Source organism: Mauremys mutica, unplaced genomic scaffold (genome assembly GCF_020497125.1).
Source record: "Mauremys mutica isolate MM-2020 ecotype Southern unplaced genomic scaffold, ASM2049712v1 000866F_np12_obj, whole genome shotgun sequence".
Classification (NCBI taxonomy): domain Eukaryota; kingdom Metazoa; phylum Chordata; order Testudines; family Geoemydidae; genus Mauremys; species Mauremys mutica.
In genome coordinates, this window is record NW_025423065.1 from 27277 (window position 1) to 98707 (window position 71431).

The 71431-nt window shown below is 51.8% G+C and overlaps 2 non-coding genes across 2 annotated transcripts; both read left to right on the forward strand.

Annotated features, from left to right (window-relative positions):
• Positions 1 to 29876: 29876 nt before the first annotated feature.
• TRNAF-AAA lies at positions 29877 to 29958 on the forward strand. Its single transcript has one exon. It is a non-coding gene; the product is annotated as a tRNA-Phe (tRNA).
• A 3792-nt stretch (positions 29959 to 33750) lies between these two features.
• TRNAV-AAC lies at positions 33751 to 33823 on the forward strand. The gene has a single exon. It is a non-coding gene; the product is annotated as a tRNA-Val (tRNA).
• The last annotated feature ends 37608 nt before the right edge of the window (positions 33824 to 71431 follow it).

Here is a 71431-nt window from a genome sequence, read left to right on the forward strand (position 1 = left end):
GACAGAGCCTCTTACAACACAGAGAAAGTAAATCCATGTCCCAGAAATCGAAGACTCCAGACAGAGGGCAAGTGTCCCTGGCTCTGCTTCTTGCTGACAGAGAGGTTCAGAGACAGTGAGAAAGTCCTGGGGAAGCTGGGAACAGGAAGCATGGGCTGGTGGGGTTCAGTGGAGAAAGGGAACAGGAAGGGCAGGGTTATCACTGAATGCAGGATCTCAGCAGTGCTAGATGACAGAATAGCACATAGTGCAGCCCATTGGAAAACATAACCCATGTGGGGGATCAGAAGCACAGTTGGTGACTGGTCGGTGAGTTTAACTTCAGTGTTAACCACCAGTTCTGGGAGCATCTGCTCTCCCTTTTTCAGCCTGCCCTGATCTTGGCATTTTCAGTGAGAACTGCCCCTGGAGCACCAGGTCACACTAAGCACTGAAGTTAAATGAATAGAATTTTTTTTATGACCAAGTCTTATGAAATCAACTGAAGTCCTTTGTTTTCTTTCATCTGAGCAGGGTTTCTAGTTTTCCAACATAATGTGATCTCCCAGCTGGAACAAGGGGAAGAGCCATGGGTCCCAGACCTCCAGGGTTCAGAGGAAAGAGAGATCCTGAGAACTCCCTGCACAGGTGAGGAAACATTTAAACCAACTCAGAATCTGTAAGTGCCTGAAGGAAACATCTGGAATGCCCAACAAAGCCCTTGGGGAGGTCTCTCAGTTCATTATTGTCCCTAGCAGGGGTCATATCCTCTGGGTAAATATTGTTCATGGCTTCCTATAGATCCTAGCAGACACCAGGCAGTAGCTTCCTCCCTTCCCCCTGCGTATTTGGATGGGATGTGAAGGCTGAATTCATCCCCCTCCTCTCTCCTACTTGGGGGAAGAGTTTGGGGGAGTTCAGCTCCTGATTTTTATTTGACCTGTCTTCAGCACTTGTTTGTGTTTGGTCTTCCCCTTTCCATCCCTGTTTGAGGTTTCTGTCTCTATCACAGCAGGTGATGCAATGGCATGTGAGAAAGAGGAGCAGAATTCTCAGCCTGAAAATGTTGAGCCAGTGGGTAAAAACAGAGCATTATCTCAAAGATGGAAAAGGAATGTGTCCAGGGCCTGGTCTACACTAAGAAGGGGGGTCGAACTAGGGTACGCAAATTCAGCTACGTGAATAGCATAGCTGAATTCGAAGTACCCTAGTTCGAACTACTCACCCGTCCAGACGCCGCGGAATCGAATCCGCGACTCCAAGAATCATAGAATCATAGAATTCAAGATTAGAAGGGACCATTATGATCATCTAGTCTGACCTCCTGCAAGATGCAGGCCACCTAAGCCAATCCACCCACTTCTGAACTAATTCTCTCCCTTGACTCTGCTGTTGAATGCTCCAAATCGTGATTTAGAGACTTCAAGTAGCAGATAATCCACCAGCAAGCGACCCCTGCCCCATGCTTCGGAGGAAGGCGAAAAACCTCCAGGGCCACTGCCAATCTACCCTGGAGGAAAATTCCTTCCCGACCCCAAATATGGCGATCAGCTGAACCCCGAGCATGCAGGCAAGACTCTCCAGCCAGACCCTCTGGAAAAGGCTAACCATATCCAAACATTGACCCTTTGTACTAATTACCAGTGTGGCACGTTATTGACCTATTGACTAAACCCGTTATCCTATCATACCATCCCCTCCATAAACTTATCCAGCTTAATCTTAAAGTCATGGAGGTCCTTCGCCCCCACTGTTTCCCTCGGTAGGCTGTTCCAGAATTGCACTCCTCTGATGGTTAGAAACCTTCGTCTAATTTCAAGCCTAAATTTCCTAACTGACAATTTATATCCGTTTGTCCTCGTGTCCACATTAGCACTGAGCTGAAATAATTCCTCTCCTTCCCTGGTATTTATCCCTCTGATATATTTAAAGACTCTGCCGTTTGCAGTGGTGGAGTTCCGGTGTCGACCGGAGCGCGCGGGAAGTTCGAACTATCGCGTTTAGATTAGACGCGATAGTTCGAACTCCGAGAAGTCGAACTCTCCGCGTCGACCCGCGCGGTAAGTGTAGACCTACCCCAGGAGTCCTGAGCAGGGAAATCCACACAGGGGAGAGGCCCTATGAATGCAGTGAGTGTGGGAAAACCTTCTCTTGGCACTCAACCCATGTTAGCCATCAGAGAATCTGCAAGAGAGATCAACATTGTAAAAATCTCTAGGGCTATCAATACTTTCTTTTCTTTAATACTTGTCCTGATTCCCACATAGTAACTTTTAAAGCTCTTTGAACTGTGTGCAGCACCGTTATCCCTCAGCTTGTCCAGATGAGTGGCCCATTTTTGCCTTTTGCAGTTTGTTCTCTTTTGAGATGGACCTATTTGTTCTTTCTATTGTCCCACAAGTAATTTGAGTGTGCCCTTCCTATGAGGAACCAGGGAGCGTCACATTTATACCATTCCTCCTATTGCAAAGTTATTGTTAGAGTCACCAGTGATACAGATTGTATCCTTGCCAGTTGTTCTCACGTCGCTCTGGGTTGTGCTGAAGAGCAGATATATTGGGAATTTTTCAAATTATATGTAAATGAAGAGGAGCAGGGGCAGGAAAAAAGTATAATTTCAACTTCTGTGACACTGGAAGGAGATGGGGTGACTCAAAGATTCCCTCCTTCCCCTTCAATGCAGAACTGTTACCTTTTGCCTGAGCCAGGCAGAGTTTATCTTCGTCACATTCTATCCGTCCACTTCTCAAAGTGTCATGTGATGAAGCATTCTCCGTTGTCTGTGCTTGCAGATGATGTTTTGACTTCTTTAATCCTATATCAGAGTCGCTATGACTGGAGATGAAAGTGTCAAAGTCCTGGGGGGTGGGATTCAAATGGATCCCAAATACAGTGTGATCATTTAGAGTTTAAATTCCAGGTTCCATCTATTGTAAAGCCACTTCTGGCAAGAGGGCTGTTTTTCCCTCATTATGGGGATGCTAGGATAGAAAAAAAATTGTAAATAACATAACTGACTATGGAGACAGGGATGAGTGAAGCAGGTTTGAATGGATCAGAGGAGAATGTGATGGGAGATTCTCTTGTCCCAATTCTGAATAATCAGATGTAACCTGCTCTGGAATTTCACTTGACACTTTCTTTGTAATGTATTCTCTCTCTGTGATCTGGGTTTCTCTCTTTCCTGAAGGCTGTTTGGTCACCCAATTGGATATTAGTTCAGTTTGGTAGGATGCAGCTCAGATTTATTGAAGAATTTAAGACAATGACCCTTTGCTAAAGTCCTCATTTATGATTTCAGCTTTGCTTTTTCCCCATCCCTCCATGATGACATGGAGAAAGCTGAAGTGCAGTTCTATCAACAGGAGAGAACGCTCTAATTTACTGGACAGGCTAACAAAGAAACAGCAGTGATTTAAAATCTCCACTCAGAAATGGTGAACAACAGCAGAACCCCAACTAACTGAAGGAAGTGCATCTGATCACAGTGTATTTCAGTTGTTTAAGGCAATATTGTCTCCAATGATCTGGGAAGAGAATTCCATGGTAAGTGGTTTTGAACTAGGTAAAATGCCCGTGTGTTTGGTTCCTAAAGCATTTGTAACCCAGGCCCTACAGAAGATCTCTCCTAGCTAATTCTATGCTATGGGAAATGCAGCCCCTCATGACACAGATGTTGAGGAAATAGAAGTGGAGTTTTTGTCGAATTTATCCTTTGTAGGTGCTAAAGATGTGTATAAAATGAAACCAGTGTTGAAAATGTAATAGCTTCCGAAAAATAGCCATTTTTGAATAGAATCTCCAGCTCTGGTAACTAACAAAGATTCTGATCCACACCTGTATCCAGTCCCTTCCCTGGATCTGTGCCACCGAATTAAAGAAAAGCTGGGCATGTTTCAGGAAGCCATTCCTCATTAACACTACTGAGATTTTAAGTGGTTTTGTAAAGTATTCTATTTCAGAGAACTGTAACTTTCCAAATCCTTGGTCTTGGATAGGGTAAAGAGCTGAGGTTGAAAGAGTCCACACCCAGTTCTTGGTTTCCACCCCAGTAAAGGAAGCTATGGTGACCCAAGGAAAATTGTTTGTACAATTCCACTTCCTAGTTCAGTGTCACTGATTACACTTTCAAAGTATGCCGGGGTTAGATTGAGAACAGTCATCCTTCACTGTTTGGATGCAAAGAGAGAGTGCTTCAGAGGACAGTCCTTCCCTGTGGATCCCAAACTGGCTTCCTGATTGGATAACAAGGACTTTCAGGCTGTAGAAATGATGGTAACCAATGAGGCAACAAATGTGTCAGCCTCCAATTTCAGACTTCCAGATACACGCATGTTGAGTCCTGAGACTATGGTTTTGTGTCTGATGCTGTGGCTACACAATTAAGCTGATGTTGGCACAGCTGCACCAATGTAGCTGCACTGCTGTAGCACTGCTATAACAGATGCTCTAAGCCCGTGGGAGAGATCTCTCCTGTCTGACTTTATTATTCCAGCTCCCGCAAGCGGCGGTGGCTGTGTTGGCAGGAGAAACTCTCCTGCTGATGTAGCACTATCTACACAGAGGGTTAGGGCTGTGTAACTACGTTGCTCAGCTGTGTGGATTTTTCACACCCCTAAGTAATATAGTTATCCCGATAAATGTCTTTAGTGTAGACCAGAGAGGTTTCTCTTGTGTTTTATGCATCTACATTACTTCTCTACCTTCTCCTACTTCAAAAGATTAAAAAGTGTGAAAAGAGAGGTATTTTTCTCCATGATGCAAACATTCCGACATAGAAGACCCCTTCTACCAACACATATGGCTGAAGATCCTGAGATGTATGAACTCACAGAAGTGGTTGGGACCTACATTGGAAGAAACCACAACTTGAGCCAAGGTTCAGTTGTTGGCAATGGGGATTAAAAGAAAACTAACATATACGACAAGAATTTGTGATCTTTGAATATGTTGTTGTTACCAATTAAAATGAAATGATAGGTGAAGTTATTGGTTAAAGAGTAAGAGACTGTGTGATAATCTGAATTGTTTTGGAAAACTGAAAGTTGTCTTGGTTTTGTGTTTTGTTAGTCATACAGGAAATGATGGCTAATCTTGAAAAGTTAATTTGATTTAATTTACCCTGGTTCCTCAACTGTTGCTACAGCTCTAGTACCCATCAATCCAAAGACTGAGAGAAATGGAGAGTTCCAACCATTGTCCTTTTAGTATCTTATTGTTCCTCTCTCTGTTTTTTGTGCTGGCCTTTCTCTTCTATCACTTTCTGCCTTTGTTTAGTTGGTAACAGTTGGTTTCCATCACTCACGTTTCTTTGTTTAAATCTCTATCCGTTGTTAAATAAATTTTTTGCTTGTTTGATAACTGTACTCAGGTGCTGTGTGAGATACAGTAGCAATGGTCCACAGTAAAACTAGTAACCTGGGATACTTGGGGAAGAGAGGATCTGGGATTTCACCAGGTATCTGGTGAGCCGGGCTGGATCCCAGAGGGGGACACATTGAAGGAACTCAGGGGTTAAGGTGGCTGCTGTAGCTCAGAGGAGGGTCCTTGAGTTCCAGCAGGCTGGTGAGTTTGGTCACTAACATCCAGCTGCCAAATGCAAAACTCCCTCTTCCTTGTGGCAGGTGGCAACAAGGAGACTCACAACCCTCAGCACCCTGAGAAGGGTCACAAAATGTGTCTCTGTGTTGATCGACCTGTCAAATTCACACAGGGAAAGCTCCCGATAGCACAAAACTCTGCCCTATGAAATCATGGAACATAGACTTTAAGGTCAGAAGGGACCATTATGATCATCTAGTCTGACCTCCTGCACAATGCAGGCCACAGAATCTCACCCATCCACTTCTATAACAAACCCCTAGCCTATGTCTGAGTTATTGAAGTACCCAAATTGCGGTTTGAAGACCTCAAGCTGCAGAGAATCCTCCAGCAAGTGACCCGTGCCCCATGCTGCAGAGGAAGGCGAAAAACCTCCAGGGCCTCTGCCAATCTGCCCTGGAGGAAAATTCTTTCCCGACCCCAAATATGGCGGTCAGTTAAACCCTGAGCATGTGGGCAAGACTCACCCGCCAGCACCCAGGAAAGAATTCTCTGTAGTAACTCAGATCCCAACCCATCTAACATCCCATCACAGACCACTGGGCATACTTATCTGCTGATAATCAAAGATCAATTGCTAAAATGAATTGCCAAAATTAGGCTACCCCATCATACCATCCCCTCCATAAACTTATCAAGCTTAGTCTTAAAGCCAGATATGTCTTTTGCCCCCACTGCTCCCCTTGGAAGGCTGTTCCAGAACTTCACTCCTCTAATGGTTAGAAACCTTCGTCTAATTTCAAGTCTAAACTTCCTAGTGTCCAGTTTATATCCATTTGTTCTTGTGTCCACATTGTTACTAAGCTTGAATAATTCCTGTCCCTCAGGTTTAGACTCATTTATTTATAATATTAAATCTTCAATTCTAGTGTCATAGAATCATTTAATCTCAGGGTTGGAAGGAACCTCAGGAGGTCATCTAGTCCAACCCCCTGCTCAAAGCAGGACCAAACCCAACTAAATCATCCCAGCCAGGGCTTTGTCAAGCCTGACCTTAAAAACCTCTAAGGAAGGAGATTCCACCACCTCCCTAGGTAACCCATTCCAGTGCTTCACCACCCTACTAGTGAAAAAGTTTTTCCTGATATCCAACCTAAACCTCCCCCTCTGCAACTTGAGACCATTATTCCTTGTTCTGTCATCTTCTACCACTGAGAACAGTCTAGATCCATCCTCTTTCAGGTAGTTGAAAGCAGCTATCACATCCCCCCTCATTCTTCTCTTCTGCAGACTAAACAATCCCAGTTCCCTCAGCCTCTCCTCATAAGTCATGTGCTCCAGCCCCCTAATCATTTTTGTTGCCATCCGCTGGACTCTCTCCAATTTATCCACATCCTTCTTGTAGTGTGGGGCCCAAAACTGGACACAGTACTCCAAATGAGGCCTCACCAGTGCTGAGTAGAGGGGAATGATCACATCCCTTGATCTGCTGGAAATCCCCCTACTTATACAACCCAAAATGCCATTAGCCTTCTTGGCAACAAGGGCACACTGTTGACTCATATTCAGCTTTTCGTCCACCGTAACCCCTAGGTCCTTTTCTGCAGAACTGCTGCCCAGCCATTCAGTCCCTAGTCTGTAGCAGTGCATGGGATTCTTCCGTCCTAAGTGCAGCACTCTGCACTTGTCCTTGTTGAACCGCATCATATTTCTTTTGGCCCAATCCTCTAATATGTCTAGGTCCCTCTGTATCCTAGCCCTACCCTCCAGCGTATCAACCACTCCTCCCAGTTTAGTATCATCAGCAAACTTGCTGAGGGTGCAGTCCACACCATCCTCCAGATCGTTAATGAAGATATTGAACAAAACCGGCCCCAGCACCGACCCTTGGGGCACTCCACTTGATACCAGCTGCCAACTAGACATGGAACCATTGATCACTACCCGTTGAGCCCGACCATCTAGCCAGTTTTCTATCCACCTTACCGTCCATTCATCCAGCCCATACTTCTTTAACTTGCTGGCAAGAATACTGTGGGAGACTGTATCAAAAGCTTTGCTAAAGTCCAGAAATAGCACATCCACTGCTTTCCCCTCATCCACAGAGCCAGTTATCTCATCATAGAAGGCAATTAGGTTAGTCAGGCATGACTTGCCCTTGGTGAATCCATGCTGACTGTTCCTGATCACTTTCCCCTCCTTTAAGTGGTTCAGGATTGATTCCTTGAGGACCTGTTCCATGATTTTTCCAGGGACTGAGGTGAGACTGACTGGCCTGTAGTTCCCAGTGTCACAGTCAATACAATTGCTTCAGCCTGATAGTTGTCCAAAGGGAAACTTAACGTCTCTCCAAGGGGAGTGGAGAGAAAACACTTTTCAGAGTCCAAGAACGACAAGGCGGGTGAGGGTAAGAGCTTGCAGAGGACCAACCTCTGTTGGTGAAAGAGACAAGCTGTGGAGCTAACCCAGCACCCTTCTTCAGTTCTGTGTAGCCTGGAAGGTCGTCTCTTCCATAACCAGCAGTTAGAACATAAGAACAGCCACACTGAGTCAGACCAGTTCATCTAGCCCACTATCCCGAAAGTGGCCAATGCCCGGCGCCCCAGAGGACCCCTGGGACCAACATGGATACAACACCACCACAAACAAGGTTAAAAGTCAATGCATGTGGGAGAAGCATCTTGTGTTTCATTCCTTATGTCCAAGTCCCATCATGTGGCCATTTCCTTTTCTTCCTTTCTGTTAAAAGCTTTGGTGTTTTGCACAGAAACATTATTTCCCCAGGAGAGACCCAGGAGTGGGGGCTGCATTCCAGTACCAAACAGTCACTGGAAGGGGGCAGACAAAGGCCTTTAGGACGAGGCGTCCGTCACTGTCAAAAAATCATCTCCCTCCTGCAGGTCACTGGCAGCCTGAATTTGTTCCTTATCCTCCCAGAGTCTGGGGGCTGGAATCAGCACTACCCAGCCCCTCCGTATGTAGCAGGAACAAACACAAACCTGGTCTTTAAAACAAGCTGTCCCCTTCCTTCTCAGGGAAGATTTTTCTGTGATTGAAGTTGAGCTTCAGTTCCCCTCTCCTAGGGGTGGGGTGGGTGTGCGGCCAGCTCCCAGTGAGATCTGTTTTCACCTTTGTTCCCTTTCAGTCACTCTGGGATCCTAACTCTGCTCTCAGCTGTCAGGCAGCTTCCAGCCCATCCACCCTACTCGCTAACTCTGTGGGCATGTCTCACTCCCTCTGCCAGCACAGAGAGCCTGCAGGAAAGCTACTCTTGCCAGCTGCATTGGTGGTATAGTGGTGTGTGTAGGTGCTTTGCAAGCAGTTGATCTGGGTTTGATTCCCAGCCAATGCAATAATGGCTTTTCTCTTTTGTTGTTTCCTCATCTGGAAGTGGTTTAATTTCAGTCACATTGTGTTACAATCACATTATCTATAGAATGAGACAATAAATGTGTCGAAATCCAGCAGGTCATACAGGATGGAGGCACACAAGGGGCTGGAATGTGTCATCTGAGAAAGACAGAACCCTTGGAAACCTGCATCTCCCATCCCCTGGCCTTGCGTGTTACGATTCCAGCTGCGTGAGCTGTTTGTAGGATGTTCTGGCATGATGGGGAAATGAAGTATTGAGTCAGTTTTTGCTCCTGCAGATTCCTTTGCTGTTACAATTATAATGACATGAACAAAAAGGAGGCAAAATAAACATAACCCCCAAGTTGCAATACAGGTGGGGAAGGGGAAGATCATGGTTAAGCCAAACACGTCAAAATAAAAATTAATACAAAAAAGGGGAGGGGGGAAGAGATCAGGTATGTGGAGATCCCCTTGATATTTCAACGCACATTGTTAGAATCAAAGTTCAGACTTGACACTGGAAAACCTGCAACTACCTGTCTCTCTGAACACCTGTGATGAGCAAGATTGAGCTGGGACACCTGTTCTGCTTCATTTATTGTCTCTCTGTTCTCTCCATCTTCTCCCCCCAATTCCTCATCTCCAATGTCTCTGCCTTTCTCCTCTTGCTCCCTCTCCCCTGCCCTTTCCAGGAACTCACAGTCTACAGCATTTAGGACAAGCCAGAGCTCCCATGTTCTGCACATGAGCCTGTGTCAGAGGACGTGGGACCCAGGTCAGAACCAGTCACCAGAACAATATGACCCTTTATGGGGGACTTCTCTGCCTACTCTGCAATTTACACCCCCCCCCACTGAAGGGGGTGGGGTACAGCTCTGACTGAGAGGCCCCACAGGAGAAATTTCCGCCCAAAGACAAATTTGCGTGAAATGTTGAGAAGTGAAGAGCCCCCTTCCCCTCCCCCCAAATCCCCAGAACTCTAGTGTCACCCCCATGGCACCAGCACAGGGAACCCAGTGAGATGGGGTTACAGAATACAAGGGGGAGGCAGCAGGGACAGAGGTGACAGGGAATCTCTCTCTTTCCTTCTCTCTTCACTTTCTGTTCTTCTCTTTCCTTCCAGGAACTGCAGTCACAGCAGGGAGGGGTTTGTCTCTTTATCAGGGATCCCTCTGTGTCACGGAGGCTGCACAAGTCATAGATTCTGTGACTTCTGCAGTGGCCACTGCGGCTGACTCCGTGGCTGCCCCAGCAGCTGGCCTGGGGGCAGCTTGAGCAGTGGTTCCAAGGGTGGCAGGAGCAGCCACAGCTCAGTGGCTCCTGGCACCTGTCCCAAGGTGGCCGGAGCAGGGTTGGCCTCTGGGGATCCCCTCACCTGGCAGCATCTGGAGTGGCCAGGGGCGGCTCTAGGAATTTGGCTCCCCCAAGCATGTGCCTGCGGAGGGTCCGCTGGTCCCGCGGCTCCGGTGGACCTCCCACAGGCATGACTGTGGAAGGTCCACCGGAGTTGCCTGCCGCTCTCCCGGCAAAATGCCGCCCCACGCGCGCACGCTTGGTGCGCTGGGGTATGGAGCCGGCCCTGGGAGTGGCAGTGGGTCCCCAGGGCTTCTCCCCCAGCACATGGTGCCACGGGTCCCCAGGACTCCCTGCGCCCACAGCTGGTGCCACGGACCCCCTGGGCCTCCCTCCCCAAGATTCAATGAGGGGTATTTATGGTATAAGTCATGGCCGGGTCATGGGCAATGAGTGTTTGGTTTTTGCCTGTGATCTGTCCATGACATTTACTAAAAATACCTGGGATTAAATCTTCGCCTTCCTCATTCTCGATCAAATAAATCGAAACGCCTCCACCTGCAAGTGGATTTAGCCCAGGACCCTCAGAGTCAGCAGCTGTTACGCCCCCACTGAGCTCTCTGGTCAGGTGTCCTAGCGCTGGAAGCCTCCTGTTTAGATCCTAAAATAGCGTTTTTGCACCAGGGGGGCTGAAATTTTGGACTGGACATTATAGCTCCACTGTTATTTTACTGAATTGCTTCAAAACAGCAAGTCAAGAAAGTCTCCTAAGTGCCAGGCTCTCTGCCCTGGAAACAGCTGCCCCTGCTCTGCAGGAGTCTGTGCGCTCCACACAGCAACGTACACACCTGCTCCGCACTGAAGGAGGGGTCAGACAGTGACAGGGTTGGTAACACAAATACTTCAGACTAGTAACTCCAGGTCCCTTCCTTTCTTTAACCCAGGATGTGCCAGTCACCTGGTAACCATGGTGTTATCTTCACCTTAAAATACCGCTCAGGACATTTTCAGTGAGCCCTCCACCCCCTGCCCTGCCTGCAGCCAGCCCCTGCCTCCAGCCAGCCCCGCACCCTCTGCCCTGCCAGCCAGCCCGTCTGCAGCCAGCCCTGCACCCCATGCCCTGCCCGTAGCCAGCCCCTGTCTGCAGCCAGCCCTGCACCCTCTGCCCTGCCCCCACCAGCTGCATCCTCCCTGCCCTGCCTGCAGCCAGCCCCACACCCCCTGCCCTGCCCGCAGCCAGCCCCACACCCCCTGCCCTGCCCGCAGCCAGCCCCGCACCCCCTGCCCTGCCTGCAGCCAGCCCCACACCCCCTGCCCACAGCCAGCCCCTGCCACACCCCCTGCCCTGTCTCCAGCTAACTCCTGCCGCACCCCCTGTGGCCCCACCCAAAGCCAGCCAGCCCCCACACACCCCCAGCCGTGCACACCCTGCCCTGTCTCCAGCTAACTCCTGCCGCACCCCCCCTGCCTGCAGCCAGCCAGCCTGCCCCACACACCCCTGTCTCCAGCCAGCCCCGCACCCCTTGCCCTGCCTGCAGCCAGACCCTACCTCCAATCAGCCTCTGCCCTGCCTCCAGCCAGCCCCATGGCCACTGGTGCCCTGCAGTTCCCAGGGCAGTAACCCTGCACACCTGCTTCAATGAGGGGGGCAGGGAGCAGCTGGGACCCACACATGTGCACACCCGAGAGTGACCAGACAGCAAGTGTGAAAAATCAGGACAGGGAGTGGGGGGTAATAGGATCCTAGATAAGAAAAAGACCCCAAAATTGGGACTGTCCCTATACAATTGGGACATCTGGTCACCCTAGCACACCCCCAGGACTCCTGGGTTCCATTGCTGCATTTCCTATCGGTTCCACTGCTGGTTGTTTTCCTTTTCCTGGGGGACTCTGGGCAAGTTGCTCCCCCCTCTAGGGCTCCATCCCCAGCAGGCAAATGGGGATTTCGTACCTTCCCGCTATTGGAAAGTGCTGGGAGAATCCCCCAGCCAAAGCTGCTCTGACAGCGCTAAGCAGCATCTGACCATTCAAGGTCGGAGCGCGCTGCCCAGGAGGAGGAGTGTCTGGCTCTGGGGTTTCACTTCAGCCCAGTCTAGAGAGAGGGGCCCAGCCATGGGGTTTGGCTCAAGAAGACCAAGTCTCCAATTTGTTAAGGGCATTTTGAATTCCAGTCCTGTGCTCCAAAGTGCTTGGTGTCAGTTGCACGTTTTAGAATGATACTCTCCACTCCAAAAAAAACAGGAGTACTTGTGGCACCTTAAAGACTAACAAATTTATTGTAGCATGGGGTGCAGGGCTCACGAAAGCTCATGCTACAATAAATTTGTTAGTCTTTAAGGTGCCACAAGTACTCCTGTTTTTTTTGCGGATACAGACTAACACGGCTGCTACTCTGAAAACTCTCCACTCCATTTTCCAAATCATCATTCATATTGTTTACCCACATCCACTAGGCCTGGAACCCTGCCAAAGAAGGAAAGAGGCTGGGTTTGGGATGATTTGTTCTTGACAAATCCATGATCCCTCGTGCTAAGAACCAAATTATCCTGTAGGTGCTGCTGACAAACTGAGTGTTTAAGAATATATTCCAGTATCTCTCCAGCTATGGAAGTGAGGCTGGCTAGTCTGTAAGTCCCAGGGGTCTCTTTGTTCCCCTTTGAAAGATAGGTCCTGTCTTGTTCATGGATGGGAAGATGTTCTTTTTCAGGGATCTCAGACAAGAACTGGGGCACAACACATGGTTTGTTAAGGCCACAAAAATGGAGGCAGGAACCTCTTCTCTCCTGCTGGCAAAGAACCCCAGGTACCTAAAAGACAGGGACTCACATCCCTGAATGGGCTTTAAAAAAAAAGCAGTGGTTAAAAAGTTTGGCCCCAACCATTTCTTGTTTCCATAGACTAGACATTTTAGCAAACTTTAGAATTCCTTGGTGCAAACACCAAGAAACTCCCCTTTCTCCTTCACAGAGGGTTTAACGCCCCTTCTTTCACTCAGGCTCACGACTGCCCAGAGCTTGAGAATTGTCCCTGTTCCCATTGGACAGATGGGGAGGAGCCTGAGGCACAGAGAAGGGAAGTGACCTACCCAAGGGCCAGCAAGGCAGTGGCAGAGCCAGAAAGAGAAGCCACCAGTCCTTACTCCTGTTCTAACAAACAGCAAACCCCCAGAGGCAGGGATGGAGCCCAGGAATCGAGATGGTGGGGAAATTTCATTGAAACCGTTTGTCAGAAAATACCATTCAGACTAAACCAGTTTGTTTCTCGAAATCATAACAAGTGGGATGAAAGTTCTTTGCAAAAATATTTTGTTGCAAAACAAAAGCATCTCCTGTTTGTCACAGTGCGTTAAATTGTCTCATCACACACAAAGAGGAGACACTTCGATCTCAAACATTAGATAAGATGCTTCAGTCTGAGCTAAGTCGTTGCTGCTCTTAACAATTTCAAAATTAAAAAAACCAAATCAAATAGAGTATTTCAGCTATTCTATTATGTCATAATCTGCTCTGAGTAAATGTGATAGGACACCTCATATTATGCACTACTCCTAGTGACACTCTCCAATGGATCCCCATCCTCCACCCACCGTGAGGTAGGTAGGAGCGGATCATTATTATCCCTCCTTGAAAGAGGGAGAAGCTACATGTGAGAAAGAAGAATTGACTTGTCTGAGGTCACACAGCCAGTCAGTGGCAGAGTTGGGAATAGGACCCAAGAGCTCTGATTTTCAAACTAACCATCGGATCTTGAATTTCAGACATTGAATGACCTGAATAAAGTGCTCTCAGATGAGCTCCAGACCAACAACAGTGCACAGGAATTATTCAGCAAGTATTTGAGGAGAACTGCAATGTTAGAGAGAATCATGAACTGCTCAGAGACCATTAATATAGAGAAGCAGCAAAATTCATCAAACATAGAACTGGTTCTGACTTATTTCCTTGGTCTTAAAAGAGACCAACAAGGACCTGAGTCTCCTCCCTGTCAATAACCCCCTGCTCAGCCAATCAGGGTAGAGACTGAGGAAGGGAGGCTGAGGGTTCTCACCAGAGAGCCCAAAGGATGGCCCAGGTCACTGGTGGGGATCAAATAAAATTCGGCCTCCTTAAGCTCGTGTTTTCCATGCCTAGAATTCAACTGTCACCAGATGGATCAGACTGAACAGGTTTCAAACCTCCAGGAGGCTCTTACCTTTTAAACAGGGACAGCTGTTTTCTAGTAAAATCCCTAAAAGGGAAGGAGAAAACTCGAAAGAGGTTCCTCGTGGCGCTCACGTCCGTGAACCCGAATACTCTCTCAGTCCTCAAAGAGAGACCTGGAGAAGGAGACTTGCTGAAGCAAAGCCACAGGGGTCTCTGAGGTTTCCCTGGCCCCTCGCCCCTGTTCTGCCTGGCTGATGTCAGCATCTCTCTGTGAGGTCACCACCTCCCCACCACCTTGGACCAATAGTCTGAGGTCCTGCAAAAGACCTTTGTGATGTCACTGCCACACCCCTCCCTTGCTGTGCCAATGTCCTGCCCCTGGCCAGGCACTTTGGAGGTTTGAGCTACTCCAGGTGGATCACCCCACTCAAGGAGCGTTCGTTCTAGGCAGAACTGACACCAACTTGTCTGGCTGGGGTGTTCCCTGGAAGCAGAGCACAAGTTTGAAATATGGGCAGCATAGAGCCAATATTCATAACGTCAACTACAAAAATGATACACATCTAGAGATAGCATCATTATAATCAGCCAATCAGAACCTCTCCATAGACCCCTTACAGGACAACCTTTCGACAATATTGGCTGCAAATATAGAACCGTGGTCGCAGCAGTGATCTATACAGTTACAGATTATGTCAATAACATTACAAGAAGTGACACGGCATCAGTGAGACTGATACTGGAATACTGCCTCCAGTTTTGGTGTCCTCATGTGAAAAAGATGTTGTGAAATTGGAGCTGGGGCAGCAAAAAGCCACCAAATGTTCTGAAGGCTGAAGAAAAATGCCTTCCAGGGAGCTATTGAAAGAGCTCAACCTGTTTAGATTATCAAAAGAAGATTGAAAGGTGTCTTCACTGAAGTGTTGAAGTGCCTTAATGGAGAGAAAAGATTGGGTATTAAAGGGCTCTTGAATCGAGCAGAGAAAGGCATAACAAGACCCAATGGCTGGAAGATGAAAAGAGACAAATTCATATTACAACAAAGGCACAAATATTCACCAGCGAGGATGATTCACCACAGGAGCAAGCTACCAAGGAAAGTGGTGGATTCTCCATCTCTTGATGTCATTTAATGAAGACTAGATGCCTTTCTGGAATGTGTTTACCCCAAAAGTAGCTCTTGTGTCATACAGGAGGCCTGTGATATGCAGGGGGTCAGATTAGATGGTCTAATGGTCTCTTCTGGCCATGAAGTCAACTAATTTCTGAAAAACTGAGTGTAGCATTGGGAGCAGCGTCTGATGTTTCCCTGTCTAGCCGGCTTGGTGCCTAGAACGAACGCTCCTTGAGTGGGGTGATCCCCAAGGAGTAGCTCAAACCTGCAAAGTGCCTGGCCAGGGGCAGGACATTAGCCCAGCAAGGGAGGGGTGTGGCAGTGACATCACAAAGGCCTTTGGCAGGACCTCAGCCTATTGGTCCAAGGTGGTGGGGAGGTGGTGACCTCACAGAGAGATGCTGACATCAGCCAGGCAGAACAGGGGCGAGGGGCCAGGGAAACCTCAGCGACCCCTGTGGCTTTGCTTCAGCAAGTCTCCTTCTCCAGGTCTCTCTCTGAGGACTGAGAGAGTATTCGGGTTCACGGACGTGAGCGCCAGGAGGAACCTCTTTTGAGTTTTCTCCTTCCCTTCTAGTGATTTTACTGGAAAACAGCCGTCCCTGTTTAGAAGGTAAGAGCCTCCTGGAGGTTTGAAACCTGTTCAGTCTGATCCAACTGGTGAGAGTTGAATTCTAGGCATGGAAAACACGAGCTTAAGGAGGCAAAATTTTATTCTGCACCTGGGATTCTGTCCCTTAGAATCACTGGGGTCATTGGGGTTTGTCCTTTTTGTTTCCCCTTTTCCTCCCTCCCTCCCTCCCTCCCTCCCTCCCTCCTTTCTCTTCGTCTCTTGCTTCTTTTGTCCTTTTTCCTGTTCCCCTCCCAACACCAGAAGGAGTGTGTGTGTGTGTGTGTGTGTTTTGCGGGGGAGTGCTCTGCAGCTCCCACTGTGGGAGGTCCACACAAAAATGTGGGGCTGAAATAGAGCTCGGGCAGTGATCCCCACCAGTGACCTGGGCCATCCTTTGGGCTCTCTGGTGAGAACCCTCAGCCTCCCGTCCTCAGTCTCTACCCTGATTGGCTGAGCAGGGGGTTATTGACAGGGAGGAGACTCAGATCCTTGTTGTTCTCTTTTAAGACCAAGGAAATAAGTCAGAACCAGTTCTATGTTTGATGGATTTTGCTGCTTCTCTGCATTAATTGTCTCTGAGCAGCTCATGATTCTCTCTAACATTGCAGTTCTCCTCAAATACTTGCTGAATAATTCCTGTGCACTGTTGGTCTGGAGCTCATCTGAGAGCACTTTACTCAGGTCATTCAATGTCTGAAATTCAAGATCCGATGGATAGTTTGAAAATCAGGGCTCTTGGGTCCTATTCCCAACTCTGCCACTGACTGGCTGTGTGACCTCAGACAAGTCAATTCTTCTTTCTCACATGTAGCTTCTCCCTCTTTCAAGTAGGGATAATAATGATCCGCTCATACCTAGCTCACGGTGGGTGGTGGCAGGGCTGGCTCTAGGTTTTTTGCCACCCAAAGGAAAAAAAATTTAGCTGCTCCCACCCACACCCTCCTGCTGCCCAACCCCTGGGCTCCCCCCGCATTTGAACCCTCTGCTGTCCCCGCTCTGGGCCTCCCCCCACCCACAGCCCCCTGCTGCCCCAGTCCTGGGCTCTCCCCCCCCCCCACACACCCCTGCCACCCTAGCCCTGGGCTCTGCCCCCCTGACCTGCACCCTCCTGCCGTAGGCTCTCCCCCACACACACCCCACGTTGCACCAGCTCTGTGCTTCCCCCTCCCCACCAGTGCTCCCCCACCCACACACCCTCTGCTGCCCCAGCCCTGGGCTCCCCCTCCCCCACCTGTACCCTATGGGGGGCGCAATTTTATATTTTTGCCTTGGGTGCAAAAATAGTGAGTTACGGCTCTGGGACCCCATATTGCGCTAGGTGCTGTACAATCCCTGGCCAACACTGGGACACCCAGGGGGTTCCCCTCAATTTTCCTGAGCCTCTGCTGCCCAACTTCTTCTGAGTCCATCTGGATCACCACCCCCCCGCCGCAAAAACCCACCTTTCCAAACAGTCCTCCTTTCCCTGCCCCCTAATTCCGCTTTCACACCCTGGGCCCATCTCCTCTGTTTGTTCTCCCCGGGTGATCAGAGATGGAGGCAACTTCAGCCACTGGAGCCAGCCCCAGCGAGCGCTGCAGCCCGCCCAGGGGGTGTTTGCAGACACAGGAAGGGAGCAGCTGGGAGCGGCGGGTTCTGGGAAGAAGGAGACAGGAGAACAAATCGCAGAGACCTAACGTGGGGCAGCTCCAGGGGGCGGGGCTCTGGCACAGCCCAGGGGCGGGGCAGCTCTTGGGAGCGGGGCAGCTCTTGGGGGCGGGGCTCTGGCACAGGCCGGGGGCGGGGTAGCTCCAGAGGGTGGGGCTCTGGCACAGCCCAGGGGCGGGCAGCTCATGGGGCGGGGCTCTGGCACAGCCCGGGGGCGGGCAGCTCATGGGGCAGGGCTCTGGCACAGCCCGGGGGTGGGGGAGCTCCTGGGGGCGGGGCTCTGGCACAGGCCGGGGGCGGGGCAGCTCCTGGGGGCGGGGCTCTGGCACATTGTGACGCGGAGCCCGGGCTCAGCAGCTGCTCCCTGTTGGCCACGTGCTGCCAGCAGCGCTGGAGCCGCCCGGGCCGGAGCGGAGCCGCTGTTCTCAGCTGCCGCAGGAGCTGCCCCCGGCCCCGCTGGGCTCCAGGTGGGGACAGAGCCTGGGGCCCGGGGCTCCCCTGGGTGCGGCTGGCGGGGCGGGAGGGGAGGGGAGAGGCCGGAGCTGCAGGCGGGGAAGGGCGGGGGGGGGCAGGCGGGGGGTTGATCGGTCTCTGGGCACCAGGGGAGCCCCGGGGCAGAGTGTGTGTGTGAGTGTCCCGGGCCCAGGCGTGCGCATGGGGGGAGCCCCGGCACCCCAATGCCCTGAGCCCCGGCTGGGGAGGCTGCTCCCCCCCTCCCGTGGGGGCTCTGGGGGGGGGAGGAGGCTGCGGCGGCTGCAGGCGGGTGCTCGGCCCCCCCCCGGGACTGACCCGGTGCCGGCAGCTTGTGGTGCCTCCTCCGTGGAGCTTTTCCCCGGGGGCGGCCTGGGCGCAGCTGCGATCAGCTGTTTGCTGGGTGGGCTCCGCTCCGCTGCTTCCCCCCCCCGCTCCTGTGGGGCTGAGTGAGCCCCCCCAACAGCCCCAGGGGTCAGTGGGGGGGCGGGGCCAGCAGCAGCAGAGCCCCCCCCCGCTCCCCTGGGGCTGCCCCGCCCCGCTCGGGCTGGGGGCTCTGCCAGGGCCCCCGCGTGAATCGCTGCTCCCTGCCCGCCGGGCTCGGCTCCGGCCACAGCAGCGGCGGGTGCCCCGGGGAGCCCAGCTGGGCTGGGGCTGGGGGAGGTTGGGGGGAGGAGAAGCTCCAGATACCGGCGGGGGAGGGGGAGAGGAGCCCAGACCCCAGCAGGAGCTGCACTGGGTGGGGGTGGGATGGAGCGGGAGAGGAGCCACCCTGGGGCAGGGAGGAGAACCCCGGACCCTGGCAGAAGATGTGGGGCTGAAGTCCCCGGCTCGGGAGCCCCAGCCACCTTAGTGGCAGAAGTTGCAGGGCCGAAGCCCTGACCCCCCCTCTGTGTGGAGCTGGCCTGAGCCCCTCTCGCTCCCATCCCCCCTGTGGAGCTGGCTCTCACTCTCTGGCTGTGGAGAAATTCAGCCCAAATCTCCCCATGTTGGTATCTCCATTTCCCCCCATCACCCAGCCATGAATGGATTTAGCCCAGGAGGCAGGGTCAGTGTTTGCCCCATTGAGCAGGCGGGATCTAGGGCACAACGAGGTGAAGTGACTTTCCCAAGGCTGAGCAGGGAGTCTGTGGCAGAGCAGAGACTCAACCCCAGAACACCTGAGCCTGAGACCTGTGCCTTAACCACTAGGCCACCTTCCCCCCGAAGGAGAGGGAACCTCCTCCGCCACTTTGAGTGTGTGGGTGGGAGCAGCCACTAGACAGAGCTGCCAGGAGGTGGGGAGGGAGGTTGGATAGTTGGGGGGGTGATTAGGGGGTGGGAGGGTCCCAGGAGGGGGCGGTCAGGGGACAAGGAGCAGGGGGGGTTGGAGGTTCTGAGGGGGGCAGCCAGGGGGCAGGAAGGGGGAGGCAGTGGATGGGGTGGGGCTAGGGCGGGGCTCCCTGGGTGCGCACCCTAATGAAATGTGCTGCACACGCCTATGGTCACAGGGGTGAGCTACTCGCATCCTTTTCCTGTTTGTGCCATTTCTTTCCATCTCAAAACCTGAGAACAATTCTCTCTGATTCTTCCCCTTCTCTCTCCCCTCCCCACATGTGGCTAGAAAACCCAAGGAGATTCCCTCGTTTTCTCTAAAATTATTGACTCTCTAGTATCTTATTTTCCCTATTTTGTCCATAATTCTTCAATTCTCCTCAGCTTTGGGATGTGAACCCAGCCCGTTTATCTGCAGCAATTTGCCCTTGGGTAGGTGGGAATTTGCTGTCCCGTGTCATTCCCTGTGATGTTATTGATATAAACTGGGACCTATAGAACATGATTGCAACCAAGGTCTTATGTAAAGGGGGTCATATAAGGTGTCCAACACCAGGTTATGGGTTGCTGGTTATAATTATGGGGTCTATATGTATGTATCATTTTGTAGTTGAAGTTATGAGTATTGGCTCTATACTGTCTGTATTTCGAACTTATGCTGTGCTTCTGGGAGACATCCCAGACAAGTTGGTGTTAGCTCTGCCTAGCATGTTTGATGACCCATTAAGGACCATCAGCTATTCAACTGACCCATTGAGAGAAGGCAGATACGCCTTGTAACTCAGCAAAGTATGCAGGGACTTGCCCATGTGACTCCAGACTCCATTTTGCTGTAATTTTCCACAGTAAGAACAAAGAGGTTCTTACACCTCGAAAAGCCTATAAAAGGCTGATGCCTCATCTCCATCTTGTTTTCAATCCTGCTTCTTACCTCTGGAGGAACTTTGCTACAAACTGAAGCTCTGAACAAAGGACTGACTGACCCATCCCAGCGGGGGATGTACTCCAGAGACTTGTTTTGACCCTGCAGTTTACTCCATCACTGCTACAAGCCTGAATGAAGAACTTTGCCATTACTGCATGTAATTGATTCCATTTAACCAATTCTAGCTCTCAGCTCTCTCTTTTTCCTTTTATGAATAAACCTTTAGATTTTAGATTCTAAAGGATTGGCAACAGCATGATTTGTGGGTAAGATCTGATTTGTATATTGACCTGGGTCTGGGGCTTGATTCCTTGGGATCGAGAGAACCGTTTTCTTTTATTGGGGTGTTGGTTTTCATAACCATTCATCCCCAGGACGAGTGGCCCTGGTGGTGATACTGGCAGACTGGAGTGTCTAAGTTTCAGAGTAGGTGTATTCTATTTGCTACCCAAGATCCATAAACCTGGAAATCCTGGACACCCCATCATCTCAAACATTGGCACCTTAACAGCAGGATTGTCTGGCTATGTGGACTCTCTCCTCAGGCCCTATGCTATCAGCACTCCCAGCTATCTTCGAGACACCACTGACTTCCTGAAGAAACTATAATCCCTTGGTGATCTTCCAGAAAGCACCATTCTGGCCACTATGGATGTGGAAGCCCTCTACACCAACATTCCACACAAAGATGGACTACAGGCCATCAGGAACAGTATCTCCGATAATATCACGGTAAACCTGGTGGCTGAACTTTGTGACTTTGTCCTCACCCATAACTATTTCACATTTGGGGACAATGTTTACCTTCAAGTCAGTGGCACTGCTATGGGTACCCGCATGGCCCCACAGTATGCCAACATCTTTATGGCTGACTTAGAACAGCGCTTCCTTAGCTCTCCCTAACGCCCCTACTCTACTTGCGCTACACTGCTGACATCTTCATCATCTGGACTCATGGAAAAGAAGCCCTCGAGGAATTCCACCGTGATTTTAACAATTTCCATCCCACCATCAACTTCAGCCTAGACCAATCCACACAAGCAGTCCATTTCCTAGACACTACTGTGCTAATAAGCGATGGTCACATAAACACCACCCTATACCGGAAACCCGCTGACCGCTATACTTACCTACATGTCTCCAGCTTCCATCCCGGACACACCACACGATCCATTGTCTACAGCCAAGCTCTAAGATACAACCGTATTTGCTCCAATCCCTCAGACAGAGATAAACACCTACAAGATCTCTATCAAGCATTCTTAAAACTACAATACCCACCTGCTGAAGTGAAGAAGCAGATTGACAGAGCCAGAAGAGTACCCAGAAGCCACCTACTACAGGACAGGCCTAACAAAGAAAATAACAGAACGCCACTAGCCATCACCTACAGCCCCCAACTAAAACCTCTCCAGCGCATCATCAAAGATCTACAACCTATCCTTAAAGATGATCCCTCACTCTCACAGATCTTGGGAGACAGGCCAGTCCTTGCTTACAGACAGCCTCCCAACCTGAAGCAAATACTCACCAGCAACCGCACACCATACAACATAAACACTAACCCAGGAACCTGTCCTTGCAACAAAGCCCGATGCCAGCTCTGTCCACATCTATTCAAGTGACACCATCATAGGACCTAATCACATCAGACACGCCATCAGGGGCTCGTTCACCTGCACATCTACCAACGTGATATATGCCATCATGTGCCAGCAATGCCCCTCTGCCATGTACATTGGCCAAACCAGACAGTCTCTACGCAAAAGAATAAATGGACACAAATCTGGCATCAGGAATCATAACATTCAAAAACCATTGGGAGAACACTTCAACCTCTCTAACCACTCAGTGACAGACTTGAAGGTGGCAATTTTGCAACAAAAAAACTTCAAAAACAGACTCCAAAGAGAAACTGCTGAACTGGAATTAATATGCAAATTAGATACAATTAACTCTGGCCTAAACAGAGACTGGGAATGGTTGGGTCATTACACTAATTGAATCTATTTCCCTATGTTAAGTTCTCCTCACACCTCCTATGGATCATCTTAATTACCACTTCAAAAAAATTTTCCTCCTGCTGATGATAGCTCATCTCAATTGATTAGACTTTTCCTGTTGGTATGCATACTTCCACCTTTTCATGTTCTCTGTATGTATAAATATCTCCTGTCTGTGTGTTCCATTCTATGCATCCGAAGAAATGAGCTGTAGCTCACGCTAAAATAAATTTGTTAGTCTCTAAGGTGCCACAAGTACTCCTGTTCTTTTTGTGGAGTGTCTAAGGAAATTGCTTGTGTGACTTGTGGTTAGCCAGTGGTGTGAAACCAAACTCCTCTTTGGCTGGCTGGTTTGGTTTGCCTTACAGGTGGAAAAACCCCAGCCTAAGGCTGTAACTGCCCTGTTTAAGCAATTGGTCCTGAACTGGCACTCTCAGTTGGGTCCCGCCAGGACCGTATCGTCACACCCAACAAGCTACACTGAGGCAAAAACTACCTGTGCCTTCCATCCACTAGGGCTGTACATGGCGTTAGCTGCTCAAGTTAGTGATCTTGGGGTAAAAAGGAAATTTTTAGTTGTAGAGCAGATGTAGCCCAGGTGCAGTGGTTGGCATTGGCTTACCCCTTGACCTGACCTAAACTCCATCACTGTTCCTAGTCTAAACAAACCCTGAGCATCACGGTTATACTGTTCCCCCATTTCACAGCAATTGTTAGTCATCAAGTTCCCCCTTCAGAAACCAATTGTTTCATTCCCAGTTGCTCTGATGTTGCTTCAGGTTGTGCTGGGGAGCAGATATTTTTGCTACCATTTTCCTCACTTAAATATATTGAACTATAACAAAGTGCAGGAACAGCATAGGGATAGGGGAAAATGTCATTTCTCCTCTATAACAGCAGAAGAACATAGGGAATCCCTCTGATTGAAGATATGGAATGAAGATATGGGGATAGACATTACGGTATCTGAGGTAGAAGCCAAACTTGAACAGCTTAACGGAAGTAAATCAGGGGGCCCGGATAATCTTCATCCTAGAATATTAAGGGAATTGGCGAGTGAAATTGCAAGCCCGTTAGCGATGATTTTTAATAAATCTCTAAACTCGGGGGTTGTACCGTTTGACTGGAGATTAGCTAATATAGTTCCTATATTCAAGAAGGGGAAAAAAAGTGACCCGGGTAACTACAGGCCTGTTAGTTTAACATCTGTAGTATGCAAAGTCATGGAAAAAATTTTAAAGGAGAGAGTAGTTACGGACCTTGAGGCCGATGGCAACTGGGACAAATTACAGCATGGTTTTACGAAAGGTAGATCGTGCCAAACCAACCTGATCTCCTTCTTTGAGAAAGTAACAGATTTTTTAGACAAGGGAAATGCGGTGGATCTAATATATCTTGATTTCAGTAAGGCGTTTGATACGGTACCGCATGAGGAATTACTGGTTAAATTGGAAAAGATGGGGATCGAAATGAAAATCCAGAGGTGGATAAGGAGCTGGTTAAAGGGGAGACTGCAGAGGGTCGTATTGAAGGGTGATCTGTCGGGTTGGAGGGGGGTTACCAGTGGAGTTCCTCAAGGTTCGGTTTTGGGTCCGATTTTATTTAATCTATTTATCGCTGACCTCGGAACCAAAAGTAGGAGTGGGCTGATAAAGTTTGCGGATGACACCAAGTTGGGAGGTATTGCCAATTCGGAAAAGGATCGGGATATCCTCCAGGGAGATTTGGATGAAGTTGTAAACTGGAGTATTAGTAACAGGATGAAATTCAATAATGAGAAGTGTAAGGTTATGCATTTAGGGATGACTAACAAGAATTTTAGTTATAAGCTGGGGACGCACCAGTTGGAAGTAATGGAGGAGGAGAAGGACCTAGGAGTCCTGGTTGATCGTACGATGACTATGAGTAGGCAATGTGATGTGGCCGTTAAAAAAGCTAATGCGGTCTTGGGATGTATTAGGCGAGGTATTTCTAGTAGAGATAAGGAGGTGCTAGTCCCGTTATATAAGGCGTTGGTGAGACCTCATTTGGAGTATTGTGTGCAGTTTTGGTCTCCCATGTTTAAGAAGGATGAATTCAAACTGGAACGGGTACAAAGAAGGGCCACTAGAATGATCCGAGGAATGGAAAGCCTGTCGTATGAAAGGAGACTTGAGGAGCTCGGTTTGTTTTCCTTAACCAAAAGAAGGATAAGATGAGATATGATTGCACTCTTTAAATATATCAGAGGGATAAATACCAGGGAAGGAGAGGAATTATTTCAGCTCAGTACTAATGTGGACACGAGGACAAACGGATATAAACTGTCAGTCAGGAAATGTAGGCTTCTCTGCATTAATGGTCTCTGAGCAGTTCATGATTCTCTCTAACATTGCAGTTCTCCTCAAATACTTGCTGAATAATTACTGTGCACTGTTGTTGGTCTGGAGCTCATCTGAGAGCACTTTACTCAGCATCTCTCTGTGAGGTCACCACCTCCCCACCACCTTGGACCAATAGTCTGAGGTCCTGCAAAAGGCCTTTGTGATGTCACTGCCACACCCCTCCCTTGCTGGGCCAATGTCCTGCCCCTGGCCAGGCACTTTGGAGGTTTGAGCTACTCCCTGGGGATCACCCCACTCAAGGAGCGTTCGTTCTAGGCAGCAAGCCGGCTAGACAGGGAAACATCAGACGCTGCTCCCAATGCTGCACTCCGTTTTTCAGAAATTAGTCGACTTTATGGCCAGAAGAGACCATTAGAGCTCACTAGAAGGCATTTTTCTCCAGCCCTCAGAACATTTGGTGGCTTTTTGCTGCCTCAGCTCCAGTTTCACAACATCTTTTTCAAATGAGGAAACCAAACCTGGATGCTATTCCAGTATCGGTCTCACAGATGCCGTGTCACCTCCTGTGACTTTATTGACATAATCTGTAACTGTATAGATCACCGTTGCGACCACTGTTCTATATTTGCAGCCAATATTGTAGAAAGGTTGTCGTGTAAGGGGTCTATGAAGAGGTTCTGATTGGCTGATTATAATGATGCTATCTCTAGATGTGTATCATTTTTGTAGTTGATGTTATGAATATTGGCTCTATGCTGTCCGTATTTCAAACTTGTGCCATAATGGAGGAGTAAACAGCTACCTTGTTAGAAGTGGCTTTACCAATAGATGGAACCTGGGATTTAAAATCTAAATGATCACACTGTGTTTGGGATCCATTTGAATTCCCCTTCCAGGTCTTTGACACTTTCATCTCCACTCATAGCGACTCTGGTATAGGATTAAAGAAGTCAAAGCATCATCTGCAAGCACAGACAACGGAGAATGCTTCATCACATGACACTTTGAGAAGTGGATGGATAGAATGTGATAAAGATAAACTCTGCCTGGCTCAGACAAAGGGTAACAGTTCTGCAGTGATGAGGAAGGAGGGAATCTCTGAGTCACCTGTCCACGGTCGGGTCTTCCCAGTGCTCCCGAGCTGGAGAGTGGCGAACCCCCTCGGTCCCGCCGTGAGACTGAGGAACAGGAGGCCTGTCACCCCCATTCCTGCCGTCCTGCATTCCTGGTGTCCAGCCTTCCACAGGGCCTCCCTGCCAGCGAGGAAACCCACCCGTCGTCTGGACGCCCCAGGGCTCCTCCTCAACGGCTCTAAACCAGCCAGAGAGTGGAAGGTCCTGGGCCTCGCGCCGGCCCGTGGGATCCGCTGCACCTGCACAGGGGGGAAAGGTTTCTGTGCTGGGGCATCGTTTAATGTTTTCCGGTTTCCAAGGGAGGGTTTCTGGGCCTGAGCGTTAAGCTCCCAAAGCCAGTCACTGTTTCATTGGATTCATTGTTTGCATTTTCCCCTCTTCCCCCAGTTTTCTGTACCTTTACCCTGACTACACTGACCTTTGTTTGTGCCAAACCACCTTGTCTCCTCTTTATTTTATTTACAGCTCACAAGGAGGGAGGCTAAATCCACTGGTGATAGAGACAGGAGGGAGTCGAGTTTGTATCTTCTGAGAAAAGGGGCGTTTTCCTTTCCTATTTCTCCCCTGCCATTGCTAACGTTTTCCTTTTGAAGCGCTGCCTTATTCAGCTTGAGGTAACATTACCTTTTGAGATAAAAACTACGAAATACAGAACTAGAGAAATTTTTTAGAAATCTGGGATTTAGACATTTTATTTAAAGCAAGGGGGGGTGTCGGAGTTTCTGAGAAGGTTTTTGTTTGCAAGAAGCAACATTGTTGGGTCTGTTATTGTACCAAGGGGGGAGATGGTTGTCTATAAAGGAGGGGTGAAAACTAAATGCATCTGATGAGGATGGGATTTGAACCATGTGTGCAGAACACAATAGATTAGCAGTCCACCACCTTAACCACTCAGCCACTTCATCTGAGCTGTAAAAAAAGAGACAGGAGGAGAAATCTAAGGCCAGCAGAGATAGGGACACTAAGAAGTTTTTAAATCCTAAGCGTAAGCAGGGGCTGAATGAGCTCCCCCCTCACATCTAGTGAGGAGCTGGGGGAAGACTTCAGGAACAGGCCGTGTTTGCATAGACACCCCTACTCTGCCCAGCTATGCAGCATGAGGGGGCCGCTTCCCCAAAATGACCAGTTTGGGATGGTGGTGGGTTGCAAATCACTTTAGGATTGAGTGGAATGAAATGTTATTCTCCTTCCTGTACGAGTGAAGGGAAGCAGAACGTACCTAGGCCGTCCTGACGGAGGGGTGGGTGGGTGGGGGAGGAATCGCTTTCATTGGACGGCAGAGAAGTGATTGAGGACGTCACCCTAACCCAGTGGTCCCCAAACATTTCACACTGCGCCCTCGTACCCATGGCTGTGGCCCCTCGGAAGCCGCGGTCGAGAACTGCGGCTGGGAGTGGGGCCGTTGTTTGCTGGGGAGAGGGGTGTGGACAGGGGTCAGGGGGTCGAGGCCGGGCTGGGAGCCAGGGGCCCAGGCTGAGGGTGGGGTTGGGGAAGAGCTGGGACAGAGTGGGGCTGAGTGGGGCTCCCTCCCTGCCCTCCATGGGGGCTGGCTCAGGCCCTGAGGTGCCCCCATGAAAGTTCCTCTGTGTCCCCCTAGGAGTCACGCCCCACATTTTGGGGACCACTGACCCCTACTCGCTAAGCAGGGGCTAGTGATGCCAAAGACCAGGGAAAGGGAGAACAAGTGCGGGGGCCCCAGCACCGGAACCATGACCCCCCCCACTTCTGTGTGTGGCTCCGCCCCCTTCCACACCTTCCACCCACGGCCCCACCCACTGTCACCTCTGTTCCACCCCTTCCCCCACTGGCCCCACCCTGTCACTCCTTTACCCCGGCCCCGCTGCGGCCCCAAGACCAGAGAAGCTCTGTGCCCCTGCTGCAGCCCCCGGGCCGTAGCAGGGAGTGGGAGCTCCTCCAGCCCTGGGGCCAACATGGGGGAGAGTTTCACAGGGGGGCCCAATTTGGCCAGGGCCCCTAGTCATGGGCCCCACTGCCCCCTTGGCAACGCAAGGTTTGGGGAGGCTGAGCCCCCCCCGAGCCTCCATTACGAGCCGCCCAGGCTACCTCTGCTCAGTGTGTGGCCAGTCTCCCTGTGTCTCTGCTGTTCGTGCTGGGGAGCCCGGCCGGCCTTAGGGGTGGGGCCCCCGGCAGCCGCCCAGGGCTCCAGGGGGTCAAAGGGCACCGTGTGGCCGTGCAAAGGTGCTCACTGCTCTCCCCTGCCCCAATGCTCCTCCGTGGCCCCACAGAGGCTGGGGGGAGCAAGGAGCAGCACTATGTGCCCCCTGCGTCCTGGTCACTGTCCCCACCTGGGCTGGGCTGTGAGGGGAGCATCAGAAGCTGCTGCTCTCTGCCCTCCCCTGACGCAGCCCGGCTGAGGAAAGTGACCTGGATGCAGGGAGCTCGGATGATGTCCCTTCTCGCCCCCCTGCCCCTGCTAGGCAAGGCTGGTGTGTGGTGTCTCCATGGCTGCACTTTCAGTCATGCAGGTTTCTCAATCCCATTGTTCCAGGGGCATCCTACTAGATTGCCAGCTGCTTTTCAACTGCAGTGTGGAGACTGTGTGTGTGTGGGGGGGGAGAGACAGTGTGTGTGTTGGGGAAGAGTGAGTGTGTTGAGCTAGGTAGGAGCCGATCATTATTATCCCTACTTGAAAGAGGGAGAAGCTACGTGTGAGAAAGGAGAATTGACTTGTCTGAGGTCACACAGACAGTCAGTGGCAGAGTTGGGAATAGGACCCAAGAGCCCTGATTTTCAAACTAACCATCGGATCTTGAATTTCATACATTGAATGACCTGAATAAAGTGCTCTCACATGAGCTACAGACCAACAACAGTGCACAGCAATTATTCAGCAAGTATTTGAGAACTGGAATGTTAGAGAGAATCATGAACTGCTCAAAGACCATTAATGCAGAGAAGCAGCAAAATTCATCAAACATAGAACTGGTTCTGACTTATTTCTTTGGTCTTAAAAGAGACCAACAAGGACCTGAGTCTCCTCCCTGTCAATAACCCCCTGCTCAGCCAATCAGGGTAGAGACTGAGGACGCGAGGCTGAGGGTTCTCACCAGAGAGCCCAAAGGACGGCCCAGGTCACTGGTGGGATCACTGCCCGAGCACTATTTCAGCCCCACATTTTTGTGTGGACCTCCCACAGTGGGAGCTGCAGAGCACTCCCCCGCAACACACACACACACACACCCACACACACCTCCTGGTGTTGGGAGGGGAACAGGAGAAAGGACAAAAGAAGCAAGGGATAAAGAGAAAGGAGGGAGGGATGGAGGAAAAGGTAAAACAAAAAGGACAAACCCCAATGTCCCCAGTGATTCTAAGGGACCACCCCCACCTCTCTGCCCCTCCCCTGAGACCAGCCCTGCCACCACCCCCACCTCTCTGCCCCTCCCCTGAGACCCACCCTGCCCACCGCCTGCACCTCTCTGCCTCCTCCCCTAAGACCAACCCTGCCCACCGCCCCCACCTCTCTGCCTCTCCCGAGACCCACCCTGCCCAGCGCTCACACCTCTACCCCTCCCCTGACCTGCCCTGTCCACTGCCCCCACCTCTTTGCCCCTCCCCTGAGACCCACTTGTCCACCTCTTTCCTCGGTCGTCTGTTGTTATTCCTTGAAACATCAAGGATGGAATTAAAAGCTGAGTTTACTCCAGGGTGAGGAAAGAAAGGAGCCACCAACCCCCTGACAAATCTCAGTGCCCCAGAGAAAACCTGCCCCCTGCTATTGCAATCACTGATGTGCTGGGGATATGGCAGGAAAGGGCCTGTCTGAATGATCAAGGCAGGAAACGGACAACAATCTACAGCAACGTCATTGACCACAAACATACTCTCCTCATGCTCCAGCCAGAAGGGAAATGAGCAGGAATTCTTGCAGTTCAGCCATGGACACACTTATACAATGGCACAGCAGTGTGTGTGCTGAGGCAGCTGGTCTGAGGAAACAACTGGAATTGATCACTCAGTGAGAACAGAACTAGAGTGCAGTAAGAGACACATCTCAACCATGTAGTTGTGGCTGAGTGGTTAAGGCGGTGGACTAAAAATCCATTGGGGTCTCCCTGTGCAGGTTTGAATCCTGCTAACTATGGAGAAAGTTGTGGTTCTTTAGTTTCAAAGGAGCTGGGTCTTGTCTCACTCTCAAGCTGTGTCCACACTATTGGGTAATGCAGCTTTAAAGTGTTTTAATTAAACAGCTGTTGCATGTCCACACTATGCCCCTTGTGTCACCAGAGCACATCCACGCTAGAATCTTGGATGGCCACAGAGAGCAGTGCACTGTGGGTAGCTGTGCAACTGGCTGCAGGGTGCTTTGGAAAGGGTTTGCAATGCCTCATGGGCTGGTACAGCATCACATGATGCAGGTTTCTCTATCCCACCGTTCCATGGGCATCTTACTAGATTGCCAGCTGCTTTTCAACTGCAGTGTGCGTGGCGGGGTAGAGACTGTGTGTGTGTGGGGAGAGGGAGTGTGTCGCACACTGTCTCTATGTTCAGACAGCTGCTGCAAGCAACCAGTCCTGAGGCAGGGGGAGGGGGCAGCCCCAACATCAGCCCCCGCTTCCCTCACTGGCTCAGCTCAGCACAGCAGCCTCTGTCACACGCACACACACACTGCTGCTGCTGAGCTCTGTGTCAGGGGTGCTGGAACAGGGGGTTTAGAGGGCCGTGGCCCCACCACTCTTAACTGGTTGTTAGGACAAATGATGGAGGGGGAAAGGGGGAGTCTGGGGGGGGGGGAGAGGCATTCTGTGGGTGTGGCCTCGGGGGGAGAGGTGGTGTGAGTGTGGGTCCCTGGGGAAGGGTTTTCATGGGAGTGCCACAGTTCAGACAATAGTGACCCCCCCACTGTAAGGAAGCTCCCGCCGCCCCTGCTCTGTGTTCGTAGCGCGGGAGAGAGCAGCGTTCCAGGGCAGTGATTTGCTCCCCGGGGCTCCACCAGGGGGGCTTGGGAGGCTGCAGGGAGCCCTGGGCCCTTTAAATCACCAGCCTGGGGAAGCCGGGCCGGGCTGGCACAGCGTACCCGCTCTTGCCAGTACCCCATACCGGAATGTACCAGCTTACGTTCACCTCCGGAAGCTCCTCACGTGGATCAATAACTGGTTAAAAGCTAGGAAACAAAGGGTAGGAATAAATGGACAGTTTTCAGGATGCAAACAGGTAACTCGTGGTGTCTGTACTGGGACTAGTTGACATCTTCATAAACGATCTGCTGAACAGCGAGGTGACAAAATGTGCGGATGATCCAAACGTACAGAGGATAGTTAAGTCCAAAGCAGACTGGGAGGAGCTAAAAAGAGATTTCACAAAACTAGGTGAAAGGGCAACAAAACGGCAGATGAAATTCAATGTGTATCAATGCAAAGTGATGCACATTGGCAAACATGATCCCAACTCTACATATAAAACGATGGGATGTAAAATAGCTGTTCCAACTCAAGTGAGAGATCTTGGAGTCACTGTGGATAGTTCTCTGCAAACATCCACTCAATGGGCAGTGGCAGGCAAAAAGCGAACAGAATGTTGGGAATCATTAAGAAAGGGATAGAGAATAAGAGAGAAAATCTTATTGCCACTGTATAAATCCATGGTACGCCCATATCTTGAATACTGCATGCAGATATGGTCGCTCCATCTTAAAAAAGATGTATTGGAATTGGAAAAGGTTCAGAAACGGGTATGGAGTGTCTGCCATATGAGGAGAGAATAATAAGACTGGGACTTTTCAGCTTGGAGAAAAGCTGACTAAGGGGAAATATGCTAGAGGTCTATAAAATCATGACTGGTGTGGGGAAAGTAAATGAGGAGTGTTACTTATTCCTTCTCATAACACAAGAACTAGGGGTCACCAAATGAAATGAATAGGCAGCCCGTTTAAACCAAACACAAGGAAGTATTTTTTCACACAACGCACAGTCAACCTGCGGAACTCCTTGCCAGAGGAGGTTGTGAAGGCCAAGACTATAACAGGGTTCAAAAAAAGAGCTAAATCAATTCATGGAGGACATACTCTGAGCCAGGATGGGCAGGGATGGTGTCCCTAGTCTCTGTTTGCCAGGAGCTGGGAATAGGCGACAGGGGATGGGTCACTTGGTGATTCCCTGTTCTGTTCATTCCCTCTGGGGCACCGGGCTTTGGCCGCTATGGGAAGACAGGATACTGGGCTAGATGGACCCAGTCTGACCCAGTCTGGCCGTTCGTACGTCCTTATGTCCTTATGCTCCTTTCATAAGATGCCTGGGATTCTGCCTCACACTGTGTCCCTGAGGTCTCAGCCAAAATGCCCCAGACAGGCAAACACTCTGGGCTCCTGAACCCTCTGCCCCCCACCTAGTGCCTATGGCTCATCCCTGACCCTTGCTGCTGCTCCTTGCTATAGACTGTGAAAGGAGCGGAGGCAGCACAGGAGCCTTCTGGGGACGCAGATCTGAGGCTTTGGGAGAGAGACATTGTCTGAGACATCAGAGCGCTGCAAACCCTGCAGCCACCCCCTCAATCCGGGGCCTGTTCCAGCCCTGAGTCTGGGCTACCGCGATCCCTCCCCCAGAGCAGGACGCCCACAGATTACAGCCTGGAAATAGGCGTGTGACACTAACTCCTGTTCTCCCTGACAGGGCCTCCCCTAAACCAAGTGTCTCTCCCAGGCAAGAAGTGTCCTCGGTTCCCCCCACCCCATATGTTAAAATTTTGAATATCTTATTTTTCATTGCATTTGTAGCTCAGCTCATGATTTTGATGCACAATTTCGATGCATGATTTTCTCTGTCATATAAGATGATAAATTTGCAGGCTAGGTTCTGTAAACCTGTATTTATTCATGCCATATATAAGCAAATAGAACAAATGCATTTTCTTTAAGCATATAGAAACTTTTTAATTTTGACAGTAACTGAAATGTACTAACATCTAGCAATGGAACTGTCACCAGCACAGTGTTACAGTCAGAGACAGACAGCGTTAGGATGTTAACCCCAGGCCCTTTGTTCAAAGGTCGCTTCTCTCGCCTTTCCCCCATGAACTGAAGCGCAGCATTAAAGAGATCCAAAGATTGGCCAATGGCATTTCCAAGTGCTAAAATAGCAAGCGATGTCGGTCTCTCATTGGCCATCAGCGATTGAAGATGTGGTTTAATGAGCTGGAGCTTCAAGGCGAGGGTGGCTCTGTCCACTGCCTTCCGTTGCGCTGCTGGGCCCCAAGTCCCTGGTGGCCAATATGTGACGCTGGGAGAAGAGAGGGGGGTGGCAAGTGGCGGCAGGACTTTTGCCACCAGGGTCTAGCTGCCCAACTTCCTCCTCGTACTGCTGGCCCCCCGTCGCCTTCAGGAAACCCAGGAACTAAGGCAGGAATAGGGTGAGGAAGCAAGTAAAGCCGAGCAAGGAAGGCAAAAGTGAATCTTGTCTTCATGGGCCGCTCGCAATGACGTCCTTTTTCTGTGCCACAGCTGACAACAACATCCCAGACAGAAAAGCAGGAGGCCAAAAAGAAACCGAGCAGCTGCTGAAGTAGTTCAGTTGGGAGCGTGCTAGATTAACAGGCTCTTCTATCCCCCTTTGTGCACACGTGGGATGTTTTCTGAAAGTGCAGCAGTTCCTTTAACTGCCACGAGTCCCTCATTTCAGGCTATGCAGCAGGAAAAGGCAGCATGGGCTTCTGCACCGAGTTGGCCCACCTGACCTTTCATTCTTCTCTTGCTCTTTGTCAGCAAGGGGAAGAAAAAGAAGCTCTCCCTCAAGCTGGAGTGACAAGGGTGACGTAAGGATGACTTCCTGAGCGCCCGCTCCAGTCCTCTGCTCTGCCAGCTGACCTATTGAAGGGCTGCCACCACTTTCTCCAGGTTTGTCCATCGGTCTGTGTCAGGGTGAGCAACAGCCAAGCAGATGGAGTTTCTGTAGTGTAGTGGTTATCGCATTTGCCTAACACGCAAAAGGTCCCTGGTTCAAAACCAGGCAGAAACATGCTCGCTTCCTTTTCCCAGATCCCCTTGCTGTTCAGGAAGACGCTCCTCCTTCTCCTATTGGCCTGTCCGTGGGATAACTCCAACCCCTGCATGACAGAGGGTGCTGACAGCAGTGGAGAAAGCACCTTGGCGTCAGGCTGGAGAACCTAGAGGAGTGCGGCGTGTCACCTTTTGGAGGCTTGTGGCTTGGCCTCCTCTGCTGTTGGAGGTTGGCCGGTGGAGGCCGGCTCTTCCTGCTGGCCTCCTCTGCGTGACTTGCCAAAGGAGGAAGTGAGGCAGGAATGGGGCAAAAGAGGAAAGTCGAGCTGAGGAAGGCAGGGCAGAAAGTAAGCACCTCAGTGCGGCTAAATGGGGTTAGTAGAGCATCACCATTCGTTCTGCAAAGCCGGGGGAGGTGATCTTGGCTGCTGGGAGGCAGAATCCTGTGCCTGCCTCTTGGCTTCCCAGGGGTGGCTCCTTGCAGCCCAGGAGAAGCAGGATTCTGGGGGGAAGGAAAAGCAGCAATGGCGAGGCGGATTGGGCTCCTTTCTGGCCGAGATGGTGGGTCTGGGAGTTGCCTGTAAGCCATAAGTGGACTTGGTGCAGTGAAAACCGCTGCTCCATTCTGGCTGACCTGGGGGCGCCATTGATGACATGGGAGAGGGGGCAGGGCACTGGCTGTGAGCAAATGGGATCCAGGAAGCCCCAGCCTGCCCCTGCAGGGGCCGAGTCATCGTCTTCTCTCCTGCCATGGGGAGCCCGGCCTTAAGCCTGCCCAGCATGCACTGCAGCTCGAACATTAAGCCTTCCTGTGGCATAACCGAACTACGGCCTAGTGTAATAAGGTGTAAAGTTTAGATTGTGAATTTATCTTTAATTTCCTCGGTAACTTTGCTCTTTTATGCCTACCACTTATAATCCTTAAAACTCCATCTTTCTGTAGTTAATAAATCTGTTTTATGCTGTACTTAAACTGGTGTATTTTGCTTGAAGTTCGTGGGAAATCGCAGCTCCATTACAAGGCTGGTTCATGTACTATTCACAGTGAGGGACAGGTGGAGTGGGTAATAAACTCACACTGATCAGGCTTCTGATTAAGACAAGATGGTATGATCCAGGGGCGCAAGGCTGCAGAGCTGGGGGGAATTGGCGGGAGGCTCTCTATCTATCATTAGTGTTATGAGTGGCTGGGAGAAGCATTCATGTAACTCAGTTGGATGTGTCCCTACCTGTGGATGTCTGTGTAAGTGCAATATCTGCCAGAGATTCTCAGTTCCTCACAGCATCACAGTGTGAGAGGGAGCCCAGGCAGTGGGACACAGGCTCAGGGGTCCCACTGTTCAGGTTGCATCCCATAGATCCCATCACAGACTTTCAACAACCACAGCAGATGTTCACTGAAACAGTGAGAGAGATGGCAAAATAGTGATCTCCAGTGCCTGCAGACATCAAACGATGAGGAATTCTGTGCACAGAGAGGACTCTGCTAGTGGAAAATGCCTGTGGAAAAGACCCTTCTGTCCCCAGCTGTGGTCGTACAGTGCTTAGTGCTCTGCGTTGTGGCCTCAAGAGCCATGGATGCAAGTTGAGTTACGGTGACCTTTTCCTTGTCTCCACGTTTCTTAGGTGCCTCCTTCCAACACTTGTCAGAAAAAACAACCGGTTTCTTTTGGAAGCATTTGCATTGCAAGGCAGACGCAGTCCTCTCTGTTTCCTCAAAAATTGACCAAAAGGTGGGAGGAGTGGACACATTTGGCAAGGCACCACTGGGTGCTGCATCTCTAACCTCCACTTTACCTGGCAGGTGCCTCTGGGACTTTTCTCCCAGCTGCTCCATTTTTCATCAGTGACAATCAAAAGGAAGATGACATGACATCTGTGTGCAGACATCCCCAGCGAATCACAAGGACGTGTGGCGCAGGCTCTCGTGTTGCAGCAATTGCAGTTGAAGCAACCACCATGCTAATGCCAGTCACAGCAGCCTTTTCATCAACTCCAGGCTTGTGATTTGATTCTTCCCAATGTTTCTCTCCAAAGAAACCTTTTCCTTAGCAAGCAATTACTTGGATAACAAGGGAGGTCTCTTCTGTTTCCCGGAAAGACACAGGAAAATGTGAGCAGAGGAGACAAAGCTATACACCAAGGCACCACTAGGAGTTGAACCTAGGATCTCCTCTTTGCTAGACAGGTACTTTAGCCAGCTAAATCATAGTGCCTGCCTCAAGAAAATACTTGCAACTGTTCCATTTGATGGTCCAGGACAACACCTGCAAATTCCAAACTACAGCCGTTCCCCATTTCCCTCAAGACTTGCAAGGAAGAACTGTCAGGCCAAGCCAGGATCTCCTGGTTACTAGGAAGACACTTCAGCCAGCTCTTCCCAAAGATCACTATCCAGAGACCTTTAAACAGCCACTGCAGATGTTCACCGACAAAGAGATGCCAAAATGGAGTTCTCCACTGCCTGCAGCCATCACACTACCAGGAGTTCTGTGCACAGAGACGCCCCTGCTGGTGGCAAAAGGCTTTGGTAGAGACTCTTCTGACACCAGCCGTTCTCATAGACTGTTTAGCACTTTGTGTTGTGGCTTCAGCATCCAGAGACGCCAGTTCAGTTGGGGGACATTTTTCCTGTCTCCACATTTGTCTAATGGCTCCTTTCAACACTTGTCACCAAAAAGACCTGTTTCTTTTGCAAGCGATGTACAGCTAGGCAAAGGCAGTCTTCTCCATTTCCTCAAAAATCACCAAGCTGTGGGGAGAGGAGACACATTCAGCCAAGCTGGATGCTGAATCTCCTCTTTCTTCAGCAGGTGTCTGTGAAGGACACAAATCTCCACTGTGTAGAGGAAAATAATAGGAGTTTATTACACACAGTGATGGCGGAGTGGGCTTATTAGGCTCAGAGACACTATTAATTAATTAATTACAATAGAATATATAGATTTTCCATGGGTGGGGGAAAGTGACGGCGTAGGCAGTTCCAAACCCTGGGATAGGTTTTGCAGCAAGACAAGATAGCACAGTAGCCAATGGTTAACAGGTTACATAATGTCTCCACCCATGGTCTCAAGTTAGCAAGTTAACATTTCATTAATACTTTGATAATATGTTATTAGTATAAAATATATATGTTGAATTCTGATTTGAGGTCCATAGGAATGGAGCAACTCCATTGATTGTCCAACAGTAACATTCCTAGGGGTTAAAGCAAAGAAACAGTGAAAGAAAATGGCAATAAAGATTGTTTTTGTGTGTGTAACGACAGGCATTGGTCCCTGGGAAGGGAGGTGGAAGGATGCCATATCTTATACTGACGTGTCAACTTTTCATAAACTCAAGGTTGGCTCTGTGGGAAAAACGTCTCCCTACAGAAGAGACTAACACAATAGGAAAAGGGATTCTTTGCTCAATCTTCAACTCTGAATAAGACACAATTATTTAGTTCTTAGCTCCAACACCTGGCAATTTTCTGGCCAGGCCTATCTTAGCAAGCAAGGTGTTCTGTTTACCCAGCTTTCTCTTAGCTGATCACTATTTGCTAGGCCTCTGGTCCCTTGACCATACTCTGGACTTCGGGTCTGGAAAAGAACTGGCACAATCCATAGACCAGGTTGTTATATAAAATGCACATGGATTTTAACCTTTCACATCCAGTAATGGCAAAGTTCTTGGTTCAGGCTTGTAGCAGTGATGGAATAAACTGCAGGTTCAAATCAAGTCTCTGGAGTACATCCCCCACTGGGATGGGTCATTCAGTCCTTTGTACAGAGCTTCAGTTTGTAGCAAAGTCCCTCCAGAGGTATGAAGCAGGATTGAAGACAAGATGGAAACGAGGCTAGCGTCGATTTCTGGAGCGTTGCACTGTGGGTAGCTATCCCGTAGCTATCCCATAGTTCCCGCAGCCTCCCCCGCCCCTTGGCATTTCCGGGTTTAGATCCCAGTGCCTGATGGGGCAAAAATCATTGTCGCGGGTGGTTCTGGGTACAGCCTCACCCCTCCCTCCCTGAAAGCAGCAGACAACCGTTTCGCGCCTTTTTTGCTTGGTGAACTGTGTAGACGCCATAGCACAGCAAGCATGGACCCTGCTCAGCTCAATACCGCAATCGTGGATGTTTTAAACACCTCGCGCACTCTCGTGCAGTCTATGCTGAACCAGGACCTTCAAACCGAGGCTAGGAGGAGGCGGATACGGCAGCGCGGCGATGACAGTGATGAGGACGTAGACACAGAATTCTCTCAAACCGCGGGCCCCGGCGCTTTGGAGATCCTGATGGTAATGGGGCAGATTCTATCCATTGAATGCCGATTTTGGGCCCGGGAAACAAGCACTGACTGGTGGGACCGCATTGTGTTGCAGGTGTGGGACGATTCCCAGTGGCTGCGAAACTTTCGCATGCATAAGGGCACTTTCATGGAACTTTGTGACTTGCTTGCCCCTGCCCTGAAACGCCATAATACCAAGATGAGAACAGCCCTCGCAGTGGAGAAGCGAGTGGCGATAGCCCTGTGGAAGCTTGCAATGCCAGACAGCTACCGGTCAGTCGGGAATCAATTTGGAGTTGGAAAATCTACTGTGAGGGCTGCTGTGATGCAAGTAGCCAAAGCAATCACTAAGCTGCTGCTACGAAAGGTTGTGACTCTGGGAAATGTGCAGGCCATAGTGGATGGCTTTGCTGCACTGGGATTCCCTAACTGTGGGGGGGCGATAGATGGAACCCATATCCCTATCTTGGCACCGGAGCACCAGGGCACTCAGTACATAAACCGGAAGGGGTACTTTTCAACGGTGCTGCAAGCACTGGTGGATCACAAGGGACGTTTCACAAACATCCACGTGGGATGGCCAGGGAGGGTTCATGACGCTCGCGTATTCAGAAGCACTACTCTGTTTAAAAGGCTGCAGCAAGGGAATTACTTTCCAGACCAGAAAATAACAGTTGGGGATGTTGAAATGCCTGTCGTTATCCTGGGGGACCCAGCCTACCCCTTGATGCCATGGCTCATGAAGTCATACACAGGCAGCCTGGACAGTGGTCAGGATCTGTTCAATTACAGGCTGAGCAAGTTCAGAATGGTGGTGGAATGTGCATTTGGCCGTTTAAAGGTGCGCTGGCGGACATTACTGACTCGCTCAGACCTCAGCCAAACCAATGTCCCCTATGTTATTGCTGCTTGCTGTATTCTCCACAATCTCTGTGAGAGTAAGGGGGAGACCTTTATGGTGGGGTGGGAGGCTGAGGCAAATCACCTGGCCGCTGATTACGCGCAGCCAGACACCAGGGAGATTAGAAGAGCACACCAGGAAGCAGTGCGCATCAGAGAAGCTTTGAAAACGAGCTTGGTGAACTGTGAACCTTGGTGAACCTTGATTGACTTATTCCCTGTAAGCAACTCACCCTCCCCCTTCGAGTACAGCTTACTTATGCAAATAAAGACACTCTCATTTAAAAATCATGAATTCTTTATTAATTCATTATAAAAAGAGGGAGAGAAGTAAGGGTGTGGTTTGGGAGGAGGATAGGAAGGATGGAGAAGGCCATTAAAAAAAATTCACATTAACGACAGCCTTCTGGTTGGGCTGTCCACGGAGGTGGAGTGGGCGGGTGCACGGAGCCTCCCCCCACACGTTCTTACACGTCTGGGTGAGGAGGATATGGAACATGGTAAGGGTTGAGGGTGGTTATACAGGGGCTGCAGCGGCACTATGTGATACTGCTGCCGTTCCTGAAGCTCCACCAGACGCCGGAGCATGTCAGTTTGATCACGCAGCAGCCCCAGAGTTGCATCCCGCCACTGCTGATCTTCCTGCCGCCACCTCTGATTTTCACGGTCTGATTTTCCTGCCGGTCTTCCTGCCGCCACCTCTCATCTCGGGTGTCTCTCCTGTCCTCACGTTCACTGGCATCTTTCCTGTAATTTGATACCACGTCCTTCCACTCATTCAGATGAGCTCTTTCATTGCGTGTAACTTCCATAATATCCGAGAACATTTCATCTCTCGTCTTCTTTTTCCTCTGCCTTATCTGTGCTAGCCTTTGGGATGGAGGAGGGATGCTTGAAAAATTTGCAGCTGCATGAGGGAGAGAAATATTTAAAAAGATACATTTTACAGAACAATGGTTATACTCTTTCACAGTGAACAGCACTATTCACCTTACATAGCACATGTGATTTCCCTACAAGGTCGCATTTTTCATCTTAATAGTGAGTGCCTGCAGCTCTGGAGTTACAGATCTCACAGACACAGGTCCAGGCATCAGAATTCAGCTTGCATGCAGCCATGGTAAGCCACAGTCTTTCGGCTTCTGTAGTGATTTGCCCCTCCCACCCAACGCATGGCTAATACCACGCTAGCTCCCTGCTAATCAACAAACTTCCCACCCCCCCACCCACTGCGTGTCTGGTAGCTTGGGGAAGATCGCCGGTGACCAAACACAACAGAAAAGATCATCGGCATTTCACTCCTCCCCTCCCCCCGCTTCGCTACGTGCAGGAAAGTTTTTTTTTTAAGCTGCTGCAGTCCACGAACCCAGTAGAAAAATGGCCACCCCCCTTACTTAAATTCCTGATTTTTAACCAGGTTATCCTGAACGATATCACTTTGCTGAGGATAACAGAACAAGATAAAGAGCGGATGCTTCTTGAATGCCAGCAGTCACCGGGACCATACGCTGCTATGCTTTGCCACGCAATGATACCTGATTACTTGCTACATGCATGGCGTGGTAAAGTGTCCTACCATGGTGGGCGGAACAAGGCTGCCTTGCCCAGAAACCTTCTGCAAAGGCTTCTGGAGTACCTCCAGGAGCGCTTCATCGAGATGTCCCTGGAGGATTTCCTCTCAATCCCCGGACACGTTAACAAACTTTTCTAAGTAACTATACTGTCTGCGAATGCATCCCAAGTCCTCAGGGCAAATCAATCATTAAAAAACGCTTGCTTAAAAAACAATGTTTGCTATTTGCAAAGGTACACTCACCAGAGGTCCCTTCCATGGCGTCATTGTCTGGGATAGTGGCTTGTGAGGGCTGGGAGGACGGTAATTCCGTCAGGGTGATAAAAAGCTCCTGGCTGTTGGGGCTCATGGACTGCTGTGTGCTCTCTGCTAGGTCTTCCTCCTCTTCTTCATCTTCATCTTCCCCGTCTGCATAATCCTCAGCCATGGCAGAGATTACAACCCCCATCTCGGAATCCACGATCAGGGGTGGGGTACTTGTGGCGCAGCCCCCTAAAATTGCATGCAGCTCAGCATAGAAGCGGCATGTTTTTCGACCTGCCCCGGACCTTCCGTTTGCTTCTTTGGTTTTCTGGTAGGCTTGTCTGAGCTCCTTAACTTTCACTCTGCACTGCACTGAGTCCCTGCTGTGGCCTTTATCCGTCATAGCCTTAGAAATTCTTTCAAATACTTTTTCATTTCGTCTTTTGGAACGCAGTTCTGTTAGCACTGAATCCTCTCCCCAGATAGCGATCAGATCCAGTACCTCCCGTGCAGTCCATGCTGGGGCTCTTTTACGATTCTCAGGAGACTGCATTGTTAACTGTGCTGATGAGCTGTGCGTGGTCACCTGTGATGCTGAGATCTCCACGCTGGGGAAGCAGGAAATGAATTTCAAAACTTCGCGGGGCTTTTCCTGTCTACCTGGCCAGTGCATCCGAGTTCAGAATGCTGTCCAGAGCGGTCACTGGTGCACTGTGGGATAGCTCCCGGAGGCCAATACCGTCGATCAGCGTCCACACTAACCCTAATCCGATATGGTAAAACCGATACTAGCGTTACTCCTCTCGTTAGGGAGGAGTACAGAAACCGGTTTAAAGAGCCATTAAAATCGATATAAGGTGCCTCCTAGTGTGGACGGTTGTGGCGTTAAATCGGTTTTACGCTCCTAAAACCGATTTAAACGCCTAGTGTAGACCAGGCTTGAGTTACAAGGCGTATCTGCCTTCTCTCAATGGGTCAGTTGTATAGCTGATGGTCCTTAATGGGCCATCAAGCAGGCTAGGCAGGACTGACACCAGCTTGTCTGGCTGGGGTGTTTCCCGGAAGGAGAGCGCAAATTTGAAATAGGGACAGCATAGATCCAATATTCATAACTTTAACTACGAAGATGATACACATCTAGAGATACCATCATTATAATAATTCAGTCAGAACCTCTCCATGGACCTCTTACACAACAACCTTTCTACAGTATTGGCTGCAAATATAGAACAGCGGTTGCAATGGTGATCTATACAGTTACAGATTATGTCAGTAACATCACAGGAGGTGACACGGCATCAGTGAGACTGATACTGGAATACTGCCTCCAGTTTTGGTGTCCTCGTTTGAAAAAGATGTTGTGAAATTGGAGCTGGGGCAGCAAAGAGCCACCAAATGTCCTGAGGGCTGAAGAAAAATGCCTTCTAGTGAGCTATTGAAAGAGCTCAACCTGATTAGCTTATCAGAGAAGATTGAAAGGTGACTTCATTGAAGCGTTGAAGTGCCTTAATGGAGAGAAAATATTGGCTATTAAGGGGCTCTTTAATCTAGCAGAGAAAGTCATAACAAGACCGCGTGGCTGGAAGGTGAAAAGAGACAAATTCACATTACAACTAAGGCACAAATATTCAACACCGAGGATAATTCACCACAAGAACAAGTTTCCAAGGAAAGTGGTGGATTTGCCATCTCCTCATGTCATTTAATGAAGACTAGATGCCTTTCTGGAATGTGTTTGCCCAAAAGTAGCTATTGTGTCATACAGGAGGCCTGTGATATGCAGGGGGTCAGATTAGATGCTCTAATGGTCTCTTCTGGCCATAAAGTTGACTCATTTCCAAAAAACTGAGTGTAGCATTGGGAGCAGCGTCTGATGTTTCCCTGTCTAGCCGGCTTGCTGCCTAGAACGAACGCTCCTTGAGTGGGGTGATCCACAGGGAGCAGCTCAAACCTCCAAAGTGCCTGGCCAGGGGCAGGACATTGGCACAGCAAGGGAGGGGTGTGGCAGTGACATCACAAAGGCCTTTTGCAGGACCTCAGCCTATTGGTCAAAGGTGGTGGGGAGGTGGTGACCTCACAGAGAGATGCTGACATCAGCCAGGCAGGACAGGGGCGAGGGGCCAGGGAAACCTCAGAGACCCCTGTGGCTTTGCTGCAGCAAGTCTCCTTCTCCAGGTCTCTCTCTGAGGACTGAGAGAGTATTCGGGTTCACGGACGTGAGCGCCAGGAGGAACCTCTTTCGAGTTTTCTCCTTCCCTTTCAGTGATTTTACTAGAAAACAGCCGTCCCTGTTTAGAAGGTAAGAGCCTCCTGGAGGTTTGAAACCTGTTCAGTCTGATCCATGTGGTGACAGTTGAATTCTAGGCATGAAAAACAGGAGCTTAAGGAGGCAGAATTTTATTCCACACCTGGGATTTTGTCCCTTAGAATCACTGGGGACATTAGGGTTTGTCCTTTTTGTTTCACTTTTTCCTCCTTCCCTCTTTTCTCTTCTTCTCTTTCTTCTTTTGTCCTTTCTCCTGTTCCCCTCCCAACACAGGGAGGGAGGGGTGTGTGTGTGTGTGTGTGTGTGTGTTTGTTGTGGAGCTCTGCTCTGCAGCTCCCACTGTGGGAGGTCCACCCAAAAATGTGGGGCTGAAATAGTGCTCGGGCAGTGATCCCCACCAGTGACCTGGGCCGTCCTTTGGGCTCTCTGGTGAGAACCCTCAGCCTCCCGTCCTCAGTCTCTACCCTGATTGGCTGAGCAGGGGGTTATTGACAGGGAGGAGACTCAGGTCCTTGTTGTTCTCCTTTAAGACCAAGGAAATAAGTCAGAACCAGTTCTGTGTTTGATGAATTTTGCTGCTTCTCTGCATTAATGGTTTGCTGCCGCTGAGGGGAGCCTGAGCCCTTTAAATCCTGGCCCCCGGCCCAGCCGCCAGAGCCGTGGCCGGGATTCAAAGGACTCTGGGCTGCTCGCAGCCGTGGGGAGCTCTGAGCCCTTTCAATCCTGGCCCCACCCCGGCTGCCAGAGCCCTGGCCGTGGGCAGTCCAGAGCCCTTTCAATCCCCGCCGTGGAAGCCGGTGTGGTCCAGCACGGCGTACTGGCTCTTGCCGGTACGCCGTACCAGACCAGACCGGCTTACTTTCACCTCTGGGTGGGTGGGGGGTGCTGCAATCCCCTGCTAGAAAGGGTGGTGGGGGATTCTGTGAGCAGCTCAACACCCAACTTTGGTGGCAGACACAGTGTGGGGGACTCCAGGTATTTCTAGGATCCACTATTTTCACCTGCCTGTAAAGTCCAGCTTTCCCCAGCAGATTCACTGCAGTGCAATTGGGTCACTGTTTCCATGGCTGCACAGCAAAGAATCACTCCCAGTTTCCTTTTTCTCTGCAGCAGGATTAGCCTGTGTCGGTGGTTAATGATGTGGATCTTGTAATTTGTTATTCATTCCCCACCTTGACAATTCAGACAGTCCCTTTCCTACTCAAATCCCCAGCACCTCAGTGACCCCAGTAGCAGGGGTTGGGTTTTCCCTGTGGCCCTGAGATTTTCAGGGTTCTTTTCCCCTCCACCTGGAGTGAACTCAGCTTTTCCCCATCCCAGACAATCCATGAAATAACAGCAGCGGCATAAAGAAAGAGGGGAGGGAACATCTCACGGCCAGGGCTGGATGTGCCCAGAGCCCCCTGCTTGTCTATTGTTTCCATGGAATTTGGCCCCCTGCTTTGCACAAGGGACAGAGAAAGATCTTGCTGTTCCTGTGTCTGTACAAAGAAAATTGTGCTTCTGTATGAAAGAGAGGTGGGAAATGGCTTCATGGTAGGACAATATCCTCAGGATTAAGATCTTAGGACTCAGGCTAAGAACTGAATTAACTCCACTCATCTGGGATTTAACAAATTCTCTTCCACGGAGACACTGGGAACTTGTGACATTGATCCAGACTCTGGGGGTTCAGGCTGCTTTAACTCTTGGTAAAAACATGAACTTGATTCCAAGAAGGGCGAGAGAAGCCCGAAGCTGACTTTAGTCCCAGGCTGGGGTCTCCTGGATGGGTGGAAACTTCCTTCCCTGCAACCAGGGGACAGCAGCTACTGGAGACATACCAGGGCTCGGAGGAAGGGGGATTGTTGCATGGACTTTATGCGCACAGGGCCCCACTAACTCTAAATCCTCCACTGTAGCAGGAACTTAGAAAGTCAGACCTTGGTCAACGGTAGGACTGGGGTTTGAAAAAGAGATTCTTTTTTCCTCCCCTTCATGAGAAAGAAAGGAAGAGCTGGCAGCTCAGGTGCAGAAAACCACTTTTTCCTCTGGCTGAGGAGCTGGCAATCAGGTACAGACGACTGGTGTCTCCTGAAGGGAGGGGGCACAATGTCAAGGTTCAGCCCCACCCCCCTTATGATCAACAGCCCCTCCCAGCTGTGAACAGTGCAGGGAGAGGAAGCAGCAAAGGCAGCCCCTCTCCACTCACCCCTCCAGCAGCTGCTGTGCAGGGAGGGAGCCTGGCAGCACCACATGATGTAGCAGGCGATAGCTAACCCAGGTGGGGCACAGGACCCCACACACGCCCTCTGCGAGTGTTGCCTCTGAAATTAGGAAAACTGGTGAGTTCAAGGCACAGCTGCACACCCAGAAGAAAGCCCAGCACGACACGCCCAGGGTGAAGGGGGTGCTAAAGCCTGGTATCAAACCAGAAACCTTCAGATCTTCAATCTAATGCAATCCCAACTGAGCTACTTTGGCAATGACCAGGCCAACCAGGAGGGCTTAATACACGAGCCACAGCACATGCTGGGAAGATTTAAATCTGGATGTCACAACGCAGGAGACAAGCAGTGGACTTGGCCCGGAGGCGCAGGCTGGGGTTTCCTACATCCCAGTCACTCAAGCCAGCACCTGCCCCCTCGCAAGCTGTCACTGGCACCCCCAGCTCTGGCCCCTGCCTGTCCTCTCACCCCTGTCTGCGTCCCTTCGCCTGTAGCAGTGGCACCATTCCCAGCCGTGGACCATGGGGGACATGGAAAAAGGTAAGGGGGGACATGACCCTGAAGTGTGTTGGGACCACTGATCTCGGTGGTGGGACAAGGGGGTTAAATCTTGGCAGAGACCCCCAAAGGGCAGGTGTGGCTGCTGTCGAGCTGCCTGGGCCCAGACAATGGCCACAAATTCTGTCTCCTAGCAACCGATGGCCGGGGCGCACCTGCTGCAAGAGGCCAGCTGGCTGGGAGCAGTCGGAGAACAAAGAACGAGCTGGAGGCCAGGTGAGCAGGTTGCCAGGGAAACAGGACAAAGGACAGAAGAGGGACAAACGGGCCTGGCTGAGTTGGGCTGTTGGGAGCAAGGAGTCTGCTGGGTTGGGGACTCGAGGGGAGAGCCCAGGCTCTGAGTTCGGGGTCTCCCCAAGATGGACGTTGCTGAATCTTCCTGCTTCCTGTGCGAACACAGAACTTTCCCAGGCTGGATTCCAGACCCCTAACGAACCTTCTGTTGTACAGCGCTGGCTGAGAGTCACTGGTGACTGTGGAAGTTGGGGGTGCAGGACTCCCCTTCGGGGGGGGGTGTAAGGCTTTCCCAGGTGTCCGATTCAGGTGGACTCATGACTGGAAGGTCTTGGGGTGGAACAGGGATGCTGAAAGGTCCAAGGTTGGTCTGAGGAGATGCTGAAGCCAAGGAGGCTTCCCCCAGTGAGAGCATGTGGGAGGAAAGACTTGGACCTGCCAACTTTGGGAACCTGTGAATGTGAAGTGACCAAGTGGTGAGTTAACAATGATGCTGTTGCACAGGATTTGACTGGAACTAGAAAACAAAAAGTCCTTAAAGTGGAACTCTTGGGTGAATAGAATGAGCTGATTTGTATTCAACCTTGGAAGGCAATAGATTGTTACATCCGTCAGACCAGCCTGGTTTGGTTTGGTTGGTTCATGGGTTGGCTGCTTTCCCTGGTAAATTGCAGAGGGTTCAGAGAAGAGCCACAGGAATGATTAAAGGCTTGAGCAGGGAGAGAAGTTTAAAAAAATCCTGCAGCTCTGACAGCCCAGGATAACCTCCCACTGCTGGCAATGGGAATTGAGCCTTTGTAACTAGCTGCTGGTACCTGAGGTCTCAGCTATGGATTAAACTGGTGGCAAACGCAGCTTCATCCAAAGCAGTGAAGGATGTAAGTCAGGCCTGCACAAATCGTAAAGTGGCGAGGGCCATATTACTCCAAAGAAAACAGCTGAGGGCCGAACCCCCCCAGCCCTGCTGACTACCCCCAGCACCGCCAAGGCCCCCCCAAAACACATCACCCCAGCGCCACCCAGCCCCCCTGAAATACTCCCCCCCCCAGCACCGCCTGCTCCACGGAAACAAACCCTCCTTCCCCAGCGCTGCCCCACCAAAACATTGAACCTTGGTAATAAGTTATAGCAGGTAGTATAATTAAGGTAAAAGAAAAATGTCTCTTTGCTAGAAGTAGAATAAGATCTTCCCCCCCCGGGGTGGGGGGGTGCCGTGGGGAGTGGATGAGGTGGGACTGAGGAAGGCAGCACCTCCAGACAGCTGCAACCCTTGGAGAGGGGCTGGGAGCCAGACCAGATCAGCAGAACAGGTCAGCCACTGACTCCTCGCTCGCCTCCTCCCCCCTACCTCCCGGCTCGCCTCCTCAGCCCCCGCCACTGCCCCCCCACTCGCCTCCTCAGCTCCCCACCCTCCCGGCTCGCCTCCTCAGCCCCCGCCACTGCCCCCCCACTCGCCTCCTCAGCTCCCCACCCTCCCGGCTCGCCTCCTCAGCCCCCGCCACTGCCCCCCACTCCCGGCTCGCCTCCTCAGCCCCCGCCACTGCCCCCCCACTCGCCTCCTCAGCTCCCCACCCTCCCGGCTGGCTTCCTCGGGCCCCGCCACTGCCACCCACTCTCCTCCTCAGCCCCCCACCCTCCCGGCTCGCCTCCTCAGCCCCCGCCACTGCCCCCCCGCTCGCCTCCAGCCCCACCCTCCCGGCTCGCCTCCTCAGCCCCCGCCACTGCCCCCCACTCGCCTCCTCAGCCCCCCACCCTCCCGGCTCGCCTCCTCAGCCCCCGCCACTGCCCCCCACTCGCCTCCTCAGCCCCCACCCTCCCGGCTCGCCTCCTCAGCCCCCGCCACTGCCCCCCACTCGCCTCCTCAGCCCCCACCCTCCCGGCTCGCCCCTCAGCCCCCGCCACTGCCCCCCCACTCGCCTCCTCAGCCCCCACCCTCCCCGCTCGCCTGCACCGGCCCCGCCACTGCCCCCCCACTCGCCTCCTCAGCTCCCCACCCTCCGGCTCGCCTCCTCAGCCCCCGCCACTGCCCCCCCACAAGCCACCTCAGCCCCCCACCCCCCGGCTCGCCTCCTCAGCCCCCGCCACTGCCCCCCCACTCGCCTCCTCAGCCCCCCACCCTCCCGGCTCGCCTCCTCAGCCCCCGCCACTGCCCCCCCACTCGCCTCCTCAGCCCCGCCACTGCCCCCCACTTGCCTCCTCAGCTCCCCACCCTCCCGGCTCGCATCCTCAGCCCCCGCCACTGCCCCTTCCGCTCGCCTGCTTATCCCCCCACCCTCCCGGCTCGCCTCCTCAGCCCCCGCCACTGCCCCCCCACTCGCCTCCTCAGCGCCCCACCGGCCGGGCTCGCCTCCTCAGCCCCCGCCACTGCCCCCCCACTCGCCTCCTCAGCCCCCCACCCCCCTGGCTCGCCTCCTCAGCCCCCGCCACTGCCCCCCCACTCGCCTCCTCACCCCCCTGGCTCGCCTCCTCAGCCCCTGCCACTGCCCTCCCACTCGCCTCCTCCGCCCCCCCCCCCCCCCGCTCGCCTCCTCAGCCCCCGCCACTGCCCCCCCACTCGCCTCCTCAGCTCCCCACCCTCCCGGCTCGCCTCCTCAGCCCCCGCCACTGGCCACCCGCCTCTTCAGCCCCCCACCCTCCCGGCTCGCCTCCTCAGCCCCCGCCACTGCCCCCCACTCGCCTCCTCAGCTCCCCACCCTCCCGGCTCGCCGACTCAGCCCCCGCCACTGGCCACCCGCCTCTTCAGCCCCGCTCTCTCACCTGCCACTTGCCTACTCACCTCCCACGGGCCGCACAGTGAGCCCACCCAGGCCGCGTGTTGTGCAGGCCTGATGTAAGCGAAAGAGCAAAGCTGGCCATCCGGGGAGCTGCTGCAGTCCCGTAACCACAGCTGGATGGGAAAAGAGGAAAAACTCCCTAAAGTGCTGGGAGCAGCCCCGAGAAAAGGAAGTTTGTCAGTGAGATCAGTAACAATAAATGTGAACTGAAGGAGTGCTTTCTCCTCTGTGCCGACAGGTTTTAATTGTGTTACTGTACTATGAGATAAAGCTTTACAATATCCTGCTCTAATTTCAGGAGGGGTCTGTAACCATAATTAGTCTCTGTGGGAAGTGGGACATTCAAAATTCCCAAGGAATTTAAAGGGTGGGGTTCACGGTTGGTCACCTGAGGGCCATGCAGTTCAAACCGCTGACCAGAGAGGAGAGAGCAGGGATTGTGGGACACCTACCCGAGGCCAGCTGCAGCGCTGTAATCAAGCAGGGTGTCTACACTGGTACCGCGGCACTGTAGCCCCGGCGCAGAAGCTGTACGCCTCTTGTCAGGGTGGATTTTTACAGCGCTGCAACTGTGCAGTTTCTGTGCACTAAGTGGCTTGGCAGTGTGCACACCTCAGGAGTTACACCACAGAAATCTGGTTTACTGTACAGAAACCTGCCAGTGTAGACAAGGCCGTAGATGGCTTAACTAAGAACCCAAGACTGGTCAAACTGGGTCAGACCAATGGTCCATCTAGCCCAGTGTGCTGCCTGAGAGTGACCAGTGCCAGATGCGTCAGAGGGAATGAACAGAACAGGCTTGTTGACCTGCAAGATGAGGGTTTTTCACCATTGCCTTTAACTTCATTGTTGTTGATTCCTACTTATCCTATCTCACCACACCTCCCCCAAGGTCTCTGGGCAAATCAGGTGTGAACCACTCCTGTGATACAGGCCTGTCCCAATCCAGCTGAATTGAGGCAGACTTTGGGCCAATGTCCGTTTGGAAAAGGCCCACTTAGGCCAGCAGGTTTCTCAAAGTATCTGTTGCTGTGAACAGCATGTAGTGTGGATGTGTGAACCCTAGCATATTAAACATGAAAGAAACACAAGGCCAGCACTGAGGAGGTTTCCAGAGCCAGGCCTGAGGGTGAAACAGTTGTGCTCAAAAGGAAAAGCGGCCTCACCACCTATAAAAATAACTGGTTGCAAAAACAAAACAAAAATTAATTAAATAAATAAAAATGAAAAATAAAAAAAACCAACCCAGAAAAGCTCCTATCACACACCCATCACCACTTCAGATTTTGACATCTCCTGCCAAATCACAGCCTCGGGACTCAGCATTCATGTATCCTGCAGTCTGAACTTGGAATCTCATACATTCCCCCATTGGCTACCATCATTTGCCCAGCATGGAATTGCTTCTTGTCCAACAAGGCAGCCAGATTGGGACCCATAGGCATGGAATGGCTCTGAAGGAATCAGCTGTCTCTCTCTGTGCTTCATCTAACTTTGGAGCCAAATGATAAAAGACGGTTGTTCCCAATTTAATAATGGCGTCCTTTATGAGTGTGCCAGTTAATTAGGGAGCAGGTTCTAAAAATAGTTTACCTGGGCCACAGGTCACCATAGCTTCCATCTCTGGGGTGAAAACCAACCACTAGTATCTGCAATTTCTACCCGAGTTCTTGTCAAATCTTTGATCTTACATGGAGTAATTTCACACTTCTCTGGCATAGAATTCTTCACCAACCGCACAACAGATCAGTAGCGACAGTGAGGTACAACTCCCCCAACTATGCCCTTTTATTTCTTTAATCTGGAGGCACAGATTTAAATTAGGGACTAAATTCAGGTGCAGCTTAGAATCCCTGTAAGACAGCAAATGTCAGGTCTCTATTAAAAATAGGATCTTTCTGCAGCTATATCACATTCAACACGGATTTCATTTTCTACACATTTGCAGCACCTCCCAGGGGTGAGCTGAACAGAAATGTCACTTCCATTTTTCCATCCCTACCTCAATAGGGATTGTATTTCCCAAATAATAGGCAACATGCAGCTGATTAGGAAGGAGATCTCTTCGGGAGCGACCTCCTGCAGGGCCTGGGCCACAACTGCTTTGGTCGTGAAATACATGGGTATTTTGCTTAGTTCCAAATAATTTACTAGGGAATCTTCTTCCCAGCCCTTTAGAAAAAATACTGACCTAACCAATTGAACAACAGGGGGATTGGAATGGTGATGGGGAATAAGGGAATCCCTCTGACTTACCTTAACTACGTCTGTTGTTACAGCAGGTGAAATGACATTTTCCCCTATCCCTGCCCTGTTCCTGCTCTTTCTTATAGTTCAATATATTTTAAGTGAGGAAAATAGTAGCAAAAATATCTGCTCTGCAGCACAACCTGAAGCAACATCAGAGCAACTGGGAATGAAACAATTGGTTTCTGAAGGGAGAACTTGATGACTAACAATTGCTGTGAAATGGGGGAACAGTATAACCGTGATGCTCAGGGTTTGTTTAGACCAGGGAAAGTGATGGAGTTTAGGTCAGGTCAAGGGGAAAGCTAATGCCAACCCCTGCATCTGGGCTGCATCTGCACAACAACTCTAATTGTCTTTTTACACCAAGATGACTAACTTGAGCAGCCGACGCCATGTACAGCCCTAGTGGATGTAAGGCACAGATACTTTTTGCCTCAGTGTACCTTGTTGGGATCAAACCTCCAGGAGCTGATGAACATTCCTGGCTCAAAAGGAAAGGAGTTGATAGAAAAGATCACAGGACAGATCCCAAAGAAGGGTGAGCTGCAAAAGGCAGAAGCAGGTAACTCATCTGGGGGAGCTGAGAGACCACGGTGAAGATGGTGCAAAAATCACAATGTGGGAATTAGGATATGTGATTTTTTTTTTAATTTTGCCCAGCCCTAGTCAAAGGATTTATTACAGTTCTCTCTCATGTGGATTTTCTGATGTCTAATAAGGTGTGAGCGCAGACTGAAGCTTTTCCTGCACTCAGAACATGTGTAGGGCGTCTCCCCTGTGTGGATTCTCTGATGTCTGATAAGGGCTGAGCTGTAACTGAAGCTTTTCCCGCACTCAGTGCATGTGGGGGGTGTCTCCCCTGTGTGGATTCTCTGATGTCTGATAAGGGCTGAGCTATAACTGAAGCTTTTCCCGCACTCAGCGCACGTGTAGGGCGTCTCTCCTGTGTGGATTCTCTGATGTGTGATAAGGCGTGAGCGCAGACTGAAGCTTTTCCCGCACTCAGCGCACGTGTAGGGCTTCTCTCCTGTGTGGATTCTCTGATGTGTGATAAGGTTTGAGCGCTGACTGAAGGTTTTCCCACACTCAGAGCACGTGTAGGGCGTCTCCCCTGTGTGGATTCTCTGATGTCTGATAAGGTCTGAGTTCTGAGTGAAGCTTTTCCCGCACTCAGAGCACGTGTAAGGCTTCTCTCCTGTGTGGCTTCTCTGATGTGTGATAAGGTTTGAGCTCCGACTGAAGCTTTTCCTGCACTCAGAGCATGTGTAGGGCATCTCCCCTGCGTGGATTTTCTGATGTCTGATAAGGGCTGAGCTGTAACTGAAGCTTTTCCCGCACTCAGTGCATGTGGGGGGTGTTTCCCCTGTGTGGATTCTCTCATGTCTGATAAGGGCAGAGCTCCGCCCGAAACTTTTCCCACACTCAGAGCACATGTAGGGCGTCTCCCCTGTGTGGATTCTCCGATGTCTGATAAGGTGTGAGCTCCGACTGAAGCTTTTCCTGCACTCAGAGCACGTGTAAGGCCTCTCTCCTGTGTGGATTCTCTGATGTAAGATGAGGGCTGAATGACAAATGAAGCATTTCCCACACTCAGAACATTCATAAGGTTTCTTACCCATGTGGATTTTCCTATGTGTGATAAGGGCAGAGCTCTGACTGAAGCTTTTCCCGCACTCATGGCACATGTAGTGTGTCTCTTCCAAGTTGATTCTGTCACTTGTTATAAGGTCTAAGTGGCTACTAAAGTTTTCCTCTGGCCTCTGCTGAGTCTCACAGGCTTTTGGTTTTTCTGGGAGTGCACAACTCCTGGAAACATTCCCTTTGAGTCTTCCTAATAAAGTTCCACGTGGTTCTCTTTGCTCAGCATCTTCCTGCTGGAGTGTCTCCTCCTCATTCTGACTCACCATCCCATCACCTGATGGGAGACACAGAGAATCCAGGCATAGGTCACTACCTGCGCCAGAAAGAAAGAAAATTTCAGAGAGAGGAATGGAAAAAGGGATGAACAATCCAAAATATGTGTGGGAGAGATCAAACCTATCAGGAGCTGATTTTCCCCAGAGGAGAGAGGAAGGGATCAGTTTTGGTCTGCATCTCATGAGAACACTCAGGGGAAAGCGAGATCAGGGAGCAACCTGCTGCCAGTTGTCAGTCAGAATAGGAGGGAAGCCATGAGTGACATCTGCCATAATGATTCCACATCTGCAGGGGACAATCCTGAACTTGAAGAGCTCACAGGGTCTTTGTAGGGCATCCCAAATGTTTCCTGCATTCCCGCACAGTTTTTGAGTTGGTTTAACCAATTCTTCACCTGTGCAGGCAGCTCTTGGAAGCACTTCTTTCTCAGAGCCCTGGAGGTCCGGGACCCACGGTTCTTCCCCTTGTTCCAGCTGCGAGATCACATCAGGTTTGGAAATAGGAAACCCTACTCCAGGCAAAGAAAACAAGGGAGGTCAGTGGAATTTGTGGGATACTTGTCACAAAGAATATTCCATGGTTTTAACCCCCAGCTCATTTTTAAGCAGTAACATCCCAAGGCCAGCTTCCTTGGCTCAAAGTGGCAGGAGAGTTATTATAATAAATCATATGAACTACCTTAGTGCCTAAGGAGCAACTAACAGTGGGTCCCCATTGTGCTAGGCAAAGCACAAACAGAGAATAGTAGATGGCCCATGCCCTGAAGAATTTACAATCTAAATATACAAGACAGACACAGAATGGGGGAAGGGGTAGAACCCACTGTTAGGTGTATTTTTATCACGTAGCTGGTTACAGGGTGTAGATGAACGGACTCACCCCTGCGGTGCCTTCTGCTGGTGACTCCTGGGAATTAGCTCATTCCAGCTCTGGAGCGCTTTCTGCAGGCCGGTGATCCGCCTGTCCTCTGGCCCCCCTGCCCCTCCCTGGACCCGGTGCCCCTTTATTTGGGGTGCTACCCACTGGCAGTACCCCACCAATCTGGGTCTCCCCTCCCTGGGGAACCCCCAAACCACTATCCCCACTTTGCCTCAGTTACTGCCTAGTCTCCATCTAGCCCCCGTTCACTGGGGCAGACTGCAGTGTCAGCCACTCACCATAGGCAAAGGGGTTTGGACCTGCTGCCTTTGCCTACCCCTAGCCTGCCTCTGCAATCCCCCAGTACCTGTTGGCTTTGTGCTAGGCCGCAGCCTGGGGCTTTCCAGGCAGGAGCTCCCCAGCTTCTCTGCCTTTCCCCATCCCTGCTCCACTCAGGTACCCTGTGTCTAGCTCCCTGCAGCCAGGCCCTTCTTCCTCTACAGGCAGAGGGAGACTCTTGTCTGCCCCTGGCTTCTCTGTCTTTATAGGGCCAGCTGAGTCTGTCTGGGGCATGGCCCCAGCTGCAGCCACTTCCCCCAATCAGTCCAGCCTAAAGGCTGCTTTCTCCAGCCACAGCCCCCTCCCAGGCTGTTTTTAATCCTTCAGGGCAGGAGCAAGGGACCACCCTGCTACACAGGGGTATAAAAACAAAGAATCAAAATCACAGTCTGCCTGTGTCTGGGCCTTCTCTCACTAGGATCGTCTGAGGCCTTGTTCTTAGGCTAAGGCCTTTGGCTAAGCAGCAGGGGCAGCCATAAGCTGGGAAGCGAAGGGTCACATCCTCACATCCCAAACCAGTCACACTGAAATAAGGTGCTACTGGGCTGTTAGGAAGATGATCCTGTCCTGATAGTGCCCATCACCACCAGATAAAGAAACAGATCTTAAAATGGTTAAAGAAAACCTAGTTTGACAGCAGCCTGTCTGGCAAGAAATCCCTTATCAATGCTTGTGGTTGTGAAATGATGGTTACTCACCGTAGTAACTGTTGTTCTTCGAGATGTGTTACTCCTATCCATTCCATGTAGATGTGCGCGCCGCGCGTGCACGGCTCTTCAGAACATTTTTACCCTAGCAACTCCGGCGGGCCGGCTGGGCGCCCCCTGGAGTGGCGCCGCCATGGCGCTGAATATATACCCCAGCCGGCCCGTCCGCTCCTCAGTTCCTTCTTGCTAGCTACTCCGACAGTGGGGAAGGAGGGCGGGTCTGGAATGGATAGGAGCAACACATCTCGAAGAACAACAGTTACTACGGTGAGTAACCGTCTTTTCTTCTTCGAGTGATTGCTCCTATGCATTCCATGTAGGTGATTCCCAAGCCTTACCTAGGCGGTGGGGTCGGAGCGAGACGTGGGAGAGTGTAAGACTGCGTAGCCGAAGGCTGCATCGTCTCTGGATTGCTGCACCAACGCGTAGTGGGAAGCGAAGGTGTGAACAGAAGACCAGGTGGCCGCTCTACAGATGTCCTGGATGGGGACATGGGCCAGGAAGGCGGCAGACGAGGCTTGCGCTCTTGTCGAGTGAGCGGTGAGGCGGCATGGTGGCACGCGAGCAAGCTCGTAACATGTCCGGATACATGCCGTCACCCAGGAGGAAATCCGCTGCGAGGAGACCGGCTCGCCTTTCATGCGGTCGGCAACCGCCACAAACAGCTGTGGCAAACGCCGGAAGGGCTTCGTCCGCTCGATATAAAAAGCGAGGGCCCTGCGGACGTCCAGAGTGTGAAGCTGTTGCTCACGAGGTGAGGCGTGCGGCTTCGGGAAGAAGACCGGAAGGAAGATCTCCTGATTGAGGTGAAAGGCCGACACCACCTTAGGGAGGAAGGCCGGGTGTGGTCGGAGCTGCACCTTGTCTCCGTGGAAGAGGGTGTATGGTGGACTAACCGTTAGTGCCCGGAGCTCAGAAACTCGTCTTGCTGATGTAATTGCGACTAGGAAGGCTGTCTTCCAGGAGAGGTAGAGTAGAGAGCATGTGGCTAGTGGCTCGAAGGGCGGCCCCATAAGCTTGGCCAGAACGAGATTTAAATCCCAGGTTGGGGAAGGACGCCGCACCGGTGGGTACAAGCGGTCCAGGCCCTTAAGGAAGCGGGAAACCATCTGGTTGGAGAATATGGACCGACCTCCCATGGATGGACGAAAGGCGGACACGGCTGCCAGGTGCACCTTTAAGGAGGAGACCGCGAGTCCTTGTTGTTTAAGGTACCAGAGGTAGCCCAGGATTGTAGGGATAGGGACTAGGAAGGGATTAAGGCCGCGCTCATCGCACCAGAGCGCGAAACGCTTCCATTTCGCGAGGTAGGTGGAGCGAGTGGAAGGCTTCCTGCTTTCAAGTAGGACTTGCTGTACTGCCGCCGAACAGTCCCTCTCTGCGTGGGTCAACCACGCAGGTACCAAGCTGTAAGATGGAGGGACTGTAGGTTCGGGTGGCAGAGTCTGCCGAAGTCCTGTGTGATGAGGTCCGGCCATAGCGGAAGGGGAATGGGATCCCGAACGGAGAGCTCGAGCAGCAGGGTGTACCAGTGCTGCCTCGGCCAGGCCGGAGCGACGAGTAGCACCCGGTGTATGAGCGGGAATGGAGGGAAGGCGTAGAGGAGGTGATCCGTCCAGGAGCAAAGGAATGCGTCCGACAGGGAGCCTGGGGAGCGACCCTGGCACGAACAAAACAGGTGGCACTTCCTGTTCTCCTTGGAGGCAAACAGGTCTATCTGGGGAAACCCCCACCTCCGGAAAATTGTGTGCACCACATCCGGACAGAGAGACCACTCGTGGGAGAGGAACGACCTGCTGAGATGGTCGGCCAGCGTGTTCTGCACTCCTGGAAGAAAGGACGCTTCCAGGCGAATCGAGTGGGTCACGCAGAAGTCCCACAGGAGCATCGCTTCCTTGCAGAGCAGGGAGGAGCGAGCTCCGCCCTGCTTGTTCACATAGAACATCACCATTGTGTTGTCCATGAACACCGCCACGCAGCGGCCTTGCAGACGGGCACGGAAGGCGAGACACGCCAAGCGGATCGCTCGCAGCTCCCGGACGTTGATGTGGAGGGAGAGCTCTTGGGGCGACCAGAGACCCTGTGTGTGAAGGTCGCCCAGGTGAGCCCCCCATCCCAACGCCGAGGCATTCGTGGTCAGGGTGACGGATGGGCGAGGAGGGCGGAACGGGACTCCTGCATACACGACCTCTGGGTCCAGCCACCAGCTGAGCGAATCGAGGGTAGGCTTCGTGACCGTGACCACCAATGCGGGCGGTACACCGATGCCAGCCAAGATTGAAATGGGCGAAGGCGCAGCCTGGCGTGCGTGGTCACGAATGTGCAGGACGCCATGTGGCCCAGGAGGCGCAGGCAGGACTGAACCGTCGTCGTGGGAAAGGTGTGTAGGTCCCGAATGATGGAGACCATTGTCTGGTGCCGAGATCGAGGGAGGCAGGCCCTGGCTAAACTGGAGTCGAGGACCGCTCCGATGAACTCCACCCGTTGCGATGGAGTTAAAGTGGACTTCTCGGCATTGATGAGAAGGCCCAGGAGCCGAAATAGGGATAGTATTTCCGTCATCTGGTCCATTACCAGCTGTCGGGATGTCCCGCGAACCAGCCAGTCGTCGAGATACGGGTAGACGTGTATGCGACGATGGCGGAGGGCTGCGGCAACCACTGCCATGCACTTGGTAAAGACCCTTGGCGCGGTGGACAGGCCGAAGGGTAGCACCGCAAACTGGTAGTGCGCGCTGTTGACCATGAAGCGCAGGTAGCGTCGATGGGGAGGGTAAATCGCGACATGGAAGTAGGCGTCCTTCATATCGAGGGCGGCAAACCAGTCTCCCGGATCCAGGGAGGGAATGATGGTCCCCAGGGTGACCATGCGAAACTTGAGCTTGAGCAGGTACCTGTTGAGCTCGCGGAGGTCTAGTATGGGTCGGAGACCTCCTTTCGCCTTGGGGATGAGAAAATATCGGGAATAAAATCCCCTGCCCCGCATGTCGTGCGGCACCTCCTCTATGGCCCCCAAGCTCAACAGAGTCTCGACCTCTTGTAGGAGGAAATGCTCGTGAGAGGGGTCCCTGAAGAGGGACGGGGAAGGCGGGTGGGAAGGAGGGGGCGAAATAAACTGAAGGCGGTACCCATACTGGATAGTACGAAGGACCCAGTTGTCCGATGTTATTTGGGACCACGCCGGAAGGAAGTGGGAAAGGCGGTTGTAAAATAACGGGGTAGGATCCGGGAAGGAGACTGATGGGCCGTCCTCGGGCGTCCCATCAAAAGGCCTGTTTGGGCCCTTGAGGGGCCTTGGAAGGGGCCTGGGCCTGGTTGCGTCTGTTGCCCGATGGTCTACGGCGGTTTAGGTTAGCACGCCTACTATTATAGGCCTTGACCTGGCCTGGGTAAAGGGCCGGTAGGGCTGCTGCCGGAATGACCTCCTCTGGGTAGCCGGTGTGTGCATACCCAAGGTGCGAATGGCAATTCGACCATCTTTGAGGGTCTGAATTCTGGAGTCCGTTTTCTCTGAGAAGAGACCCTGAGTGTCAAACGGGAGGTCTTGAAGGGTGTACTGCACCTCAGGCGGCAAGGTGGAGGACTGCAGCCAGGAGATACGCCGCATGGTCACACCGGAGGCCAGGGTTCTGGCTCCTGAGTCCGCCGAGTCCAGAGCGGCCTGGATGGAGGACCGGGAGGCTTTTTTGCCTTCGTCCAAGAGGGCCGAGAACTCTTGACGTGAGGCTGTTGGGATCAGCTCCGAAAATTTCGCCAGGGACACCAAGATGTCAAAGGTGTAACGAGCGAGAAGAGCCATCTGGTTGGCAATCCGGAGCTGGAGGCCACCCGCCGAATAGACCTTCCGGCCCAACAGGTCCATGCGCCGTGCGTCTTTGGATTTTGGCGCCGGGGCGGGCTGCCCATGCCTCTCCCTGTCATTTACGGACTGTACCACGAGGGAGTCCGGAGTCGGGTTGGTATAGAGGTACTCGTATCCGGTGGGCGGGACCGAGTACTTGCGCTCCACGCCACGCGCGGTGGGAGGGACGGACGCCGGCGACTGCCAGATGGTAGTGGCATTCCGCTGTATGGTGCGGATGAAGGGCAGGGCCACCCGCAGCGGGGCCTCGGCTCCAATGACGTTGGTCACCGGGTCGTCATCCTCCGGGACCTCCGCCACGGGGAGGTCGATAGCCTTCGCCACCCGTCGAAGAAGGTCTTGCTGGGCCCGCAAGTCAATAGGAGGGGGGTCTGCGGTAGAAGCCCCCGCCACCGCCTCATCCGGCGAGGATGATGAGGACAGACCTTGGACCACCGCTTCTGGAGCTGGTTCTTCCAGGGGGTGTGAAGCCGCCTCGGACCCTGGATGCTGAGCGGGGCCTCACCCGGTGGTGATGGGGGAGGCCTGCTCACCGTGGCTTCGGGCACCCTATGTTCGGCGCCCACGTGCCTCGGCGGAAAGGGGAGTCCTTGAGGCTCGTGGTAGGCCCAAGGGACCCAAAAACCCCACTGCTGTGGTCCGTGGTCCTGGCCTTGGGGGTCGGCCCGGAGATCTCTCCCGCTGCCCGCCTGAGAGGCGACTGAGGGCTGACGAGAAGGCAAAGGCGGGGCAGAGGCGCTGAAAGATTGCGCCGTGGATGCCGGCAGTAGGTCCCTGGGCGGTGCCGAGGATCGGTGCCGGTCATCGCGGTGCCGGGATGGAGAGCGGGACCAGCGACTGTTGCGGTGCCGGGAGCTCGACCGTGACCTCGACTGACGGCGTCGGGAGCGGCTTCGGGAGTCGCGGTGCCGGGAACGGTACCGGGATCCGGACCTCCCTCGGTACCGACGGTCGGGTGACCGGGACCGGGAGCGTCTCCGGGAGTGCGACCGGTACCGCGATGTTGAGCGGTACCGGGACTGCGACCGGTGCCGAGACGGAGAGCGGTACCGCGATGGTGAACAGTGCCGAGATCTGGATCGGCGTGGCGGTGACCGTCTGCGGGACCGGGAGCGGGACCGGGACCGACGTCTATCTCGCCCGTCAGGGGGAGGCGGCCGCATCATCGCCGGCTTGCCCGCTGACTGAACGGCCCGCACCGGCGGTGCTGGGGCCGGAGGCTCGGTGCCTCTGTGAGCTCGATGAGCTCTCTCGCCGATGAGAATGTCTCGGGCGTGGACGGGAGCTGCAGCTCAACCACGGTTGGCACCGGGGAGCAGGGTGGTACCGGATTCAACGGCTCTTGCGGTGCCGGAGTCAACGGTACCGTGCACGGTTTGTGCACCGCCGCAGCCGGTACCGGAGGCGCCGGTGGTGGCTGGGCAAGCGGTCCCGTAGCATGCGGCTTAGAGGCCGTCTGCGCTGTCTTCCGTTTTCTCGTTGGAGAGAGGGAACGGTGCCGGGACGCCGGTGCCGGCTGCGGAGCTCGAGCAGTCTCGGTACCGGAGCGGCTCGGGGCCGCCGGTGCGCTGCGCGCCGATGACGATTTCGGTGCCGCTGGGGTCGGCGCAGGAGGTTGAAGTGTCGCCTCCATAAGGAGCTGCTTCAGGCGAGTGTCCCGCTCCTCTCTAGTTCTCGGCTTAAACGCCGTGCAGATGGGACACTTATCTGGACGATGGGTCTCCCCGAGGCAGCGCAGGCAGGAGTCGTGCGGGTCCCCGACAGGCATGTGCCGCTGGCAAGCCGCACAGGGCTTAAACCCCGGTGCCTTGGGCATGAGCCCGCACCGGTTGTGGAAGAAGAGGGGCTAAACCCCCCTAATTCCCTTACTATACTATATCTAACTAAACTTATTCAACTAATCTAACAACTAAACTAACTTAACCAATTATGTACATGCAGGGAAATGGAGAAACGCTAGGGCTGTGGAGGTAAAGGAGCACTCCACTGTTCCAACTGGCCGTCACGGGCGGTAAGAAGGAACTGAGGAGCGGACGGGCCGGCTGGGGTATATATTCAGCGCCATGGCGGCGCCACTCCAGGGGGCGCCCAGCCGGCCCGCTGGAGTTGCTAGGGTAAAAATGTTCCGAAGAGCCGTGCACGCGCGGCGCGCACACCTACATGGAATGCATAGGAGCAATCACTCGAAGAAGAACCCTCATTTCTGTATTGTTTTATCTTTATGGCCACCACTTTTACAATGTTAAACAGTCTGGTTCTCTAACTGGTTTTGTCTGCTGTATAATTAATTTTGCTAGATGTAAGTTAATTAGGGTAGTGGGATACAATTGGTTAGAGAATTATGTTTCAATGTGTTAGGATTGGTTAATTAAATTTCAGTACAATGATTGGTTAAGCAAAGGTATAGCTGACAATGTTACTATATAAACTTAGTCAACCAGGAGGGGGAGCAGGGAACGGGGACACAGGGTAAATGCTCTGCGGCATCAGAGCTGGTAAGGGGGACACGGGGAAAATGCTCTGCGGTGTCAGAGCGGATAAGGGGGACACGCTGCCGAAGACCCCAGGCCTCCTGAATCCTCTGGGCAGCCCTGAGTGACAATCATTCCCTTGTCTCTGTCGGGTATTCCATTGATGTAGGTTACTCCCAGCCAGTCCTTAATGACCCATTCATATCACCCCATGACAGCTACGTGACAAAACACCTCACGTCTCCTGCTCTTTATAATCACAACAATACCAATGACAGCAGGAAACTGAGGTGTGCATTGGCATCATACAAGTATCACCAAAAGTCCCACCTCTATCTCAGACACACACACACACTGCTCACAGCCCCTGGAGAGAAAGCAAAGCACAGGAACTGGACGTTAGTCCAGCAAACACAGTGGAGGACAAGCTGCAATCCTCACACACTGGTCAAAAAGGAGAGGCATGTGGGTCCCTACCCACAGAGAGGGGCTGGCTACAGGCCTGATATCTGAGGGGTCATTCCTTGAGCAGACCATGGAGGCAGGTCAAAGGCTTCGCTACCCCAGAACTGTGACATCGCAAAAGCACATTCTGAGGAACTAGGAAATCTAGTGACTCAGGGGTAATGGGAGGGAGAATTACACTCCCCCAGTGTGAGGAGAAGGCTGGGGAATTACACACTAACATTCAGGAGCAACAGCCCCTAATTCTTCCGGAAAAGGAGAAGGTCAGAAACAAGAACTGGGCCACGCAGCCTCAGGAGGGACAGGCTCAGAGATCCAAGGAGCCGGGAGGGAAGACAGCTTGTGGCTGCTGCAGATGGGGAGAGGGGGGACAAGACTCTCTCCAAACTCTCACTCTTCTTGACCCCGACCTGAGTTTACGATCTATGACCCAGTCTCACGTCTTGTGGGCAATTTTATACTCGCTAGAGGTAAGATGTCATGATCAGAGAATTGCTTATTAGCTTGGAACATGTGTGGAGGGGCAAGGAGGTGAACATAAAGAAATGGGTTATTCAGGGCAGGTCGACACTACAGCCAGGATTGACGCTCTGAGATCGATCCAGCCGTGGTCGATTTACTGATACGATTTAGTAAACGTAGCCTAAGCTTGCTACAGTTCAGGGCCTTATATTACGTTGAGGCTTTGTGAGAGTGGTTATGGTGAAGTCTGGGATTTACCTGAGGTTTGGGTAGGGATTAAAGGTCTGGAATCCCCCACAGCTCTAGATCCCCAAACCTCTCCTCCCTCCCACTGACCCACCCACCCCACTTCCTGGGTGCCTTTCCTCCACACTCCCCTCTCCTTATGGGAGATAAGGGAAAAAAGGGGGACAAAGAAACTTGTCAAAACTTGGATGATGAATAAAGTTATTACTGCTCAGCTTCTTTAGAGACCCCCACAGCTTCTAATAACCCATGGCACAGGACTCCTTACCCAGCGAGGTCACCGTCTCATAGTTCTCCTGCATCACATCCCTGTAGAGGGCTCTCTGAACAGGATCCAGCAGAGCCATTTCCTCCCTGGTGAAATACACAGCCACCTCCTCGAAGGTCACCGGCCCCTGAAAGAGCAAGAGTCCAACACTCAGGACCTGCTGCCCCACTCACAACCCCACTATTCACAGAACAGCAGCACCAGGTAAATGGAAGCTCCGCGAGGCACATGTTAACAGAGTCCCACCCCACCTTGCTTAGAGCAGCCAGGAGGCATCAGAGGGCGGAAAGAGAGAAACTTTGAGTCTCCCAGCTGACAGACGGAGGCAGGGTCGTCACATTTATCACATAGCTACTAACCAGAGCTTAATATAGGAGATGGGGCTGTCTCTGGACCCTGCTGCTGGCTCCCTGGTAGGAATCCCAACACTCTCCAAATAAAATATATGGAAGAAAGGGGAACTCAATAGTAAAGAATCTAAGTTAGAAGGTCAGAATTGTAGAAAGTTGGCAAGGGAAGCTATCAGAAATCAATGATCAACCAATGAAAATAAGAAGGAAGTTTTTAAAAGTACAAAATTAATCCTAACAATGGTAGTGGTACATTACTAGATGGAAATGGCAGAATTAACAACAATCATGCAGAAAAGGTAAAATGTTCAATAAATATTTCTCTCCTGGATTTGGAGAAAAACAGATGATGTAACTCATATCATAAGGTGTTGACGCTGACAGTCTTTCCATTCCAAAAGTAACTCATGAGGACATTAAACAGCAGCTGTTCAAGTTAGATGTGTTTAAATCAGTGGGTCCAGATAACTAGAGTTCTGAAAGATCTGCTGGAGGAGCGTGGTGGACTGTTAATGTTGATTTTAATTAGGACTTGGAACACTTGGGAAATTCCACAAGACTGGAATAAAGCTAATGCTGTGCCAATATTTAAAAAGTATAAAAGAGATGATGCAGCTAATTACAAGTGTGTCAGTCTGACATCGATACTGGGCAAAAGAATGGAGCAGCCGATACTGGATTTCATTAATAAAGAAAGGAGGGTAATATAATTAGTACCCATTAAAAAGGTGTAGACACAATAGATCCTATAGATCCTATCAGACTAACTGGATATCCTTACTGGATGAGATCAAAAGTTTGGTTGCAGCTAACAGTACTGATGTAATATACGTAGGCATATGAGTTGGTTCAGCACAATATTTTGACTAGAATGTACAAAATACACAGGGCATACATTAAATAGATTAAAAACTGGGATTTTAAATAGGGAACCACGGTCGAGTAGATTTCTTTCGAGCGGGTTCCCGCAAGGATTGGATCTTGGCCCTGTGCTATTTAACATTCTTATCAATGACCTGGAAGAGAATATAAAATCATCACTGATAACGTTTGCATTTGCCACAAAGACTGAGGATGGGGGGTAACTAATGAAATGTCAGTAGGTTCAGGTTTCAGCACTGGGAGTCTGGGAAGTTTTCGCAGCCCTGGCTGGAGGGTTATTTCCTGTTCCACAAAGAGGGAAAGTTCCATTCCCTACACTTGTGCCTTGACATTAGGAGCTATCTGACACTACAGCCCATATTCAGCATAGTGGCAGGATTATAATATGATTAGGACATGAGGCATTTTGTACAAGATGAGTCATGTGCGGTGTCACTGGAAAAGTTATGATTTGCTGAATATGATACCTGTGTGCATGGATCATGTTTTGTATCTGAAGTTATGGATATTGACTCTGTATCTGTCTTTCAAATGTGCTTACTCTGGGTAACACCCACAACGAGCCTTTCAGGTACAATGAAGAAGCCAGACAGTGCTGATGGTTCAGCAACAAAGACATGTGACCAGACCACATGACAATGAACTTTATTTTGGTACCTGTATTTTTCCACAAACTGGACTGGGAACTGAGTTTGGAACAAAGGGTTCCCGACATATGGAAAAGCTACATAAGGTGGGTGTGACATCATCTCTTGGCCTCATTCCCCACACAAGAGAACTCCTGGAAGCACCTGAGGAACAAAGATTGAACTGGGGGAAGTGCTGGTCCCAGGGTAAAGAGATTTCTAGCTTGTGTATGGAAACTTGGGGGACGGCTTCTATCATCAGTCAGGGTGAGAAATTGCTAATTCAAATTCTATCCAGATAGTATGTTAGGCTTAGTTTGAGCTTTTGGTCATTTGCTAAGTCATCTGCTTTGATCTGTTTGCTAACACTTATCGCAGGGAAATTGGCTGTTGTCTTCTCTCTCTCCTTGAGTGGCTTAGGTAAAGCACTCAGGTAGCTTAGTTGGGTGTATGGCGCCACCTGCTGTCGTGTTGGGTGATAACAGGCCCTGGAGAGGCTGGCTGAATCTCCAGCAAAGCAGCGTGAGAAGGGGCAGCCCAGCTTGAGGGTTAGAGGGCACAGCGGTTCCCAGAAGCTCCCCAGACTGCACCCCGGGGTGACAACCCATCACACCCTCTAGTACACAAGTCTCAGCAGGTTTGTCACATCCTGTCCCCTCCCTTTCTCCACCCAAGATACTTCCTGCCTCCCACCACCTCTAGCAGCTCCCACCAGTGGTGAGCTCCAGCCGATTCGCATGAACCGGTTGTTAAATTTAGAAGCCTTTTTAGCCCTGGTCTACACTAAGCTCGGGGGTCGAACTAGGGTACGCGAATTCAGCTACGTGAATAACGTAGCTGAATTCGAACTACCCTAGTTCGACTTACTTACCGTCCAGACGCCGCGGAAGCGAACTCCGCGGCTCCAGGGTCGACTCCGGCAACTCCTCCTGCCGCGGTGGAGTACCGGAGTTCGAACTAGCGCTTCCGGGGTTCGAACTATCGCGTCTAGATCAGACGCGATAGTTCGAACTCCGAGCAGTCGAACTCGCCGCGTCGACCGTCCCGGTAAGTCTAAACGTACCCTTAGAACTGGTTGTTCCTGGACAACTGGTTCTAAAAAAGCTTTTAAATTTAACAAAGGCTCGGGCAGCTGTCCACCCGGCCCCCGGCCCCAGCTCGCCTCCCCCTCTCCTGTGAACGCTCCGCCCTCCTTCTCCTCCCCCTCCCCTGCTTCCCACGAATCAAATGTTTGCGGGAAGCCTGAAACAAGCAGCAGGCTGGTAAGCCGGGCCTGGGGGGGGCAGTGGGACGGCGCGCGCGGCCCAGTCCGGCTCCAGCTGAGCAGCTCCCCCTGGCACTGGCTGAGCGCCCCAGCCGGGTCCCGGCTAAGCACCCCTGGCTTGGGCTGGTCCCGGCCGAGCGGCTCCAACACGGCCCAGCACAGGCTCCGCAGCACCGGTCCCGGCCGAATGGCTCCAGCCCGGATCAGGGAGTCGGGTCCTGCAGCCCAGTCGCGGTCCCGGCACAACGGACCCGGTCCTGGTAAGGGGGCAGGGAGCGGGTGTTCGGTGGCTTGTGGGGGGCTGGATAGTGGTTGGGGGGGTCAGAGGGCAGGGAACAAGGGGGTTGAATGGGGGCAAGGGTCCCGGGGGGCAGTCAGGAAGGAGCAGGGGTTGGATGAGGTGGTGGGGGGCAGTCAGGGACACAGAGAAGGGGTGGTTGGATGGGGCAGGGGTTCCAGGGGGGCATCAAGAATGAGAGGAGGGGTTTGATGGGGCGGCAGGGGGCAGTCAGGGGACAGTCAGGGGATGGGTCAGGGGTCCCCACGGAGGGTGTCAAGGAGCATGGGGGGTTGGATGGGGCAAGACCCCCAGGGGGGCATGACCCCCTCGTGAGGTGAGGAGGAGGGAACCTGTTGTTAATATTTTGGCAGCTCATCACTGGCTCCCACCCTCCTGTACATTTACTGCTTCTCTCCCTCCAAGCAGAACCCACCACCAGCTCCCCGAGAATCCCTTACCTGAGCCAGCTCCATTGCAGCCATTTCCTTCCCGCTGGGAGGAGGGGATAATCTGGAGCAAAGTGTGGACGCTAATCTGTAGCCTGCCAGGGCGAGAAGGGCAATGGGAGAGAATTCAGACAGGGTTTCTGTCCTTTCCACATGTCGATTCCCCCCAGCATTGTTCCCTGCTAATGGACATTCTAGGTTCTGCCACACTGTGAAGCACAGAGTGACCTTCTCCCAGTACAGGCCTAGCCCCCTCCTACCAGGGTGTAACCCTCTGACACATGGTGACACCCTCCCAGCAGCAGAGTCTCTCTGTTACACTTATCAAGTTTGCGGAAGATACCAAGCTGGGAGGGGTTGCAAGGACTTTGGAGGATAGAACTGAAATTCAAAATGATCTGGACAAACTGGAGAAATGGTCTGAAGTAAATAGGATGAAATTCAATAAGGACAAATGCATAGTACACCGCTTAGGAAGGATCAATCAGTTGCACACATACAAAATGGGAAATAACGGCCTAGGAAGGAGCGCTGCGGAAAGGGATCTGGGGGTCACAGTGGATCACAAGCTAAATAGGAGTCAACAGTGTTGCAAAAAAGCAAGTATCATTTTGGGATGTATTAGCAGGAGTATTGTAAGCAAGACACGAGAAGAAATTCTTCTGCTCTCCTCCACACTGATTAGGTCTCAACTGGAGTAGTGTGTCCAGTTCTGGGGGCCACATTTCAAGAAAGATGTGGACAAATTGGAGAAAGTTCAGAGAAGAGCAACAAAAATGATTAAAGATCTAGAAAACATGACATATGAGGGAAGATTGGAAAAAACTGGGGAAGACTCAGAGGGGACGATCACAGTTTTCAAGTACATAAGAGGTTGTTACAAACATGCCGGAGAAAAATTGTTCTTCTTAACCTCTGAGAATAGGACAAGAAGCAATGGACTTAAATTACAGCAAGGGCGGTTTAGGATGGAGATTAGGAAAAAAACCTCCCTGTCAGGGTGGTTAAGCACTGGAATAAATTGCCCAGGGAGGTTGTGGAATCTCCATCATTGGTGATTTTAAAGAGCGGGTTAGACAAACACCTGTCAGGGATGGTCTAGATAATACTGAGTCCTGCCTTGAGGGCAGGGGACTGGCCTAGATGACCTCTCGAGGTCCCTTCCAGTTCTGTGATTCTAAGAACCAAAGGCCAGAGAAGAACAGAATCAAAGGAGTCACTCTGGGGATTCTCCCTGTCATTGTCCCCAAGGCAGCTCTCTCAGGTTTAGAAGAGTGGTTTTGTGAAAGTTACTGGGGGCCCCCCTTAATAGCTTACAAGTGGCCAGTAGGGGGAAGCATTAGCCTCACGTACACGGTAACCTGAACTTTTGAACTATCTTTTCTCTTCTGCCTCAAAGCAGAGAAATCTTGCTCCAAGCCAGTTTTCACTGACCAGATAACGGTTTCACAGGGTCTGGCAACCACCAATGAAGCGTTAACACGACTTGGTCTTTGTCTGAACGTGTATAAAGGATCTGTAAAACTTGTGTCAGGCAGAGTCTTCTGTATCTATTTACAGGGCTCTCCTTTCTTCTGCAGAATAAAGCATCTTTCCTTATCCCTGTCAGGCTGTTATTGGCTCTCAGCTAGACGGACCCGATATTTCGGTAACAGTTTGATGCTCCAGCCTTTATCCAGTCTCTCCTGGCAGTGCCCCTTTCATGGGCTGGGCCTAGTTTTAGCCTTTGGGAAGCGTGACCCCGGGGATGCTGAGACTGGGCCTTCTTGCCGCAGCACATCTTGTTCCTTTCTGTGGCTCCCCAGTGAGTCCCAATGAGTAGATACTCCTCATACAGACTGTGAACATAAGAGCTGCCCACTGCATCAGAGCAATGGCCCGTCTAGCTCAGTGGCCAGTGCCAGGTGCCCCAGAGGGAATGAACAGAACAGGTAACCATCAAGTGATCCACCCCGTCACCCATTGCCAGCTTCTGGCAAACAGAGGCTAGAGACACCATCCCTGCCCAGCCTGCCTGTGACACTGGCAGATGAGGTGTTAGCTGTTGCAAAAGCCCCCATTTCTTCATTGAACATGGACAAACACACAGTGGAATCAGTCTGACTCACCTGTGTTAGTATTGTTAAAACAGGTATTAGGATTATAAGAACATGTTTAGACTTTATTGAATGCTTTACTGAGTTGCTGCCTGGGTTAACATCTGACTAGTTGCATTGTGAGCCTCTGTGGCTCTGTAAATCACCAGAGAGGAGAGAGACTTTACCTAGGTGAAGCGCTGATTGACAGCCAAATGCATTACACCCTGCAAAGGAATTTGCAAATCAAGTGCCCAATCAAGAAACACTTAAAGGACCTTGGGGAAACTCCAATCCACATACCCTGGTGGGCCGGGCCAGTTTCTTTACCTGCCACGTCCACGGGTCGGCCGATTGCAGCTCCCACTGGCCGCGATCTGCCGTCGCAGGCCAATGGGGGATGCAGGAAGCGGCGCAGGCTGAAGGATGTGCTGCCTGCCACTTCCCACCGCCTCCATTGGCCTGGAGTGACAAGCTGTGGCTAGTGGGAGCTGCGATCGGCCAAACCTGCCAACATCGCAGGTAAACAAACCGGCCCGGCCTGCCAGGGTGCTTACCCTGGTGAGCCGCGTGCCAAAGGTTGCTGATCCCTGAGCTAAAATATTTAAGAGACAAGTCAGTTGAAAATACAGTGGTGCAAGAACAAAGTAACATCGCTTCCCATTGCTACACAGCTTCCAGCTGCTGGAGGCTGCAATCCCCTGTCGTTAACATGGTTATTGGGCTGAAATCTCCCCACGGCCCGTCAGAGACAGACACGTACCTGTGTCGCTCCCCAGCTCCCGTTGCAGCGTCTCTAGGAGAAGGAGAAGATGGGAGAGGTGAGAATTCAGGCCCTCACATTCATGGAGAAACCCCCATTGATTATTAATGGAACTGCTGTTAACGACGAGATGGTGACAGAGATCAGAGGCCAATAACGCAGCCGCTGCAGACAGAGCCAGCCCCACAGGGCTGCTCCATGGGGAAGGGTGACTCGCTGAGCTGGGCTGAGAGATGGAGCCCAGGATCAGTGACATCACTAGAGTCCTCGACTCCTCCCCAGGGTCAGGGTCGCTCTAACCAGAGGAGACGCCACCCCCAGACTCTAACTCACCTTTGAATCCCAGCAGCACCTCCTGCAGCATGGCACTTTGCAGAGAGAAATCGCTGAGTCTCTTCTCCAGCTCCGCAAACGACGGCTCTGGCTTCCCAAACGTCCCGTCCTCCCTGCTGGGGAAAGGAGGGGTGAGAAACAGGCCTGAGCCCCAGACCCTGAGCCCAGCAACCCCCAAACTTCACAAAACCTGGATCTGAGCTTTGTAGCCTGAGATAGTCAATGTCAGGGTGAGTCACCTCAGCCCTGTGCTCCCCAGAGAGGCGGGAAGTGGGGAGACACTAGAGCAAGGAACGGAGACATTGTTCAGGGGCTTTCTCAGGGACGCTCTGGTTCTGGGGGGGGCAGAGCCACCCCCTACGCTGGTTTACTGCAGGAACAAGGGGCACCAGCACGGGGATCATGTGGAAGGGAGGAGACACAGACCAGAGAGTGGGCAGGTCCTACATGCTGACAGTGGCCACAGACAGAGCCCAGGGCTCCAGCAGGGAATGAACGTGGGCCCTTTAATACCAAAACCCCCAAAACCTTCAGCTGAAGCAGTAACCCTGGGGCGTCCAGCTCATTTGGCAGAGAGGGCCACATTGCACCGTCCGTTACGGTCAGTGGCCAGGGCATCGGGTTAGGACTCTGTGCCCTGCTCCATTCACAGCAGAACACCCACTGCTCTCCATGGGACACCCACGTACGAAGAACAAGGGGGGAATCTGCCCTTCGTATGGGAAATAAAATGTTAGTTCTTAGTATTTTGCCAAGTCTTTGCCTGTCACACTCAGTGTCACTCAGGAGGAAAACAGCCCCCTCCTGGACACCCTGTAGGGCCCTGCTGGTTCTTCCCTGTGTTACCCTGCCTTTCCCACCCTCCTTTCTCCATTTCTCGCTCGCTTCCTTGTCCTTGTGTCTCTCCTCTGTTCTTCCCTCTCTACAGCAACCCCCTATTCCCACCCCACAAAGGCTTCACTCCCCGTTCCACCTGCTCGAGTGATCAGCCAGGGAATGTTTAATGTTCACTTCAAAGTGCTGCCATTTCAGTTAACACCCCGATGACATTAACAGGGGACAGGAGAGTTCACGCTCTCAGAGCTGCGGCTTCAGGCTGCTGGCAGCCCCAGCAAGGCAACACTGTCTCCGTTTACACTGGGGAGGTGCTGAGGGCCGGCAACTCACTTTAACAAATGCGAAAGCTGAGATTCTGCGCCCTCTGAGTACGTGACGTGGCCACGTCAGTCCAGGAGACAGGCCTGGTCTGTCCCATCGGCCCTGGGTCTAGTAGCCCTGCTGTGACCTCATGAGCGACCAGACAGTAACCGGCTTGTCTCCTACCCGAGTCAGCCACTAGGGGAGACAGAATCACACGCTCCCAGGGAAGGGGGCAGCTTCCTATTCAGTGCAGTTATCAAACCTAGCGGCCCATGAGGGGGAGCGAAATGGAGCCCAGGACTTACCTGCCCCCAGTGCTCCCAGCACCCTAAAAAGGAGAGAAAGAGGAGGCCGTCACGGGGAGTGTCCCTGGGTGGGGAGGCCTCCTGCTCTGCAGGGGTCACCATTGAGGCCTCAGGCAGTAGGGGAATTTCAGGTTTACATTCCCAGAGCTGCTGCAACCCTACCAGCCCCAGCAAACCCTGCGGGCAGGTCCCACTGTGGAAATCTTCTCCCCGGGCACTTTACAGGCAGAAGATATTTCTCTGCATTGAGAATCAAATTCCCCCCAGGGCTGAGAGACCCGGAAGGCCCCTGGCCCCA